We start from the raw sequence: 72,089 nt of genomic DNA, 5'->3' as shown, positions 1-72,089 counted from the left end.
AGTAAACAAACATGTTCATTATGGAGAAGCAACAGCCTGTCGGTCTTATGAGATACAGAAACATGAAGGTTTTTTTCAAGGCAGGAGGTTGTTGCCTGCAGTATGGATGTGAATCCTAATTCATCAAATTTGTTTTAACTGTGTCTGCAGGCACTTGCAGTCTAACTTTTACAATTTGGGTCAATATTTGACCACAAACCTTTATTAATAATAACCAATGTGAGGGTCTGAGCAAAACGAGAGAGGTATGCTCATGAGTCATGTCTTGAAGAAAAACACGAGTGAGCATAGCTTGTATAAGTGGTTGCAGTCTGTGGGACCACAGAGAAAAACACCACCTACATTTTCTCTGCTTTATTACTAATCTGATTCAGAAGGAAGCTTTATTTTTGAAAACTACTGGATTCTCTCCACCACATCCGACTCATCCAGCCATGTGTCCAAAATGTGTCCGCTAATGTCTGAAAGTGGCTGCAGCGGTCGCTAATTTGAAACCCCCAAGCAAGCAAACCTAACAAAAACGAACGTATTTGGAAAGTATCATTTGGCAGAAAAGATCCAGTAAGTAAACAGAAGAAGAGACTTTGACTTCAGAATAAAAGAAAGCTGCATTTTAAGGCCATGTCACACAGCCACTATGAAATTTCAATTTTTGTGTTTATGCCTCATCTAATTCACAAGTGTAGTTTGCGTTCGTCATTCGTCGATTTTGACAGATGTCCGTCGAGGGTTTCGGCTAAAGGGTCTTTACTCGCATTTGGTTTTGAGCTGTTTACAATTTTTGGTCGGTTGAGAATTATGCAGTTTAGGTATATTTTTTTTGTTTTGTTCATAGACAAACTTTTTTATCTCTTTGTATATGAACATTATTGGAGCCTAAAAGTATATTTGTAACATTTAAGTGTGTGTGTGGACAGGCCCCTCCCCTTTTGGATTTGTATCACATCTGTTACAAGCAGGGGTTTTTCATTGTCTTTCTTTTGTTTCCTTCCTCTGCATGTGCTTCAAGTGCTGAGTGAAGACACCTGGTGGAGACCTGACGAGCTGTGCAATCAGGCCCCAGAGCCAGCCACCAGGTCTGCATATAAGCTCCTGTTGGGTCGCTTGAAAGTAGAGCTCATTCTGGATCACAAACAGATGAATGTGAATAGCTCTTTGTGTTGGAGGTCGTTGGAGGTCGTTGGAGGTCGTTGGAGGTCGTGGGAGGTCGTTGGAGGTCGTTGGAGGTCGTGGGAGGTCGTGGGAGGTTGTGGGAGGTTTGTGGACAGGTAAGACAGGGATCCCGGTACACCTCATGTAGCTAGCTTTCTGTTAGACACACTAGGTAAGTTGGTTGGTGCCACCCCTTGTATAAGTCATTAAGACTTTTGTTTTCTTGTTTTAGTTTTAGAGCTTTGATAGCCAGGCTGGGTTTTGTTATATTTATTTCATTCATTTGGCCCAACCTTAGTCCCTACCTCACTTCCTCCTCGTTCAGTAAAACCCCTAAAATTCTAACATTGTGTGTGTTTATGTTACGTACAGTCCTGCACTAGACCTGTACGTTTGTGGACGTAACACATCCAAATCTGACCGTAATGATTTTAAACATCTAGCAATTTGTTGCTTCATGATTTAACACCCCCCCCCCCTCTTCTATAATCACCCTCTCCCTTCCCCTCTCTAACATCCCTCAGTTTACGCGTATTTAATGTAGTTCACATGCAATTACTACATAAATCTTACACAACAGTGCATTATTTTTGCAAGATGCATACAAAAATTCTGGTTTTCCACGACTGTTCCACGCATGTCAAGCAGACATGTCACCCATGTACCACCGATGCATAGCTTTTATATCACATATACGGCGCACACATCACGTTCAAATGACGTAATTGACGCATGTATATAAACAGGACAATAATCACGCAAAGTTTATGTTCTTCATTGATTTACGTGCTCTTTACTCGGTTTATTCATACTTCTTCCGTGGGTTTAAAGTGGTTCATCCGTTATACATATGTGAAAGTTTCACGTAAAGACCACAACTTTTCTCCCTTTTTCCACGTGTATTCACGCATGATCAATTTTCATCTGTGCAATGTGCGCAAAATGTACGTAGCGGCTGTGTGACACGGCCTTAACAGACAAAAACCAGGAGTCTTTCCTCCAAATATGGATTTTTTGTGACAGTTTTCCAACACACCATAATAATAAAAAATAATGCCTCATTTTCAGCTGTCCAATGCTACAAGGATGCTGCTAATAAAGTTACTCAAACAATAGATTCGACTTTATTATTATATTTCGAAATTTATATTTATTTGTCGCACCTTTAAAGTCAGTTTAAGCTGAAGTTTGTGCCAATTCTTTAGATTCCACTTTGACAGTTATGGATTAAGGGAAAATCTACCGGTATGTTGCATTTTAATGGTTCCTACATAAAATCTAGTGTACAAAATAAGTTTAAAGCAGCTGCAGACATTTAATCTTGAATGAAGAAATCTCTAACCTCAAAAGTGAAGGGAAACTGGACCAAAAAAAATAACTAAATAAAAAAAATGTAGAAAGTAATGATGAGAGAGCAGAAGAAAGCTTAATAAAGATGAAGCAGACTGGGACATGCGTGTTTTGGAAAATATGTGAGCATGGGTGCAGATGTCAGAAACTTAGAGGCAAAAGTGGTATTAGAATGAATGAACCTCATCTCATTTTCAAAGAGTAGACTATGTAGTCACTTCCCATCATTCCTTAGGTTCAACACTCCTACAGTACAATGACAAAAATTAAGATTTCCCAATGATGGGAGATCCAACCTCAAAGGACATGACAGTTAATTAATGACACGGATGTTGCTGCCGATGTGCAAAATAAAGTCAAACAGTGTGTAAAAGCATCCATGACTGACTGTAATGAATGTCTAAAAATCTCCACGAAGGGCTGACATTTCAGCCGCTGGAGCTTTCAGGCGTGTTTATAAAATGTCAAGATCGAAAGAAAACATTAGTGATCCTAGAGAAGTGTATTTAACTGCTCATTAATTTGGCAAAATGACGACTAGAATCGTGTGGTCAGTAGCACACACACACACACACACACACACACACACACACACACACACACACACACACACACACACACACACACACACACACACACACACACACACACACACACACACACACACACACACACACACACACACACACAAGTGTTGGAGTTAAAGGTTAGATTTGACTCAGTAGTGCTCAGAGAAACTATCTATACTAAAGTTCACACCCTAAAAATGATATTGCAAAGATTGGAGACGACTGTCCAGAGTGTACTGCGCCTTCGCCCACAAGTACCAGGTTAGGCTCTGGCAGCCCCGTGACCCAAAAAGGGATAAAATGGGTTTAGGAAATTGATGGATGGGAGAGTGGAGACTTTATTTAATAAACAAAAAAGGGGCGGCTGTGGAGCAGAGGTACAGTTGATCGGTTGGTTGCTGTGTCATGAATGGGACTTGTGACTGTGAAACACTTTGGGCTTTAATTAAGGTAGAAGAGAAGTATTTCAGTAAATGACATTTACCATTTCCAAGTTCATGTTTAGATCGGGGTTTTTTTTAAAGAAAGAGAATTTAAGGAAGTATCTTTCATCCAGAAACAGCATTGTGAATGTAAAATGATCAGGCATTAAAGCACAGGGGTCAGATGTGATCAACTAAGTTCCAGAGCACAAAAGTGGTTCCTGATGGTCAGTTCATGCTCTATGTCGTATCTGACATTGGAAGACACACAATAAGACGTTTTGGTAACGCTTTCTTTTACAGTACTGTACTTACAGTGTACTTAAGTGGTATTTACATGGTACGTATTGTTTAACTACTGGATACTTTCAGGGTATTTACATGGTGATTTTTATGGAATTTACTGGGTACTGACATGGTACTTTTTTGTGTCTACTCTGTAATTACATGGTACTTACTGTGTATTTATGTGGTACTATTTGGTCCGTACCTATGTGATATGGACCAATGTGGTATTTAGAATATACGTACTTGGTATTTACATGTTGTGCAAAGGCGTCCTTTGTGGTACTTACCACATGTAAGAACAAGGTAAGCACAAATAAAGTACCTTGACCTTTAGGTCTGCACTTGTGTGTTTCATGGAATTTACCTTGAATTTACCACAGAAAGCACCCCTTAAGTACAATGAAACTGGACTGTAAAAGAAAGTCGGCCCCATTTCCACTCAACTACATGGTACTTTCAGTAGTAAATGCCGGGTATGTTCACTTGAATATTACTTGGTACTTACCCCTTACAAACGATGAAACTGGACTGTAAAAGAAAGTTGTAACGCTTTCAGATGAAAGACGTTAAACAAAAAATATATCAAAAAAGTTTTACTGACTTCAAAAGGAGCAGTAAAGTGGACAAGTGAATTAGCCTTCCATCTGTTGATATGAGAGTCAGTGCTGGTCTGCAGTCAGAAATGGTTGTCTTCTCTAGGAGTAAAATCCTGCTGATATTCTCCAAAAATGTCCCACATGGATGTTTGATTGATAGTTTTATTAGCAATTAAAACAGAGGAAAATGACCATAAAACTACCAAAATATATCGATTTAAGATTTTAATGTATAATTTCAATGAATAGGCAACAGGTGTTTAAACTTCACTCCATAAGGTACAAAACACCGAGGATATTTTGCTAAAAGGTCAACGTTATGTGAACTCTAATAATCATTATAATGTGATTAAAGAAAACATTTTTAGCTCTTGCTACTTTATGATTTTAGTTTTAGTCAAAATGGATCCCATGCAACTGTAGTCATGTTTATACTTGGGTTAACTGCAGTAAAAAAAGGAGAGAAAATGATGATGGAACACCAAACTGACCTAAGACATGAAAGATAATGCTTTGTTTAACTGTTTAGCTGCAATGTTTCTAGTCTTCAGCACTCACATAGGAAACACCACATTCTTTTTCGTTCTCATTGTAGGTTGAGAGGAAATGCAGGGCTTTGGTAAGGTTTATTGTTTTCCTTTTACAAAGCACAATTCAAGGTCGCTGAAGTAACACAGGACCATGGAAGGTAAAGTATCAAAGAAGCTATTGGTCCATTGGTTTTATGAACACTAAAACTGCAAAGAATTTATTGACTTTTGCTGGGTGGGCCGAGCATCGTTCCCTTAGCTGTGAGTGGTGTCAGTAGTGTTCAATGTCAGCCTATCCGGATGAAAAATTGCCGTCTTCTTGTGCGTTTTTTCAGCTTTTAGATTTAATATTCTAATTAGTATGACACACGGTCTTATTGAAAGACTGGCAATTAATTTTTCAGAGGGACAAAAAAAACAGAGTCTGCCGTCAGATTTGATGTACAAATCTTGGCCCAACTGTCTTGTCCCGACTTTGTAAATGAGGAAATGTGTGATGGAAATAAAACAAAAGAAAACAGCACAGTTGTGTGTGTCTTTAGATTTATGCATAAAAGACGACAGTGTAAAACCACCAAGCGACTCTCAGAATTGCATCTTGTGTGATGGATTAGGTTGTCAGTCCTTAAAATTTATGGTTGAAAGTGTAAGTGCCTGGGAAGTGGGTGTATGGCGTGGGAGTGGCCGTTTATCTGCTGTAGTTCATCTCTGACAGACTCTGTTTTCCTGCTTTGTTTCCATTTTTACCAACATTTAAAAGACAATTGCATAAATCTGACGCTGAGATTACAACACAGAGTCCGAAGAACAAGAAGAAATGTGGGGCTAATTAGCCCTGATGACAATTGCCTGACCTCACAGTTCAAGTTATTCTCTCCCTTCAGTGCACACTTCTAATGGCCTCACAGGGGCTGAGGGGGCAAAGAGTTCAGCATTGAGAAAGAGAAAATGCTGCTTTTGAGATGACCTAGGGGGAGAAAAGGAAGATTGGGGCTCTGCTGATGAGCGATGTAAGTAAAGAATTACAATACTACGTAATTGCTTTAGTCTGGACGCAGGAATAAATGCAGAAAAAAAAGGATTGAGATTTGTAACAAGAGCTTTAGGCAGAGTACACAGTGTGTTTCCTATTTTACAAACATAAGCGTTTACTTTGTGCTGATATTTAGAAAGACTGTGTTCACCTTTGTGTGCAGCTGTGGTGGAAATGAGCCTCATTTCTCTCAGTTCCGCTTGACATATTGCAAGCATGAACCAATAAAGTGAAAGTGTGGTTGAGGTTCGGAGATCACAGGAACAATCCGAAAGTTAAAGGAAGGTGAATGTTTTAATCAAAATAGTAAATATGCTGCCGTGCATCAGGCACAAGAATGTCATTTATAACACAAGTCCTTTGTCAAAATAAATGATGCAAAAATATTTTAATACAATTTTTATTTAACCCTTGTGCTATACTAAGACCCCACCCTTACATTGACATGTTCTCCCTACCATGACAAAGGTGGATAAAGGTGGAAAGATTTCATGTAATCCATGGACACCAGTGAAGATCACAAATCATTGAAGAATAAAGGTTCAGAGCACTGACTAGTGGGTCTAGATGACCCAACTCCCAATGGTAAAGTGCCTAGGATAGCACAAGGGTTACACCCAAAATCTTTCAACCAGCTGATACTGAAGTATTATACCCAAGGGTATTTGTAATGTCAGTCCAGAGTGTATCTTGTGTATTTTCAGTCGTGCTAACCATTTTGGTTTCATTTAGTGTATCCTTTTTGGCAAATAAATGACCCATTCATCGCTTTGTATGTAGTTAGATTTTTTGCCAACGTGTTGTTCGTGTGTCAAAAGGTTTCATACTTGTCACCCTTGTGCTATCCTAGGCACTTTAACATAGGGAGTTGGGTCATCTAGACCCACTAGACAGTGCTCTGAACCTCTTTTCTTCAAGGATTTGTGATCTCCTCCACATCGAAAGGAGCCAGTTGAGGTGGCTCGGGCATTTAGTCCGGATGCCTCCTGGACACCTCCCTGGAGAGGTGTTCTGGGCATGTCCCACTGGGCGGAGGCCCCGGGGAAGACCCAGGACACGCTGGAGAGATTATGTCTGTCGGCTGGCCTGGGAACGCCTCAGGGTCCCCCCAGAGGAGCTGGAGGAAGTGGCTGGGGCGAGGGAAGTCTGGGTATCCCTGCTTAGACTGCTGCCCCCCGTGACCCGGTCCCGGATAAGCGGAGGAAGATGGATGGATGGATTTGTGATCTTCACTGGTGTCCAGGGATTACATGAAATCCTCTCTACCTTTATCCACCTTTGTCATGGTAGAGATGACACGTCAATGTAAGGGTGGGGTCATCTAGACCCCATAGGATAGCACAAGGGTTAAGAGATTTGTGCATCTGTAAAAATGCTTTTTATCTGTTGAAAATAAATAAATAATCATTAAAAATAAGTGGTAATTGACAAAAAAAAATGTCTATCCATAAAAAGGTTTTGTACCTGTAATAAGAAATGTGTGCACCTGTAAAACTGTTTTGTAACTGGAGAAAAAAACTGCCTGTCTGGACAAATGCTTTGTCCGTGTGTAAAACACATATGTCCATGTGCATTAATCTACAATCATAATACCCAAGTTACATGTAGAATTCTTTTGCTGCTCAATAAATCAGCCAATTTTTGCCGTCACCCAATCGGTGCGCTGCTTGGACCAGCAGCCAATCACCAGCCGGTGACAGTATAAGGCTGCTGTTTGCTTGATTTATTGAGAAAGACACACACATCTCTTAATACAAGTATAACCTTTTTGCAATACTTTTTCAAAAAATTGATCTCCATATATTTTAATCTGAGTAAAAAATACTGTTTAGGTTTCATTACTAAATACTGAGTCTTTTAGAAGGTCTTTAGCTCTGTTCTGTGGCCAAAATGCACAAAGATTCAAGTGCAAAAGGATATGAATTAATTCCTTTTTGTTTGTTTTTAGTAACTCTGCTGGCGAGAACTCCGTCTGTTGGTCATACCAAAGTTTACCTGCAATATAAACAAAGATCTAAAGAGAGAAAAAAAATCTGTGGGCCACACCACGTTCTCCCCCACTGCTTCTCCAGCAGGATGACGTGCAGATAAACCAGAAACTGATCATTGTTTTGGGCCTCGAGTAAATAATTTGAGCAGTTTTTTTATACTAAAGTTTGCAAAAAACCCGTTTAGAAAGGTCAAACACAAATTTTTCGAAGTATGAAGTTGTAGCTGAGCTTGTTTCAGAGTTTTTCCTTCAAACTGAGCACCGCAGCTCCTGTTAAAAACCATACATTGAGTGTTAAATAGGTGGCATGCATATGGATTCTGTGCACGTAAATTAAAGTCTCAATAGCTGTCATCTGACCCAACCCCAGAGGGAGCAGTGAGGGCAGTAACAGCAATGCAGGAGAACCATTTAGTGGTTTAGGCCCCCCCTTCCATTTCAACCCACACTGCTGAGTGGTGAGCAGGTAATGACACGCATGTGTGTCATTACCTGCTCACCACTCTTAGGTGCACCAAAAGGAAAAAGCATGTCAAATTCATGTACTTCTGGGGCAGGCGGGGTTAAGATATGAGTTTTTTTTTTTTCATATTGACATTTCTCCGGTACAAGTAAAAGGAAATACAAGTCAGTCAGTAAAAGTAAGGCAAATAAAAATCAGAATAGTGACATTTAAAGCATAAGAATCCAATGACATGTTGCATTTTTCTCATGAGGAACATGAGAGAAAGCTGCAGCATTGGTCTATAAAGACTAAGTTCTGACAAGACCAGATGTGTAGATCAGATGGTTCAGAAAGTCAGGTCAATCGAACCACAATAACTAAATAAACAGGAGAATTGTTGTTTAGCCTGGAGACCTTTTGTAGTATAAACAGGTCTGAGATGGTACCACACAGGGGTATCGAGAGTGAAGGACTGCAATGAGAGTGGAGCATAAATACGGTTTCACAGAATAAAATGTAGAGCAGTCAGCTTTCGCTGTACATCAAAAAGTCACAAAACTCTCATACTATTAGTTATGATTTTTTGGCGGAGAGTATTACAGATAAAAGCCATTATCTGATTGGTAAAGTAAAAGTCTAAAACTGCATTCACTCCACCTTCGGCAAGTGACCACGTTCAATGAAAAGTCTATGTAAATCCACATAAACACATGTTACAGGCTTCCGCGTTAAAAACTCTTGCGTTCACGGGTGGCTACGCAACTTTTGAAAGGTAAAGTTGAACTTTGTCCAATAAGGGAGAAGGATTTCAATCAGAGAGTTGCCAACCTTATTATTAGATCATGGAGGAAGATTTAATAATTGCAGTTTTTGCCCGGCCGTAATAACAGAATATAACATCATGTGTTTCATATATTGGAATAGAGCTGTAGAACGATTTACTAGATTTGCACCACTTCAACATTTCGCACCAAGCCTCTTCCAACTGTAGGTGGTGTGCATGTGCCAGTAAACAGTAGAGTGAACACCGTGGGCTATACTCGCGTGTCGTCACATGTCTGGTGTGTCCGTATAGCTGCACATTACATTCGTTTTCTTCTCATTTGGAGGTTTTCACTGAAAAGATGTACACCTTCTGGATTTATTTCAAAGAACAAAAAGTCATCTAGGATTTGATACATGCATGGGTTTCTGTTAGAAATCTATTTAGCGGGACAAAAAGTCAGCGATCAGTTTAAGTCATCCCACTTAAATATATTAGATAGACCTGAAAATGTTACCATAAGTACACTGTGGAGAGTTTTGGAAAATGTAAAAAAAAGAAAGAAAGAGTGAGTGTTTTAAAAATGTGAATTTATACTTTTTTAAAATGATAATTATTGGAGCATATTTCTTTAAAAAGGGGAGAAAAATGTAGAGTTTGCTAGATATTATGAACAATCTTAATTCAAATTGGCTGAAAACTGTGATAGCGCTGCATTCTAGCAGCACTTAAACGCATCATCTTTTGCACAAATCTGAAAGCATGAAAGGAATCTCTCAACCTCTACTGCACTTGTATCTGATCTTTGTGTAAATGGGGTTTTGTTTGTGTGCATCAGCTAATTGGTTCGTACTGTTTAAAGATTTGTATGCGTATAGGAGCCATTTTGAATGCGTTTAAGCTGCTGTAATTTCAAGTTTTGCGTTTGTAAATTGTAATTTGTATTAGTAAGATTTTGATATTAGAGTGTAAATGTGAACACACAATTGCAAGTACACAGAGTCACGCACAAAGTGCTTTGTATGAGTTAATTTTGCACTGTTTTGCATTATTAAACACACACACAACTCCAAAATAGCACACAAATAGGTTAACACAAGCTAGTGAGTCTCCGGCAACAGGGAACAGCTCTTTTTGTTGACCACTTTCTCAGCTTCAAATCTGTTGGAATTCTGTAAACAGTCAAAGTGTTACAATTATTCAAAGAGCCCTGAAACTGGAACTATAGCTCTGCCGTTAAAGGGTTAATGGGCAGCAACAGGTTGGACCAATTAAGAGACCCAGAGTGGATTCACCCAGACTATTTACAACGCAGCACCATATGCTACAGCTGATCAATCGGCTAAAGCTCAGAAATGAAAGCGGTCTGCAGCGGTTAGTGACAGCGGTGAATATTAAGAGAATCAGAAAGTCTGGAGAGGCAGCCTTAAGACGCTGGTTTTTCATGGTGGCAGCTGGTGCTGCCTTGGGGGGTTTTCAAAATAAAACTGCATTTCACATGGTTATGTTAGTGAATTTGATGTTTGTTACTTGCTGGGGCTTGAATCCACTAATTTATAAGGTGGTATAGATTTTGCTTGTAAACACGTCTTGTATGGTCTAGTGTTTTGTGTTTGTTTACATGATTGATTTAATGTTTGTGGCCGTGTGGAGGATTGCAGCATGTAAAGCTCATGGACTACAAATATGGTGGTCCTGTCACCTAGGTGACGGTTGATTGGGCTATCACAAAAGGTGTGGAATGATGGGAAAACGTGACTCGGCAAAAAACACCAGACCGTGAAGGAGCGGCAAGGAGAGCATGCCCAGAGCGAGTCAGCAACAGCCGCAAGACAAGGATTTCTAGCCACATTTCTAGCCCACGGAGCCGGTAAGGCGTATGATTTCTTTTCTAACTTGCGGACGGAGCATTCAAAAACCCTGCGCTATTTGAAACTGCTTCCGCAGTTACGGGTGGAAGACGCCAACAGGAGCGGAGGGAAATAAGGAACATTCAGACTGGGGTGTATGTGTGTAGGGTGGTGAAGGGTTGTTGATCTCTGGGGTATGATGTATATATATCTATATATTTGTGAATAAGGCAAATTGAATCCCATTCGGTCTGCCTGGTTTTGGTTCTTTCATATACACTTAAATAATCCACTATAAACAGTATTTAAGAAGGAACTAATGGACCTGTGGCTTTGTAAGGCTTTCAAATTTTGTTTGTAGAGTGTTACATATGGCACTTGAACAGGGACACTCTTTGTAAAATAGTGGATTTGTTGTTGTTTTTATTTTCTTGGAACATTTAAGTTTATTTATTTAAAATGGCAACTCAGGGTGACAGGGGTAGTAATGAAGCGTCACCAACCCGGTTTTCACCAAATGCCCCGTCTGATTTAGAGCCAGATTTCACTGCTGGACCTTTTGTTACTCGTCGGTCAGATTCAGCTGGAGAAATATATTCTTTATTAAGTTCTTTGTACCTACAGATTGTTGATGAGTTGTCTATACATGATGACGACGAGTATGATGATGAGGTAAATGATGATGGGGAAAGAGTTGTTAATGAGGATGCTAATATGACATTGACTAACCAAGTGGGGCAGCAGGAACAAACTGATGTAGATTTACAGCAGGAGTTGTTATCTTTAAAACAGAATGTGGGGAAATTTGAAGAAAGACTTGAGGACTCTTTGGCTAGCTTTCTTAATAGAGAGAGTAACTTTCGAGCCTATTTGGATGCTAGTTTTATTAAACTAGAAAAAGCTGTTATGACCAGCATAGAACGGCTAGAAAAGGATGTGGTAAATTGTATGCAGAGATGAGCTTCAGTACACAGCCCCGGGGAGATGCTGGGGATTGACATCATGGGTCCGTTTCCTAGAAGCAAGAAATCCAACACGGTGTTGGTAGTCGTAGTGGACTATTATACTAAATGGGTGTAAATGTTCCCCTTGAAAGATGCTAAAACACCTCGTCTGATCAGAAACCTGAGGGAGGAGATTTTTACTCGCTGGGGGGTCCCGAAATATCTAGTCTCCGACAGGGGTCCCCAGTTCACAAGTCATCTTATTAAAGAGCTTTGACGGCTGGGGAGTCATTCCCAAGTTGACCACAAGTTATCATCCACAAACTAATCTCACTGAACGTTTTAATAGAACTATAAAGACCATGATTGCCTCATTTGTCGGACAGGATCACAACACGTGGGACCAGCGGAGTTGGCCTTAGGAAGGACAATCCATGGACCACTGGAGAGACTCATCCAAAGCCGCCATCCCCGGACCAGAGATCGGCATACACTCTGGTGGAACGACAACAGAGCATGGCGGAAGAGGTTAAAAGGAGAATGGGGTTGCACCAGGCAAGACAAGCTAAGTATTACAATAACCGTAGGAGAGATGCGCACTTCCTGTCGGGTGACTTAGTCTGGCTCCGGTCACATCCCTTATCCAAAGCAACAGACAACTTCACAGCAAAGCTAGCGCCTAGGTGGGAAGGGCCAGCAAAGGTCATAAGAAAACCGGGACCTGTTAATTATAAAGTAGGAATGGGCAACCCACGAAGGGAAGATGTGGTACATGTAGTGCACTTGAAGAAGTACCATGGGCCAAATCCGACTAGCCGTCAGCTGGGGTGGGGGTCTATGTAGCATTGCCACATATTTATTAGGATGGTTATTCTACTGTTGGGAAAACAGGAAATAAGGTATACCTTCCGTATGATAGCCCTTATGTTTAATGGTCCAGTGTTTTGTGTTTGTTTACATGATTGATTTAATGTTTGTGGCCGTGTGGAGGATTGCAGCATGTAAAGCTCATGGACTACAAATATGGTGGTCCTGTCACCTAGGTGACGGTTGATTGGGCTATCACAAAAGGTGTGGAATGATGGGAAAACGTGACTCGGCAAAAAACACCAGACCGTGAAGGAGCGGCAAGGAGAGCATGCCCAGAGCGAGTCAGCAACAGCCGCAAGACAAGGATTTCTAGCCACATATCCACGACTTCAGCCCAGCACGTCAACTTTGCATATCGGATTGTGTATTCTTTTTGTGGGAGTATTCCCGCCTTGGGGGTGAGGCCCCAGACATTCCGCTTTTCGGGGGACGATCGTGGGTCAACGGAGCCGGTAAGGCGTATGATTTCTAACTTGCGGACGGAGCATTCAAAAACCCTGCGCTACACCTGGGGTGTATGTGTGTAGGGTGGTGAAGGGTTGTTGATCTCTGGGGTATGCTGTATATATATCTATATATTTGTGAATAAGGCGAATTGAATCCCATTCGGTCTGCCTGGTTTTGTTTCTTTCATATACACTTAAATAATCCACTATAATCAGCATTTAAGAAGGAACTAACAGACCTGTGGGTTTGTAAGGCTTTCAAATCTTTTTGTAGAGTGTTACAGTCTGTTAAACACTAATAATCTGGTTTTGCATAAATATATGATCCTGTAGATGTCACTGCTATAAGATTTAAGGTTTGTGAAATAAAAATAGTATGTGTAAACCAAATGTAACAATATGCTGGTGTATTATATAAAAACAAATTCAGATATTTAAAGGCTGTATGTGATTTAAGAATATCTTTATTCAATAAAATGTTTTTAATGCTATTATTTAAAAACACGTATTGTTGGAGCCATTTGGCTGAATTTAAGTTATTTATTAGATTTAATGCATGCATGTGCCTGTCAGTCTTTGGCCATGCAGCTGTTCCGGCTTCCTATTGGTTAGGTGCATTTTGGGATCCGCTGTGTCTTTTATTGGCATTGGCTTTTGGATTTGAATTTGGGAAGCACGGCAGCACATTCATCTTAGGCCGTGCTTAGACTGTGTTTAGAACATGTTATTTTTATAGTAAAGACGTATTCATGCCTTTAAAGAGTATTTTTGTGGTTTGTACTTTATATTTTTACTGTTCAAAAAAGTGCAAAAAAATAAATGACATAAAAGGAAGAACAACCACCCTTTTTTTTCTGAAGCACGCGTAAAGACGGTTCCTGCTCCCCAAGATATCCGAATGTAACAATTGCAATGGCATTTACACGTATGTTTGTCTTTTAGTTTACACAATATGGATTCTTCTGGTCTATGCACTCTAACTATGGAATAAAAAAAATGAAATAAACAAAGTGTAGGTGTGCAGTTTTGAGTGGGGATCCAATTGTTACCTTCATTAAGATGTTTTTCCCTTTGGGGAAACTGCACACTAGAGCAACTTGAAGCTGCACACCAGAGCAACTTAACAATACGACTCAGGGATTTTGTCCTGCTTGATTATCAACTAACCCTTGCTGGCTTTTTTTATTGACAAAAACGCACCTGATCCAGGTAATCAGCAGCAGGTAGGATTCCTAAAAAAGTAACAAAAAAAAAAAGTTCAGTTCAACACCTCTGATAGGAGCCTGATTTTACGCAATAGAATCCCTGGAGAATTTCTTTTGCGCTTCATTTTCCCTGAGGGATAACAATTGGAGTTTTTGTTTTACTTAAAGCTTATCTTGTGTCTCTTTGTCAGATTACATTGATAAATGGCTGAATTTGTGGGAAAATGATGCTGTTACTATAAATCGCTGTTCATTTTTACATTGTAGGTAATGTTCCTCCTCATTTGTCAATGTCACAACTTTTTAAAGGTTTAATCAACAAATTCTGCTAATAGCAGCCTTTACTAGATCTTTTGTAGGCATCCAAAGGAGGTTTCATACTTCAGCAACAGAAACCCACAGTAGAGTCCAGGAAATAATTGGGCTATCCAGTAACAGCGCATGAAACTTGTGAGAGAAAGATTCAGTGAGATGAGGAAAAGGGGGATGCCAAGTTAGGGAAATAAATAGCAAGAGGCAAGAGAGACAGAAATAATGGTGGATTCTTGTTTATTTACTGGATTTGAGGGTAACGTTATTTTGATCATAAAAGGAAAATAGAGATATTACTTAGTGAAAATAAATACAAGTACAATGTGACAGAAAGCAAAATGACTGCTGGAATCAAAGATCCACATCAGAGACAACAAAAGCCAGACAAAGGCCAGCGAATCAGCGAGGAAAGCCAGGCTGGAACAAATGGACAGTAATTGAATACAATCTGTCTTCAGAGCTCAATCACTTTGCCCTACAGGGACCATTGGTGAAACACCTTTCTCACACTGATCTAATAAACCTCCACATCACCTTCCTCCTTGAGGACCCATAACTTTCACCTTCAGCATCATCCTGAAGGAGAAGGAAATTGTAACGTGAATGCTAGTCTGTCTTACTCAATGAATTCAGCAACAGAGAGATTGAGCTAAAATGCATCACTGGGCTGTATGCAGACATCAGTACTTGTAAAAACTGTAGGACTAACATTTTAGGCCAACAAAGATAAAATCTAAAAGAACCAACTTTGTAGAAACTTTTAAGACAAAGCAAAACATTAGTTATATGAAACTGTTTGTGGAATCCCTCTGGTCTTAAGGAAAAGTGAAACAATAGATTGGCTGGTGTTGTGTGGTTTAACCAGTCAGCAAACTCTTGTTATTTCTTGGCTTGATTATCCAACACTCTTTTAACCCTTGTGCTATCCTATGGGGTCCAGATGACCCCACCCTTACAATGAGTGTTGTCCCTACCATGACAAAGGTGGATAAACGTGGAAAGATTTCATGTAATCCATGGACACCAGTGAAGATCACAAATCATTGAAGAAAAAAGGTTCAGAGCACTGTCTAGTGGGTCTGGATGACCCAACTCCCAATGTTAAAGTGCCTAGGACAGCACAAGGGTTACCATGGCCACCAGCCTTCAACAAAGCACCCAAAGTGCAAGAGAACAAATCTAGAACACCGGACATATTCAACACATATTCAAGCATTCATAATCTCAAAAATGACTTCAGTTGCTTTCAATCTATAGTAACCCTATGTTGGGTTAAAACAACCCAGCAACATCAAAATAACAACATAAGGAAAGAAAGACAACAGACCAAAGGTACCTTTTACGAGGAGAACAGACAGAGATAATACCCAGCAACAATCTCTCTCCGCTCTGGCGCAAACTCTTATATTAAGTTTGTTGGGTTTCCCTAATTTACATATACGCTGAGCTCTAAGGAGGGGAAATAGATAAAACACAGCTGCAGCGCTATCAGAAAACATCAATTGCAACATGTCCGTCTTTTCACAATCTTCCAACATCATCTCTGGAACTGTAAAGTCTTTTCTCACGGATGACTGACACAAAGCGGCCTTCGATTCCGGTCTTGACACAGATAACACATAGTTCTCTCGCAGATGCTGGGAAGACTCTAAAAAAGGCGGTCGCCTCCCAAGAGTTTCACCTTCACCTTCCTGTGAAACAAACTTAGACACTTCTGCATGCATCATTATATTACCTATATAGCTAGGTAATGCATAAAAGCAAATATGAGATAGCTTCTATACATTACTCCAACACCCCACAAACTTTCTTTGATTAAACTGGGAATCCGAATAAATGATATACCCAAATTTGTTTTGGTAGCTTCATCTGCCACATCTACTATCAACGACAAACCCACATATATAAAATAATTCTGTTCCAGAGGCTAATTATTTGGGGGCTGAAAACTGCGGATTGTAGAAAAAAACTAGAAAACTGGTTGGTACTGATTAAGTTCACGTTTCCTTTTCATGCTGTCTCTTTTGGTGGAGCCACAAAGGAATTGCAAGACACACCTTCCCTCCCTGTAACCCTTGTGCTATCCTAGGCACTTTACCATTGGGAGTTGGGTCATCTAGACCCACTAGACAGTGCTCTGAACCAATGTTAAAGTGCCTAGGATATCACAAGGGTGACAAGTATGAAACCTTTTGACACACAAACAATACGTTGGCAAAAAATATAACTACATACAAAGCGATGAATGGGTCATTTATTTGCCAAAAAGGATACACTAAATGAAACCAAAATGGTTAGCACGACTGAAAATACACAAGATACACTCTGAACTGACATTACAAATACCCTTGGGTATAATACTTCAGTATCAGCTGGTTGAAAGATTTTGGGTGTAACCCTTGTGCTATCCTAGGCACTTTACCATTGGGAGTTGGGTCATCTAGACCCACTAGTCAGTGCTCTGAACCTTTATTCTTCAATAATTTGTGATCTTCACTGGTGTCCATGGATTACATGAAATCTTTCCACTTTTATCCACCTTTGTCATGACAGGGAGAACATGTCAATGTAAGGGTGGGGTCATCTAAGATAGTACAAGGGTTAAGATGCTCCTGTCTCTGATCCTCCACGGACCTGGAGAACCCAAAGTTTCACACGTCCATCAGTCACGGACAACGTGACTAAGGCTTTAGCAAAAAGACAGATGCTGCATGGATGTGGGAGTCCTCTTCTCCATTCCTCTCAACGTGTGAACAACTTAAGTAAAGGTTTCTAATACTCACTAAGTCATTTTAATGGTGTTGATTGAACCATTGTGTTTCACAGGAACTACATGTTCTGGAAGTAAGAGATCCTGGACACATTATAAACTGTCATTATGGTGGCAATTTGCAAAAAAATCACTCTATTTAGAAGGTTTAAATTGTGATTTATTTTTTTGGCAATATTATCAGAAACAGCAGAATTAACTAAAACAGTAATGCAGTTAAATAACAAATACATTAAACCCAAATCAGAACAGTATATTTTCAAACTGGTAGCCTGGTAGCCGTTTGTAGAAATGCTGGCAGAACGTTTAGCTTTAAACCTCTGACCCAAATAAATGCTTTAATTAAAACTGTGTTTTTATGATTGAGAGTGAGTGTAAATGAGAATCGTGTGTTATTGTTGTGCTGCTGCCTCTTGGCCAGGAAGCTCTTGCAAAAGAGATTTTTAATCTCAATGAGTTTTTTTTTTTAATCCCGGTTAAATAAAGGTGAATGAGCAAAAGAAAAAAAAATGAGACCCCACCTTCTACCCCTACGATGCAACAGATTGCCTTTGTAAACAATTCCAGTTCCTTCTGTACTTTTAATCCCATCCTAAAGCCTCTCTATTTGAAACTACTGTGATTGTATGATTGTCATGTAAGAAGTATGTCTGAGTTACATGTTCTGCACAGCAGGAACCAGATGAAAAAACAGTTTAAACAAACAAAAAAAAAGAATGATGGACTACTGAACATATTTATTCAGCTGTTTATTTGTGCAAAAATACATTTTTTGACAATAAATTATTTCAGCAAATCCATCTGAATGCATTAACTGCCATGAATGCTAAATTTATTTCAACGTTTCATCAGGTTCCACTAGGATGACATCATAAAGGTGAGATTGGCACCAAAGGAAGCGGTCCATCTTCTCACAGCTGGACTCCTAGCTTATAAAGAGCAAAACCTTTGTGGGTCTCTTGAAATTTAGAAAGGCTTTTCACAGACTATGACTGCTTGAATTCTCTTTGCTAATCAAGCACTCAAGGCATATTGCAACCTGTTCAATGGAAGGAACTGAGAGAAAGCTTTAATTATCCTTCCAATAAATTTGAAGGACATAGCTCTTATGTTCCATGAAAGCAGCGTAAACTGTAAAAGTTAAAGTCTACAATTTTTTTAAATTATCTTTCTGTCGTTTTTTATTTTTATTTCGTTTTTAGATTCCACACAAGTAAATAAACTAAATGCATAATGAGCACCACCCGCTCTTAGCACTGATTCAAACACAGCTTGAAGAAGACATGTGCCCAAGCAGGTTTGGACAAGTGGAGGAAGGTTTTAGGTGTGATGTGTGTCCAAAAAGTGTCATCAAGACAGGAAGGAAAGGTGTAAGACTGTGGTGAGAGCAGTGGTTGGAGACTCTGATGCAGAGATAGGAGGCAGCAGAGATGAAGATGTTGAGCTTCTCTTTGGGGGAGACTAGGATGGATCAGGAATGAATCCATCAGAGGAACAGATCATGGTGGAAGTTTTGGAGATTGTTGAGAAAACATCAGTTCAGTCTTGAGAAGAATGGGCAGGATAATTTTCTAGACTTCAGATGTAATCAACTACAACCATCCCAAAGGCTGTCAAAACTAATGATGGTTTGATCATAGGTCATGGCTCATATGCCTCCACCTTTGCTGAATCTGGGAAGTCTGTGCACCTTTTGTATCTAAAACCAAAAAAGGCCATTTTGTGTTGTTTGGAGGTTTGACTTTTCTTACTTGAGAACATTTCAGGGAGACATGTAAGATTATATTCAACATAACAAGATGCCTCTGTTTAGTATTTGTCATTTGTTTTTCTTTTGAATAAAACATCTTTACAGCATTTAGACAACGTCAACTCTTGGAGTTCGTGTTGTTCAAATTTTGCCGAATTTTACTTTCTCTGCATACGAAAATCGTTACAGCTTTGATTATGGACAGCTTTAACTACCAATTACAGCTATCAGCCCTAAAAGGGTTCAGTGAATCACTAAAACATAACTGAAAAGAATACCATCCTCATACAAAGTGCACAGTTCAAACATTTAGTGGTCTTTAGTGGTTTTTGGACAAATAAACATTAACATCTTCAGAGATTTTCCTTTGGTGTAACAAACACTTGTTTTTGTCCGCATGATGAAGCAAAAGGTTTTGTCGAGGAAACAATGTTCCCAAGTAGTTTCCTATCGCTGTTATTGCAAGAAATGTCCATCTTTAAACCTGTTTGTTAAATGTTTCTGTTGTGATAAACTGTAGAATATCATTTGTCCACCAAGTTTCTGTCATACTGACAACCAACTGGCATGTAAGCCAGCACAAAACTATAGAACATTCAGGCTTTTTATAAACTTTCAAAAGACATCCTGCAGCCAATCAGAACTCAGTATTCATCCCGACCATGGTAAATAAAAATATACTTTGTTGCTCTTCCATCTTTGTACTTACTGGCATATGTTTTCATATTTGATATATAACTTCAAAGCAAAATTTTTACTATAAAGTAAACTAGTGATTGTGCCAAGAAATAGTCATTTGAATACAAATGACCCAGGCAGCAAGGCCAAGTGGGCCCCATATAGTTCAAAAGTGGGCAGAAAATATGGGACCCAAATGTGGGTCGCTCGCTACGCTGTCCACTGGCGGCTGGCTACCACAGCCAGTGGCCCATTGAGTGCCCACATAATCCAGTGTGGGCAAACACAGAAACTGCCTCCACGGAAACTGCAAACAAACCCATTCGGGGCCCACATTTTCTGCCCACTTTTAAACCATATGGGGCCCACTTGGCCTTGCTGGTTGGGGAATTAAAAAATGGACAACCATTTCATTAGAAGTCTAACCGACATTTTAAATAACAAGCACCTCTTTTTCCCCGCTAATATGTGCGATTTTCACCACAAACGGCCTGTTTCACAATAACATACTATTTGTCTCAATCCCTGGTCCTCCAGAGGTCATGTCAGAGGAAAATCTGAGACAAAAAGCAAACTAAGCACAAGTAAGAGGCTGTAACACCTGAGTTATGCTGGGGAGACGGATGATGCTGCGATGGTGTTCTGCTACGCAATGTTGCTTGTTTGTTTCAATTTTACTGTCAGTTATGGACCAGATTTTTTGGTTGATTTCTTTCAGTGCTGAATACATCTGAGCACAAGATACGTTTCTTCAAAGAAAAACATAGTTTAAATGCAAAAACTTCATTTATTTTTGTAACTTTATATGTATGTGAAAGTTAACACATCTAATTCTTTATTCTAAAATGTATTCCAGTATAAAAAAATATAAAAAACGTTTTTTCTTTGCCAGAACTGGGTATTTGTATTATTCAGAGTCTCAGCAAATGTCAGCATAAGTGCAGGCAGGAGTGGAACAGAGCTGCTGTTGCAGGTACAAACGACTGGTGCAACAGCCATTGTTTCTGCTGTTAAGACTTGAAATGCAGTCATTAGAATTCAGAGCATTGCTGAGTACAGATGCCTGAGCTGGCTGTGTTAGAGATTGAGAACTCCTGGCTGTCCAATTAACTCCCACTTAATACTGTTCAGGTTGTTGCTTTGCAGGCATGCAAGCATTTTCAAGCAGTTATGCATTACTGTAGCTTCTGGTTAGATACAGGCAAAGCCGACAGAATGCTTTTAGCTCCTGACTGTCACAAAAAAAGCATGTTGCTGCAGTCTTTGGTATTCATACGTCCAATAAAAGAGAACTGTTTTCATTCAAAGGTAGCAACAACATTTGATTGAGCTCATAAAAGAAAAGTAATCAGCAGAAGTCTCATGAGAAGCTCAGTAAATCTGTGCAATACCTACTTCTTGTGAAGGTGAACATTCTGCAGCACAGCAGAGGGACCACTGCCATTTCATTCATTCATGGAGAAACATTTATTTGAACGTTTTTGTTCTGTTATCAGCTTTGAAGAACTGCAAAATGATCCCTGTATTTGCATTTACAAATGTCTACATTCAATACATTACCGAGCCATAACTTGTCACTTCCATCAATGAGTCAAACACATATCATCATGACGTACTGTAGGTGAGGAAAATTTATTTGTTTAGAAGTGCATTTCATATTTGTCCTAACAAAAAAGATAAAATAGAAGTGCAAAAAATATAACTTGAAGAGCAAAATCACATATCAAATTATAAACCTAGTAAAACACTAAAAATATAAAACAAAACAAAAAATGATATGTATGAATAAAATCCCTTAAAAGGAAAGAATAAAAAGCAATGTACAGATAAAAACTTTCATTTTTCACTCTGATTGAACATTGTCTGAGAAGAAAAGTATCTAAAATCGTCTGGAAGGATTTTCAAGATTAAAGCTGCATGACACTGCAACTTTTCTATGTTTAGTCCTGACTCTTAACACTAGAGGGTCTGTCTCTGAGCTTCTCAGTCCTGGATAGTTCATATAGTATCATCATGTCAGAGATATACTGCTGCAAATGCCTCAGTCTCCTGTATGAGGGGTTGACCTGTATGGGTGCTGCAGGTTTTTGGGTTGCTTGCAAGGCCCATGGAGGGTCATAGCGGGCGCATCTTTGAAGGAACATATATATATGCAGTTCCCTTGAGGTTTGTGTAGCCACCTTAAGGGCTTCATGAAATGGAAATGTATGATAGTTGTGCGTGAGGTAAGTGTATCATGAAGTATTTGTAAGGCTAATTTAAGTTACACATACCTAAAACGTACGGGTAATGCTGTTGTACAGTGTCTTTACGTATAACTCTGGTTGTTAGTGAGGTGCACTCACTGGCCCAATACTGAATGGGCGCAAATGCTGCACGCACCGGGTGTGCAGGTGGTAACCCTTGTGCTATATTAGGCATTTTAACATTGGGAGTTGGGTCATCTAGACCCACTAGACAGTGCGCTGAACCTTTTTTCTTCAATGATTTGTGATCTTCACTTGTGTCCATGGATTACATGAAATCGTTCCACCTTTATCCACCTTTGTCATGGTAGGACTGACCCGTCAAAGTAAGGGTGGGGTCATCTAAGATAGCACAAGGGTTAAACAAGCATAAACAAGCAACCCTATGGCTGCATGCAAGGGAAGCACAAGGAGTGTGCAAGAGGTGCACATTTATCACTTGAACAGCATTAACCGGCCCACTTGTGCAAGCAGAGGGTTGGGGGGGGGGGGGGGGGGGGGGTTGGAAGAAGAAATCTCAGTAGGACACTGCCTGCATCACCCTTGCTTCCCCTTACATGTTGAATAAGTCTTTTCTATGACCTAACAACCACAGCATGCCCATGGATAAAAATGTGTATGAACATTTTCTTCTTACAGTTCACCGAGCGGTCTACGATCTAGATATTTTGCCATGGCCGCCTGCGTTGCCCGTACAGATTTGCCCATATTTTGCCTGAGGACAGCTCATATCTACATGCAAGGGTAGTTGAGCTTAAGGTGTGAGCTATGAAGAGATTTGACCACAACAGATCTGTTTTAAAGTCAAGTCTCTGAGCAAGAAGAAGCCAATACAAAGACCCAAGAAAGGGCTGATTGTCATGTCTTGTCATACTTATTATTTGTCCTGAGTTGTGCACTTTTGGTCTATGTCTGTGACCTGTGTTGTCTCGTGTTGCACTTTCTGTTTTATTTTGAAACACTAACTCTCCTCTCGTTTCAGGCCTTGTTCTTTCCTGGTCTTGTCTGTTCCCTACAGGTGTGACTCTGTGATCCTCCCTGATTGTTTCGACCTGTGTTTCCCCTTCTTCATGTCTTAAATATAATCTGAATTTCCCTTTGTCTTGTGCCAGTTTGTTTGGTTATATCAAGAGCCATAGCTAAAGCTTTTTTCAGAAATTACATCCTCTTAGAACTCTGCATCTGAGTCTAACCTTGTGTTCTGTCTTGACACTGATATGCTCATACTTAACGTTTTTAGTCAGGACTTGAGCAGCACGAATCTGAATGGGTGCAGGGGTGCTCATTACATCGATTGCGATCGACCGGTCGATCTTCAGGTACATGAAGGTAGATCGCAGGCCAGCAAAGACAAATAACCAAAAAAATTAAAATATAGTTCTAAAAATTCCGCCAGCAAATCAAAATCCTCACAGAGAAGTACATGACTTGATTGACATGCAGAACGGCCAATCGAACATCCTCACCACACATGCGTGTTTAAATACACTAAGCGCAAACTCTGTCTGTCATCAGAAAGTCCCCACCTGCGCTGCAGCACAAGTCCCCGGCAGGAGACCACTGTGTTTATTGAGGCCCGGATCGGCCCAGGTGCCGCCGCAGTCCCCCCGATGGATCCGAGCTTACTAAGGCAGCAGTGTTTTCCGTAGCCACGCTTCTCAAGCGCACTCCGTGGGCGACAGGCACTGCTGGCAACTACAGAGCCAGCAGTTCCTTAGAAATGCCATGCTGCCTCCATTGCACGGATTACAGCAGAGCATGAAATATGATAGTCACTGCTTTCTGTTTATGTAATAAACGCCTCATCTGTTATCGGTACATGAACAATATTATGTATTAAGAGTTCATAATATTACGTTTATTATACAAAGTATTTTGAGCCTAAAATATTGTTTATTTATATACATATCTTTAAGAAATTGTCGTCTCAAAAGTAATTCACAAAAAATTGTGGGCACCCCTGCCCTACGGCATCTATACTGAGTGCAGCCTGCAGATCACATTACCCCCATTTGACGCCAAAGCAATAATCATTACATAACTTTGTGTATTAATCTTTCATTTTTTTTCTTTCATGTGGTCATCAAGGACATTGACAGCACAAACTTAAATCAGTTTCCTAAGACACTATGTATGAATAATGTGTCTTTAGGTAAAGGTAATTAAATGTGCACACCCGTTCTCTGCTCTTCAACCAGCCATTAAACATGTAAAATCTAATTGAATACTCTTTTTATGTGTTTAATTACAAAATTAACTCTTTACTGACCACATTACCAAGACAGAAAAAGAAACCTGAGGCGAGATGGGCTTTTTTTAGCCCCAACTTTTATATCCAAATGAAACACTTGATTTCAGTAACACATGTTAAACCATATGATTATATTTACATTAGAGAAGTCTTTTCCCAAACTATTAAATGTTGTCTGAAAGCAAGACATTTACAGACTTTGTAAAGAATTTCGCAGCTTTTTTGTCTACTCCTTAATCTTCACTGTTTTGAAATACGTTTTTGACAAAACCCTTTTTCACCGACCTGTAAATACAAGTATAATTTCCACGCAAACTTCAATAATTTAAACTAAGTTGTTTTCTTGCCCACACACACTCAAAAAAAGGTATATTCATACGATGCTAATTAATACCAGATTTACATTTATTGTCCTGTCCATAGACAGCCCTTTTAAAATATGGTAACTGTCAAAGTCTGAAGAAGGAGAAGGGGATGTTGAAGTGTGGTAGGAAAACAAACAGTAATCTATTTACAGTTTTTCTCAGTCGCTTTAGTACAATTCTCAGATCAGAATGAAATTCCCAAAACTTTTTGTTCAATCTTCACATCACGATGTCACTTGTGCACATCATATAAGCAGTTTCACACTACCTTGAACAAGTTGTAATTGCTTTGGTACATCCATGCAAATGATTATGTACAATTTTCTGCTCTTTGCTACATTATCAATTGTTTATGTCATGTTGATCAAAATGTGTTATATAGTTCACTGTGCAATAGTCTTACTCCTCAAAACACCTAGTCATTGGTTAGTCGTATACGTCATTAACTACAAAATGGTTGACCAAGTTGTCATAATGTGGCAAACATATTTCACTGCATTGCAAGAGAGGATATTCGCTGTGATGTAGATGAAAAGTTGTGGCCTAACATACAGGAAGGACAAGAGGTGTAGGAAGACCACACCAATTCCTACTGCACTGCCTGTACTGTTGTACAGAATATTGTCCTATCTTTTTTTTCGCTTTGTGTTACTGTTTAAAGTGGGTTTTTTCTATGTTGGTATGACATGGTCTGTCAACAAATTACAATATGAACAATAAAACTGTAAATGTGAATCTTTTCCAGTCTCTTGCAATCAAACAAAAAAGGTGTAACTAACATTTGAACTAAAGATTTTGAGCAAGTTACAGGCTTTTGCAAGAAATCCATAGTGTTTTGCTGTTTGTACAACTTGTTTTGAGAAATGCACACACGTATTTGCAAACTTCAATTCTGATCTGAGAATTGTACTAAAGCGACTGAAAAAAACTGCAAGAGGAGCTGTTGGGAGTCTATTTTGCTTGCCTTAGATCGACGCCTGTCCAAAAATGTGTTCATAGGTTTGATGCCCCAGCCACGTGGGAGGGGCTACCACCAAATGTTTCCAGCCTGATCGGTGTCTGTGGGTCTCATTCCAATGCATGGAAAACACGGAGGATGTTTAGAGCGGGGAAGGTTGTGGCTGGTAGGCAGATTTAAAAACAAATGAGAGGCCTATACAGGTCATTTTAGAACTGGAGAACATTTGATTTTTTACATTTTTACTCTCTAGCGTTTAACACCGCATGAGTTGTGTGGTCCTCTGTGTTTTTACATTATTTTTATCTGTATTTATCTGTGTTTTTATATTGTTTTTACCTTGTTTTTTATTTATTTTTTTAATCTATATTTATCTGTGTTTTTATCTTGTTTTTACCTTGTTTTTATTTTAATTTTATTTGTTATCCATTTTACTGGTGTACTTTGTTTTTATTTTGTTTGGCAATCTTTTGTCTGGTGTTTGGTCACGGTACAGCACTTTGGAAACTACCAGTTTGAGAAATGTGCTATAGAAATAAAGTGGATTGGATTGATCATATTTCCATCATATTTCAAATTATCCACAAACAAAATAGTAAATCGTAGAAGAAAAGAAGTAAGAGAAAGGAAAAAAATATTGAAGTCCATTAGTCTCTCCTTCTGGAAAAAATCTCAGTGGCTTTAACCTAAAAAGTCCTCCTTATTTTCTTGTAGTTATACAATTCTCAGTAAAAATCTGTTCAGCATTGGTTATCCATTAATTATGTCTTCATGTTTTTAATAAAAGTCCATCTTTGAATAATCTTTTACTGATATTACATCCACCATTTTTGTAGTCAATCAAAGCAAATCATAAAATACTGGCTCATATTAAATAAAGTTTATTAGTAACAAATGAGGAACAAATGTGAGCTCACGAGCGCCCTCTCTGTTAGGACAGTGCTACTGCATACCTCACCGACTGTCTTTTCATTGCGGTGTTACGTCATATTTCAACACAAATAAACGAGACAAGTCTGAAATAAATGAAATGTTGACTGGAAAGGGATGGCATGCAATAACATTTTTTGCAAAATGATATGTTTTCTTTTAAATAAACCATTAGATATAGGTGTTCGTATATTTGTGGTTGCTAAGGGGTTTCTTTGCCAAATCTTAAAGCCCCCCCCCCCCCCCCCACACTGCACCAGGTTGTTCCTTCATTCACACCTTACCTTTCAATCAGTTCTGTAAAATAAAGAGGGTGCTCACATTTGTCGCCCTAGATTCTGGTTTTAGTCTTTCCAGAAGCATTAAATGAAGAGGTGTTTCAACTACAACTAAGTCTAACAGACATTGCCAGTTTTTTTTTTCTTTCTTTTTTGGTTCTTCAGATTCCACCATCTAATTTGTGCTTTTCTGGGTGGTTTAGATAGATAGATGACTTTATTAATCCCACAATGGGGAAATTTCATTTCTGTGGCAGCAACACGACATTCAGAAATAATCTATATAATATAACATCAATAAAGGACATCACAAATGACATTTATATTAAATAATTAAAAATATTACTAAAATTATTATGAAAAATTATGTGATTTGATGGACATTTTGTACAATTTCTGCATAAAACAAATAAAGTTGGGAAAAAAAATGAGATTCTTATTAAATAAAGAAATAAATATTAAATAAATACAGCTGCAAAAGTGTAAAAAACATGTTTTTTTTGTTTGTTTGCACAAACCAAGCATCCCCAGCTTTGCTACAACTTAGCAGCGTTCATTTCCCGAGGGTCCTTAATTGCTTGTAGGGACTTGTCCTGCAGGTCAATTAAAACTGTAGATGTTATATTTAGAGTCAATTCTGTTTCAAAGAAGCAAACAAGTTTCTGGCAGAGCTTCATGAGTTGTTACCTAAATTTAGTCATTCATCCAACTATTTTATTCTTCTCAGTTGGAGCCATGCACCAGTCACTCCCTTCCCTCCAGCGCCTCCACTTCCTGTGGGGGGATTTTGAAGCGTTCCCATGCCAGTCGAGAGACAAAGTCTCTCCAGTGTGTTCAGGGGTTCCTTGGGGTTCCTTCCTTCTTGTTTAACCCATACTGACTTCCATTTTTCAGCTCCCCCATAATTCTCCAAACCATTTAGCACGGCAACACTCATGCTGACGCACAGTACAAGTGGAGGTGTTCAACTGGTATGTCGTGTCTCTTGGGGATTTCACAAAGTAATGGAAAACAATCAAAACACCTTGGTATTCCATCATTTCCCCGCTACAGAAGAAATTCTTTGCTCAAGGGAAAAAAGTTTCTGCTAACAAGCTGCCGCAGCCTCTGGAGCTCCTTCAGTCTTCATGTGTGTCTGAATCCTGGAGGCATTCCAAAGTGTTTGTGGAGCACATCATCAGAACTCATTAGTGGAGTGAATTCTGCAGGTAAGTGTGGATTTACACCTCCATGTAAGAAAAGCAAAGGATACAAACAGAAAAAAAAATTATTGTTGTACATATTGATCTTTTTGAGTCAACCACCAACAAAAAACCCTTTGTGTGACAGAACTGGCAACAACAACAACAACCAATTTGGTTTGTTTTAAATATGTTTTATATTTTCTGACACAGAAGTGAATCATTTCTTCTTTACAGAAAAATTCTGAGTTTCTGAAGGTTTGCGTCTTTATAGCTTTGGGGTTTTTTCTCTTAATTTTTAGGTCTACATGCTCTTTTTTTGTGATAAGATCTTCTGTTTCCAACAGTCACACCAGATTTTTGTTTTAATTTTCCACTAAGAATCTGTTTCAGTAAAAGTAGATTTTGTATAGCGCATTGGTTTGCTGTTCCTTCTTTAACGTTTTTCTTGCGTTTACATTTAGGTTCTGCTTTCTGTCATGGGTTAATGCTTTTGTTTAATCAGGTTAACAGTCTCCTGGTTTTGGGACTTAGTGACCCCCAACCCAGGTTCTACTGCCCAGCCTGTTTTCCAGCCAGCTCAAATTACCTGAAGCAGGTGTGTCTATTCAATCAGAATCAGGATTTATCAGATCCGGCTCAAGACCAATGTTGGAGACCTCTGCTCTTGTCGTATCCTACCCCTGCTGCTTACATCACACGCTGTCTGTGTTTTGACCGAACACACAAATCTTGGCTAACAACACCAGAATCCAACTTTGATGATGGAAAGTTGTGAAAACTTTATATCTAGAGGAAAGAGACAATTGGTGTCAGCTGCTGTCTACTTCAAGTGTGATAGGACACTAGACACTTAAGTATAAAATGGCCTTAAATTGCTGCCATTCTAGTCTGAGTGGCCCCACTGTTCCGCAGCCTGTCCCCAAAACCACCCAGAAGTGACCGTTCACTCAGCTTATCTGAATGCTCGTTTTGGGATTCAGTCGAGGCTAAAACAAGTCAAATTACACAATCTGGCAGAAATTCAGGCAGTAGAGTTTGCAACTGTTTTTAAATGAAGCAGCTGACTATACTTAGTACTCTGCTGACATTGGTGTTTGCTTGATCTTTATCTGGATCAAAAGAGTGTTTTTGGCAACTTTTATTACCAATGTTAAACAACATGTCACACTTATTTATGTGGAATCTCGGTGTAGTTCCCACTCTATGTGAGAACTGATCGTAGAGACATAAGGTTAGAAAAATGTCCATTTTGATGTTCAGAAACATTTTGCAATTTGTTAAAACACATCTGACATGGATCAACCAAAACAACAAGAGCTTTATCTTATTTTTTTAATTTTGAAAGCTAAGGTTTATGTAGTTTTTATGCAACAGGGGTATTTAAAAACTGACTGTTTAATCACCAAAACTCACTAAACAACAAGCAATCATCTGAACAAATTATGAAATGTTACAATTTATTTAAAAATGAATATTTTTTTGTCAATTCTCAGAACAAATTCTAATTAGTAAAACATTCAAGAAATAAATTAGAATTCTCATTTTGATGTGCTTGCTGAGTCGTGCTGTGCTCCATATATCAACAAACTTTGATTAATGATCAGAGTAATATTTGTGGTTATTTTACATGTTTGCAAAAACCATCAATGTGTTCATATTCACGCACACAAACTCACAAATTCAAAAATAATTTCACTTCAGCAAAGATTGCTGGACTTTCTTCATACCCCCCCCCCCCCCCCCCCAAACAAAAGTGTCTGTTATCCACTTTGTAAACTTCATGTGAGACAGCCCAAAAATAACGCTGTGATCGTTTCCCACACCAAGATCCCCGCCGAAGCAGCATTGGTAGCCAGGACCCCCAACACCCACATGTTGTAGCAGCTGAAAATCTGACCGCTGAAAAAAATCAAGTCTGCCACCCTTGCCAGGGTCAGCAGGACCGCCACAGGGTTCCCCAATGCCAGAGAGCAGGGAGACATGGGGGGACAGAGAGTGCAAACTCCAGCCCAACCAGAAGAATAGCCCCCTGCCGCGCCGGGGACCGAGCGCAGGGCTCCACCCTGGAGGCAGAGGTGGGACTGCACTTCTGACAGATATTCTTCCACATTCAATCGGGAAATACTGCAGTTTCATTTTTACTTGGAAAATTATGTTGAGCCCTACTTAAGTCATGCATAGAAACAACTATGACACATAATTTGACAGATACTGATATTTATCATGGCCCTGCGACAGACTGGCGACCTTACCAGGGTGTTCCCAGCCTTTGCCCTCAAGTGGTGGGATAGGCTCCGGCAGCCCCGTGACTCTGAAAGAGAACAAATGGTTTAAAAGATGAGTGAATGTTATTTATCATTTCATAATACCCTTGTTAAATATTCCAGCAGGATCCCTCCCTGAGCCCACCTCCCATCTCAGTCTTTTCCGTCTTCTTAAAGATGGCACCTTTTGATTTTCCAACAAAAATCTGTCCTGCCTCCTTTATTCTGGTATCCCCATGCTTACTGGTTTGGTAGACTAAACTTCTCAGGGTTCGGAGGTTAGGGCATGTTTGAATCATTAATAACCTTCTTTTCATTGATCTAGTTGGCAATGTTAAAGGTTAAAGAAAGACGGAAAAATCTGTGAAGACTTCTGAGAAGACGATGGGGCTGTGATGACATTCTAACCACACTTACTGCTTCAGGGACCTGAGGTCATCTTCATTCAAGCTCTGAAGCTCATTTAAGTTCCTTTCCTCAGTATTACAGACAATCTTACTGATCCTTTTCATGGCCTTTATTTCTAGATTGTATCACTCAGTAAATGGGACTGAGCCCCCAAGTCCTGCAGTAAAGCTCTAAGATCTAACTAAACTGTGTCTGAAGAAATATTCTTTACAAGACTTGCTACACGTAAGGACTAATTCTAAGAGTAACAAGTTTAAATTCTGCATAAATTAAAGACGCAGAGGAGACAAACACTTCCTAATCAAACTGCTTGAGGTTCTAATTTACTTATGCATACAGGACATGATTTTTTACTTTTGCTTCATTAGGTTGGTAGAGTAGTGTATGCATCTTTAAGTACTTTTTTTTGCATAAGACATTCAACATTAAAATGACTGCCACAATAAAATGCAGTCATCAAATTAAAAAAAACTGTAAAATCATGATTTAAATCCAAAACAGGCTTTAATTCAGTGACATTGTCCTCAAGTTTTCTCATTACTTTGATGTTTAGCTAATTGCACGTTTGACATGTCTTTACGTTAAAAGTTGGGGTGAGACTGTTAGGATCCAAAATGTATTATTATTAATGAGATCTCTGCAAAGAAGAACAGAAAGATGATGAAGATGAGCAGAAAAAAGTGTGCCATGTGACAAAGGTCCTGTCTGAAAATGGAAAAAAAAAAAAGAGAAAGAAACCCCGGAAACAAGAATCAGCCACAGGGAAGCTTCACTGCATCCCTTTGTGTCACAACCAGGACTTGAGGACCACAAAAGATGACAGACCCAAGGAGTACGAGATCTTTAGTTTATTTAAAGGGGGCCAGAGCAGGCAGGATGTTATGCAGAATCTTGACACCAGGGGGCGTGGAGACAGACTGGTGGGAGGCCAGGAGTGAGGGGAGAGAAACAGACAGAGCAGAGTCCAGTGTTCATGGAAGGGGGCGGGACGCCAATTCCTGAATGAGGAAGTCCGTGACAGAGAGGAGCAGAGGAAATGTCTTACGGCTGAGTTTTGAGGCAGAGCTCGGCGATGACGAACAGGTGGTCCCAGCAACAGGTGAGTCAGTAACAGCAACTCAGGAGAAAGCTTGGTTCAGCACGAGCGGCAGGAGTAACGATAGGAAAACCCAGCAACTCAGACTTGAGAGCGAGGAGCGGAGATCCAGATTTGCAGACGAGCGGCAGACTGGAATACAGAGTGTGAGAGCAGGCTGGTGGTCTAGTAATACACTTAGACGTTCCGGCAAGGGACGGAGCGGTGCGACCGCAATATATACTGACGTGGGCAGGTGAGGAGAGTTAGCCCTGATGAGCAGCCGCTGCGGGGCGTGGCGGCGGTTGCCATGACAGTACCCCCTCTTTAACGACCGGCTCCCGACGGTCGTGCGGGCTGGTCCGGATGGTCCACATGAAACCGGGAAATTAAAGCAGGATCAAGAACAAAACGAGCAGGAACCCATGAACGTTCTTCAGGGCCATAGCCCTCCCAATCCACCAGGTACTGTAACCCTCGTCCACGGCGGCGTGAACGGAGCAGACGCCTGACCGTGTAGACGGGACCCCCGTCGATGAACCGGGCCGGAGGTGGGGCAGTGGTAGGAGGAACAAGAGGACTGGTCTTAACCGGCTTCAACTTGGAGACGTGGAAGGTAGGATGAATGCGGAGCGTTCTGGGCAGCCGCAGACGAACAGCCACTGGGTTGATCACCTTAGAGATGGGAAATGGTCCAACAAACCGTGGTGCCAACTTCTTGTTCTCCACACGGAGAGGTAGATTAGCGGTAGACAGCCAAACCCTTTGGCCCACCTGGTAGGAAGGAGCAGCAACCCTTCGTCTGTTAGCACTGGTGCGATAAGCCTCTACAGTTCGTAGGAGAGCCTGCCGGGCCCTGCGCCAGGCCTGCTGACATCTCCTGACAGAAGCGTGGGCAGAAGGGACAGAGACCTCCCCTTCCTGGGAGGCGAACAGGGGAGGCTGGAAACCATACACCACTTGGAAGGGGGATAAACCTGTGGCAGACGAAGGCAGCGTATTATGAGCGTATTCTGCCCAGACCAGGTTACCAAGTTTATTTAAAGGGGGCCAGAGCAGGCAGGATGTTATGCAGAATCTTGACACCAGGGGGCGTGGAGACAGACTGGTGGGAGGCCAGGAGTGAGGGGAGAGAAACAGACAGAGCAGAGTCCAGTGTTCATGGAAGGGGGCGGGACGCCAATTCCTGAATGAGGAAGTCCGTGACAGAGAGGAGCAGAGGAAATGTCTTACGGCTGAGTTTTGAGGCAGAGCTCGGCGATGACGAACAGGTGGTCCCAGCAACAGGTGAGTCAGTAACAGCAACTCAGGAGAAAGCTTGGTTCAGCACGAGCGGCAGGAGTAACGATAGGAAAACCCAGCAACTCAGACTTGAGAGCGAGGAGCGGAGATCCAGATTTGCAGACGAGCGGCAGACTGGAATACAGAGTGTGAGAGCAGGCTGGTGGTCTAGTAATACACTTAGACGTTCCGGCAAGGGACGGAGCGGTGCGACCGCAATATATACTGACGTGGGCAGGTGAGGAGAGTTAGCCCTGATGAGCAGCCGCTGCGGGGCGTGGCGGCGGTTGCCATGACACTTTGAAGATTACATTTGACTTGGAGAACACTTCTACAGGGCGAGAATGTTTATCAGGGAGATAAAAGCGGTGCAATGTTAGAGACTTACTTTGATAAATGAAATATCTATGTTGGAGTGTTACCAGGATTAGGTATGTCCAGAGATGCTTCTGTTCACTTGATGTCAGAGAAAACCCAAGCAGTTTGTTATGACTCCTGCTTGGATACAGTTGCATTAACTTTTCTCTTATCTTTCTTGTGGAGTTTTCTTCCGAGCGTATGTTTGAAAAAAAAAGTATGATTTTTATGCCTTAGCAGTCAACATAAACTACGCACATTTTCTAACATGATTGACGACTTTTCGTCAAAATACCATTTTATAAAACACTAAAAGTTTGATAGTAATTATTAGTGATAAGGCTATCATTGTCCATCCATCCATTTTCAAAACTACCTTTTGAAATTTCAAAAGGTGTTGCTGGAGCCTATCCCAACCACTCTTGGGCAGAGGCGGGGTTCACCATGGACGGGTGCATGCATCATTGATCTATATCTTCAACATATGCATTTGAGCTCCAAAAGCATATCCTTATATCCTTATATTTATAAGTGACCAACAAAGTACATCAAAGGCTCTTTGTGCAAAACCAATATGGAGCAAACAATGGGCAACAGTGGGAAGAAAAAGTCCCTTTCAATAAAAGAAATGGAAAAAAAACCTCCTACAGAACCACATTCAGTGAGTAAAACTCTGGAACTTTTGATGTAAGAAGAACAATGTATGTTAGAAATTGCATGTGACAAAATAGGAAGCTTTGGAACAAAGACAAAACCCCTGGATTGTCTGTTGACCCTGTAACACACCAGAGCTTTAGCTCCAGAGTTAACAGTCTTTGAACAACCGTAACTCATCTACCAGGTTTTTTCTACGCTCAGCCTTTTGCCCAATGCTTGCCTAGATTGGTTAAATGGGTGGGAGGGGGGGGTTGATGGTTGTGTGCGTGGGGTGGGGGTCGTGAAGTGGCTTTATCAATAAATTAATCCGCTTGCTTTATTTTTTCAATTTGGTGTACAGCACTTTGTGTTACCAAGTATGAAAAATGATGAAATAAATATAGTTTGATTAATTAAAATCTTCCACCGTTGACAGAATTAACATCATTTCAATGGATTGTGAAGTGGAGAAAAGCACCCTCGCGCTGATAAAGTGTACATCCGAGCAAAGCTGATATGCAAAGCCACTTTTCTCCACATCAGAATCCATTGGAATTACGCTAATTGTGTGAACGGTTGAAGGGTTAAAAAAAAGAAACGTTGTCATCACAACAGTGAAAGACCAGAATGGAAAAGAGACGCCTGAAAGCTAAAGTTTCTGTCCCCCATTCTAGTCAGGAAGTTCATGAAACAACTAATAATTGCAGGCTGGATCAGGCGGTCTCTTTCTGTACTGGTCTGCGTCCCGATTGGCTGTTGATCTTGTCAATCAATTTTCTGGTTCCGGGTTACAGCACGGACGCGTGTGGCTCACTGATTCATGATTTTTCCTAATGTCACATAATTTTGCACATATTTTTTACCTTTCATATGTGATCGAATTTTGCTAAGAAAATTTCTGAAACAGTGTTATGTCTATTTTACTGATATAGTATTATTTTTTAATCATATAAATGACTTTTATAAGTAACATAATCTGCATATATTTTGAAAAACTGATCTGCATTTGCCATGTTGATTTCTAAAAGTTATTTTTTTACATATGTAGTAGAGTGGTAATTGGCCAGCCAATTCCCTCTGTTTGTTCTTATAGACTTTAAGGTTACAAGTCTATTTGTTATAGTTCTAATATATTTTAATGTTGTTGTTTTTTTTGTGACCATTGACTGTTTTTGCAATGTAACTGTTTATGTGCCGTAACTTTAAGTGTTGTGTGTTTAGCCAGTAGAGGGCAGTGTCGCAGAAGTCACCGTTGAACATTTATTTTGAAGAAACAAGACTTCCTGTCTTCCTGTTTAGCGTTCTGACTCCATTGGTAATCCGCATGAAAGAAAAGCTCTTCAAGAAAGAAAGTTATCTGTGATGTAAGGTAATTTGCACAAAACATGTAAAACCTTTCTTTATTACTTTTTTTGGCTTTTCAGCAGGATGTATTGTTACGTGAATTGCATAGAGGACGAGAGTCATGGAATTGAGGACACCATTACACGTGTGTACCGTGTGGGAGGGCAGCGCCATTTTCAGTGTTCCTGAATGTGAAGTAGAGCTGAGAACTGTGAATTTTTCTCTGATTTGTTTATTTGTGATTTTTTTTCCAGTGGTTACTTGATGACTTGTGGGTGATTTTGATTTTTTTATGTTCATTTCTCTGTGGTCAGAGTCCACTGCCGTATTTTATTTCTTGCCATTTAAAAGCTTTGTATAAATCTTTTGCCAAAACCAGTTGCCACAGATCCACCTGTTTTTGTGTTGTCTAAAGAGCAAGTCTGACATTTTTGTTTTATTTTACAAGAATAAATTGCTGTATAAAACCCCAGTCATTGTGTCCTGTGAGGCAACATCATTTCTCCAGGCTACACAATTTTGGTACCAGGAGTGGGGTTTCATAAAACAGCAAGTTGTTTTTCATTTGATTTATATTTTTGGCAACAGTGTGGCTACTTTCCTCGTTTTAGTTTAAAAATACGGCAGTGGTGAAGATTGCAGGAAATATCTGCAGGACTTGTTCAAAGACTGTGGTGGAGGCGATCACGAGTGCGAGACGTGCTGAGGAGCTCCAGAGTAACTGCAATCTGTCTGCCTGCAATCAAGACTGCCAGATCTGCAAGAAGTCAACTTTAGCTGTGGTTTGAGTCAAAGACTGTATCCTGAGCACAAGTGTGGGACTAACTTTATATATTATACCCAATCAAGACTGTTAATTTCATTATGTCGTCTGGGTCGGGAGATGAAGGTTCTTCAAGTAATGGTACTGACATGCCAGCTCAGGGTGAAAGTGCGCCAGTACGGTTCGGTAGGGAGCCCAATAATGAGTTACAATATCAGCTAGAAGAGCTAGCCAGGTTGAGGGATGATCTCATCAGGTTAAATGATGAGACCAGGGCCCAGAGAGAAAAAAGCAACCACACTCTTGCTCGTTCCAACATCTATGTTCCCAGAGAATGGCAAATTCAGGTTTTTACTGGAGATCCTGTTAAAGATGGAAGGTTCTTAGAGAAGTTCATTGAAGAGACTGAGAGAGCTCTAAGATCAAGAGAGCAGACACCTGAAGAGCAGTGTGACTCTATACTCTCCCTTTTACGTGGCCCAGCACTAGATGAAGTACGATTATGTATGCAGGGTCACTCGGTTAGGCCCAGGGATGTGTTTGGCTACTTAAGAAATGCTTTCGGGGAAAAACGTAGCACCACTCAGCTTTTGCAGACGTTTTACAATCGTAAACAAGTAGAAGGAGAGGATCTGCGTAATTATTCCCATGCACTTTCACAGATTCTGAACTCTGTAACGAAGCAGTCACCAAATGTCATACCAGATGAAAAGACCATCCTGAGAGATCAGTTTATTGAAGGTTTGAGGGAAGCACCTCTCAGACGTGAACTTAGAAAGCTAGTCAGAGAGAAGCCACAATCCAGTTTGTTAGATGTGAGAAATGAAGCTCTTCTCTGGGAGATGGAAGATAACAGATCACATCGCTCAAAAGTTGTATAAAGCTACCAAGTACAGTCCGAGAGTTCAGACGTCCAGTGTTCTGAAATTAAGACAGCTAACCAAGATAACCATAATGCAGTGTTAGATGAGGTTCAACGAGTTATTGCCTATCAAGGAGAACAGTTGACTGAGTTAAGCAAAAGCCTGACTGCTCTGGCTACTACTGTGAGTTAGATGTGGAGACCCACACTGTCAGCGGGACCCAGAGCACGGCCACAGCCTAGGTTCACGCCAGATGGTCAACAAATTTGCTTTAAGTGCAGAGGTGCAGGACACATTGCCAGGAAGTGTCCCCAAAGCAACATTGTGTCAGTTGAAACTCCATTGACCCCTCCAACAGCACAGGAAAACTTTCACCCTCGGATGTTATGAGCCAGACAATTCGAGGGCAAGCAGTTGGCTCTTCAGAAGAAGTCTTTGACAGACAAGCAGTCTTGGAGCGGGCAGTAGGAAAATGCAAGACAGTGGAGATAAAACTGCAAGGTGTTGAAGCCACTTGTCTTCTTGACACTGGTAGTCAAGTTCATACAATTTCTGAAATTTTTTTCAACAAACACTGGTCCGGGAAAGATTCAAAGGTGCACCCCGCTTTTGAGTGGCTAAAAATCACAGCCGCTAATGGACTGAACATACGCTACATAGGCTATGTGGAACTGGAAGTTGAGACCATGGGGATCACTATCCCAGAAAGGGGTTTCCTCATTGTAAGAGATTTAGAAAATTCTCCTTCTGTTCCTTGTCTCCTGGGCATGAATGTTATCAGCAAGTGCAGAGAACTTGTTCACAGTCAGTTTGATACCACTCTGGAGAAGGGGTTAGAGTCAAGTTGGAGGGAGAGTCCAGACTGCTAGTGTAGTGACTCGACCCACATTTGCTAGAGTTGGTAGTAAATCTCCATTTCACATTCCAGCGTTGGCTGCTGCTACTGTCATGTGTAAAGGGCTTAGAACTGTTTGTGAAAATGGGCCCAAAATGTTGTTAGAGCCAACCACTGTGCCTTTACTTGGAGGTTTGGTTGTTGTACCAACTCTGGTAGGATCTGAGAAGCACCTTTTTCCCGTTCAAGTCATGAATTTGTCAGATGAGGATGTTTGGTTAAATTCCAAGACAAGGCTAGGAGTTTTGATGCCAGTTGACAGCGTCAAAAGTGATGAAATCTGTGAGGTCCAGTTTAAGCGGATTGCCACAGATGTGGATGAAGTAAGCATTAGCAAACCTACCGATTCACCTGCAGATGTCCAGTCTGTGTTAGATGAGCTTAATGTTGACTGTAAATCTGAACAGAAAGCTAAACTTGATTTTCTGTTAAACAAATTCTCTTTTGTGTTTGCAACAGAAGATGAGGATCTAGGTTATGCAGACAAAGTGCAACATGAAATCCACTTAACTGATGACATGTCTGTGACACAGCCATACAGACGGATCCCTCCCACTCAGTACAGGGAAGTAAGGGATCACATTGGTAAACTTTTAAAGAAAGGGGTAATACAAGAAAGTTCCAGCTAATTCCACATAATAGTTAAGTAATTCATCTTTGTCATGTGCTTTATTGACACTTAATGATTCTTAATTCTGTCCGATAAAAGCTAGGAACCAGATAATGATAAATCATGTAATAAAATGGTTACAATAGAACAGGGGTGGAATTATATAAGTTCGCTTCCTTCCACTCCCTTTCAAGCAATATTTATTAATGTCTTATTATCCTAAGTTTGATTCGTCGTTGTATGAATGTATAACTGATGATTGTATTGTCTTTGTGTATTCTTATTTGATTGCTTAAAATAAACCATTTCAAATCAAATCAAATAAAAAATCGCTGCGTCTCCAGTACAGAGATGCTACACGTGCAGGACCAGCTTTACGCAAGAGTTACAAAATCATTGACTGTGAGCAAACCTTTTGTCTTTTCTACAAAGGTTTGAAGTATGAGAGTTTAAGCAAGACAGTTAGCTGTGAAAATATTCATGTCTGTCTGATAAATGTTTTAATAGTATGTGGTGTGAAGTTTACAGTCTAAAACATCTTTAACCCTTGTGCTATCCTAGGCACCCTAGACTCCCTTCAACATTGGGAGTTGGGTCATCTAGACCCAGTAGACAGTGCACTGAACCTTTTTTCTTCAATGATTTGTGAACATCACTGGTGTCCATGGATTACATGAAATCTTTCCGTCTTTATCCACCCTTTTCATGGTAGGAAGAACACGTCAATGTAAGGGTGGGGTCATCTAAGATAGCACAAGGGTTACACCATCACTTCGTTGCTTTTTAAAGCCAATTATTTGCAAAAAGGACTCAAATCTCTTCAAGGGAGAAAGGGACACGCCTGGATACATGAGGACTGATAAAGCATACTCTCTATGACGGCAAGGATAGGACTTGGGATTCGACGTGGGTGAATCTGCATCACCTGTAACGCTTGTACTATCCTAGGCACTTTAACATTGGGAGTTGGGTCATCTAGACCCACTAGATCAGGGGTCTCAAACCCGCAGCCAGCGGGCTATTTGCGGATGATATTTTTCGGCCCCCGCCTTAATATGAAAGTTTAATGTTAATGCGGCCCGCCTGTCTGTATGAATGACACCTTTTCATTGTTGTGCGCAGAGCTGACAAACCAACCAATCACAGTCGGATATATGATTCTTTGTTATGGTAGGGAGAACACGTCAATGCAAGGGTGGGGTCATCTAAGATAGCACAAGGGTTAAGCCTCCAGTACTATCACTGCACATTTATGGATCCTTGGCAATAAATGAAGGAATGTTGTACCCCTGAAAGCGGGCGTCAATCAGACGCCGCTCCTGCAGTAGATGGTGAACTGGACTGGAAGAGTCTCTGAATGATCTCGTGAACCAATGGAGCTATGAAGGAGCACAGGATCAATCCCTAAGTTCTTAAAGCACGCTTTATTAAATCCTGTTCTGAAAAAACCTAAGCCTAGTCTTCACAATGACTACGGTCTCTCTGGGTCAGTTTTAAATTGGTTTATATCATATCTTAGTAGAAGAACATTTAATGTGGCTGTCGGTTCTTCAAGCAGGGTTCTGTACTTGGCCCTATTTTATTTATTTTATATATGATTCTTCTTGGGAAACTTATTAATAAATTTAGCCACATCTCATATAATTTCTATGCAGACGACATCCAGCTCTACTGTTTCTTTTACGGAAAATGATTACTTCAAACTACAAAATTTGCTGAATTGCTTAACGAGCATTAAAACATGGGTGAACAGTAATCATTTAGTCCTAAATATCCAGAAAATCGAGACACTTATTTTTGCCCCTGAACAGAAAATCCCTTCCATCAGACAACCCCTTGGGTCTCTGAGCTCCTCTGTCCAGTCAAGTCTCAGAAATCTTGGGGTGTTGTTTGACAGGTCTATGTCCCTGGTAGTTCACTCAAAACAGATAGTAAAAAACTGTTTTTATCATCTGAGGAACATGGCAAAATTAAGAAGTATCTTGTCTCGATCAGACTTGGAAACAATTATCCATGCTTTTATTTCCTCTCGTTTAGATTACTGCAACTCTCTTTTTACCTGTTTTAACAAACGTTCCCTAAACCGTCTTCAGCTTGTCCAAAACTCTGCAGCGAGGCTTTTAACAGGAACCAGTAAACGGACACACATCACTATGTTGTCTGCTTTACATTGGTTACCTGTCAGATTTCAAATTGATTTTAAAATTCTACTTTTAGTTTTTAGAGCCTTGCATGGTCAAGCTCCAACGTACTTATCTGACCTTTTAACCCCATACTCTTCAGGCCGATCATTGAGGTCTTCCAACCAGAATCTTTTAAGCACTCCAAAAACCTGCTTCAAGACCAGAGGAGATCTGTCATTTCAAGCTGTTGCTCCTCATCTTTGGAACTCCCTCCCATTGTCGTTGCGTCAGATTGACTCCGTTGAGTGTTTTAAATCTCAGGTCAAGTTTATTTAATGATCATAATGTTTAGCACTGCAAGTTTATCTCATTTATAAGTTGTGTTTACCAAAGCTAATTCATAGTGCTTTTATTTTGGTAACTTAAAATACAGAAAGGGAACAGTCAACATTGTCTGATTTCCACAACAAAATATTTTTCAGTACAAGAAAAAACAAAGAATGAATGTGTCTTAGCCGATAAGTTTCTATTGTGGAAATAAAATGCTGTTTATTTTCAACTTGCTCAATGTAGCTTCTCCAGTGCTTTTAAATGGTTCAGGAGCCTGAAGGGTGCTTCAAAAATAAAGGGTGGGGTGGGGGTGGGGGTGGGGGGGGGGGCACTGATTGTCTCCAGAAAAAATTAAGTGTGGTGATGAGGCAGCATGACAGAATGAAGGAAAGTTGCTTTAATGTGACAAAGAAGGTACTTTTTTTAAACATAATATCAGTCTGCTCTGCTGCACCTTTGCAGCCACGCTTCTCACACACGGAAGTAAATGGTAACGCTCCTCGCCACGATGTCTGCCTTTTTTTCAGAGCGTTGTACACATCCCTCTGATCTATCAGGTCCCTAAAGTAGAATCTGTTGCTGGGAGGTTCTGCAGAACTTTGGCCCGCTTTGCTGATAGCATTTTAGCCGATGCTAAGCACATTAGCCTATAAGCCGCTGCACTGCTTCACTCGATTTTATCTGAGCCGCTAAAAAGCACAGCAATCCACGTTTTGTGGGAGCAACATGGCTCAGAATTTCTGTTTGGTATCCATCCCTATTAAAAAGGAAGTAGTTCATGTCTCGTAACAAGGAAACAAGCTGCCTCTGGCTGCAGTCTTTTTTTTTTTTGTTTGTTTTGTAATTTATTTATTTGGTTTTTTGCCTCTGGCTGCAGTCTTCCTGTTGTCTTGTGTGGTGTGGTGCTGCTCAAAGAGGCTCTGTGTGCTCTGCTGACAACTAGTGGTCGGAGGGTGAAGTGGACAGCAAGAGTCAGATACTGAGGGACGCTCAGAAAAAATAAAAAAAAAATGGTCCTGGCAGCATTTTGAATCGATACAAGTATCGCCAAATGAACTATCGCGATATTTTTCTGAATCGAGTTTTTCTTACACCCCTAGTCAAAAGAGACACAGCGAACACGGATTCAACATGTAAATCCTGTTTAGTGTGAATGTTAAGCTGTTAAGTCAAAATGTAATATAAGGTTTCCTTAAACCATTCAAGCTATGTTAATGCATAATTTGCTACAAAAAGTAATACTTACCAACTGTTTTTATATCTGCTGAAAGCAGGTTTCAACATTAAGGTTAGCAGAGAAAGTCAGAGTATTTTTTTATTCCGCTGAATTTAATTCAAAGCTAAGTTTAGCAGTTGGTCAGTGATGCAAAGGGTTTGTTTTCAAGTACACTAGATGTAAGATTATTTTCTGATATCTTCATTTATCAGACTTTTCTTGTGACTCGTACACAGGACAATCTGGAGGCCTTTATCTGTTAGCTTAGGTTTCCAATCATAAGAAATAGAATTAACACACAAGTAGTTTTCTTGCCATAAACGTCATTGGTTCACTACTGGTGCCATCCAGCTCAACTGCTGCAGTTCGGGTAAAAAAACAAAAAAAAAACATGTCAGCAATGCATGTGGGCTCCGGTGATAATTATGCTTCCATAAGCTTTTAGTTTCACCCAGTGACTCCTTCAAAATATTAGGACACCCGGAGTTGCAGAGGCTGGCTGTAAAAGCAGGTCAGTGCACAATGATGCTAATCATCTCTCTCAGCAAAATTTGAGACAAAGACAAACACACACTGGAGTCATGGGTGCCTGGTTGGAATGCTCTCACACACATACACACGTGTGCCTGCGCCTACACACAAACCCATTTAAACACAATGATTATAAGCTTTTTTCATCATCACTTGTCACTTCCAAATTTGTCCTATGTTTGTGAAAATGTTGCTTCTCGGTTTTAACAAGGAAGAAGTCGAGTCAAGGAGATACAGTTTTACAGTTGAGAATGTTCCTACTTTAAAATTCAGAGTGAAGAACACTCTGAGAATGACTAACTTTTCTAGGAATAGTCTTTTGACCTCCACATCCACAGTCTAGACTGAAGTAATTCATGGCCTGATTTAAGGCACTCCAGCAGTGTCTGCATGGCAAGTCTCCACTAATGGGACATTTGAACAACACGGGCTTCAAATGTTTATCTGAACTTTTCACAAATGGGGAAAGTCCAAATGAAAGGAACCAGACATTTAGTTTGGAACTGCTGTAACTGAACCATCCTGACATTGTCTTGTCGAAGGGAACTTTTCTAGATTAAAAGTGTTATTACTCCCCTGAGCTGCAGCTCAGAGGGCATGTGGTCTGTGATATGGAAAAGAGACACAGCAGGTAGCGCAACAACAAGATAATTTATTTTCCTCTCTATATTCACAATATCTACATCTCCAATATCCACATTACCATGACTTGATTGCAAGTATTCAGTAAGTCATTGGATATTTTCTAAATGATAATCAGTCTTTCTAGCCTTCTCTCCGACTCTGTTTGGGAATAATTAGCTCAAATGAGCTGGAACGGAACCAAATAGATGACAACAAAAGTATAAAAATAAAAAAGGTTGTTGGGTTGCCATCACAAGAACAGGCAGATGGCTGGATCCAAATGCAGTTGGTCTATTAGCTCAGCTTAAAGTCCACAAAGCTAAATCAGGGTCAGGCAGGCAGCGGTCAGGAACAGGCATGAGATCATCTGAGGAGAGACGGGGTCAGGATCCAGTTGAGAGTCAGGGCAGGCAGCAGGCAAACAGAGTCAGATACAGGGTTTAGGAGACAGAATATCAAGTCTAAATATAACGCTTGGTAAGGAAGGCAGAGTGGCACAAACAATCCTTCGCACTGAGCTTCACTCAGTGCAGAGCTCAAGCATGCCTTGGTTGATGAATGAATGTTAGTCAAGTGTGTAGCATCCAGGAAGTGTGCGCTGGGGTTGCTGGGACATGAATTGTGGCTAGAACACTGAGGACAGTTCCTGCCGGTGACCGGAGGGGGAAACAGAGGTCCTACTTCTGACAGGTGCCAATTTTTTACTTAAAACAGTTTTTTTAACTAATGCCTTACTTTATGATTTTCAGACTTGTTTCCAAGTGTCATGTTAATTTGGAAGTTTAAAACTATTATCAAATTGTTTTTTGTCTGGCTTTCTGTCTACTCTGCATGCTGCCATGCTGTCACGGTGATTGAAGTTCTCTCTTCTGCCTGTCTTTATCAGCTTCTGTCACACAGCAGTGTTTCCAGACCGTCTCACGCTTCGCTGCTACAACCTTCCAGCCTTTGATCATGCCAGTCTTTTTGATGTAATGGGTAAATGTCAACCTTGCCGTGTCCAAACATGTATTCTTCCTTTCAATTCATAAAGCTTTTTTATCAAAATTAAGTCTCACGTTGGTGTTTTTTTTTTCCTGGTAGTTTTGCAAAAAATCAAAGACATTAGCTTGACAAAGAACAACTGAGCACAGACTTGTTCTGTATTCATATATTTGTGCACTTTTCATTTCACCAGGTGACTCCAGCAAAATATTAATTTTGGACGGTGCAGAAGCCAGGTGGAAGGCCAGGTCCATCAATGGTAATTTCCTCTCACCAAAAATCCCCTATAGAGACACGTCTGTAAGTAAACACAAAACAGAGACCGTGTTGCAGAGAACAGAGGAAGTCTGCACGCAAAAGATTTACAGTACAATGTATGCATGTTCACGCACAGTGCTGATTACTTTTTCTTATGCTTGACCACCCAATTTTAGTGTTTGGACATAATTGTGTGGAAGCAGTAATGAGTTTTAATGATCTCATCTAAAGCTTCTCCAGATGATCCACCCTAAGAATTTCAGAGAGTTATGGATCCTAATCAGGGTGAATGCTTTACACATTTCTCCTCCTGTGGAGGCATCCAAACCAGATGCCTGAGCCACTTCAGCTTTCCTTTGGGAGATTAATACAGTCTCTATCTATCCATCTATCCATTTATCCATCCATCCATCCATCCATCCATCCATCCATCCATCCATCCATCCATCCATCCATCCACTCTTGATGTGGAGCAGTGACTCATACTCCAAGCCCCGTCAGGGTGACAGACCTCCTCACCTGATCTGTAAGAGGGCACCACGGCACCCTGTGGAGGAAACAGATTTCAGCCACTTGTATCAAGGAACCTGGTTCTTTCAGTCATGACCCGGAGCTGGTGACCACAGGTGAGTGTTGGAAAATAGATTAACCAGTAAATTGAGTTTTTTATCATTTCTGATGCCCTTTCGTCAATATGGACCAGTGCAACCATCACATGACACCAGACACTTGATAAATCCGCCTGCTGATCTCACACGGTGTCCTCCCTCACTTGCAAATAAGACCCCAAGATACCTAAACTCCTCCCCCTGGGGCAGGAGCTCTCCACCCAACCACAGAGTATTGCCTTAAACTGGAATTACAGGGACTACAGTAACGTTATTTCATCAATACAGGTGCTTTTGTGTTGTCTTTAGCTCAGATAAATAACAAACCGATGTTTGGGAAGATTGGCGAGTCCCATGGTACAGCAGTGTAAGCGTGGCACCTTTGATGGGCATCAGCCACACTAGTGTTTTCCAATTTAACATTTAGATTTAACACTTTGAAAAAAAAAGAAATTATTTCAAGACGTACTTTTAACATTTATTTTATTAATTATTTAGATTTAATATTAGGACTAACATTTATGTTTACGTTTAATTTTAAACAGATACAAATAAAGTTAAAATATTTTTAAATTGGATTTTTGGCATTAAAGTGAACAATTACAAAATTCCGTGCCCTATAATAAGATTCTTATCACCATCAATAATAAGATTTTAAGACAAACAAATGTCCACATACTGTAAGCAAAAAGCAAATCGGCCAGCATGCTAAAAAAATATGGTATATACTTTTTCTTAAGTTAGTAGTATCAAAGAAACTGTAAAATACACAAAAGGTAGACCACTCCAACACTGATAGCACAGCATTTTAACTTTATTAACTTTTCATAATACCTACCCTAATGAGGCCACCTTTTCAGCTGCTAATGAAAAAAAGGAGTGCTCAGGTTCCAAAGTTTTCTACATTGGAGAGATAGGCTTTGGGTCAAATCGAAGTCCAAATAACTACAATCAATATCAACACCAGGAAAGATCCTGCTCTAATTAAAACTGACTGTCGGCGCTGATAAAGTGGGACTTAAGTGGTTAATGATTGAGCGATACAGGAAAAGTTTGCAGACAGAAGGCGGAACCGTCGGTCTTTATGAGAAAACAGCTGTGATCAACAAATAAATGAGTTTTGGAGTTGTGTGGATGAAAACAAAGGGTGCAATCACAAACTGAGTGCATCAGCCAGTAATGATGCATTGCAGCGAGCAGAGCTGCACCCTTTCTCTCTGTGAGGTTGCCATGGAGATGATAACAAACCCAAAGACCGAGGCTGTATTGAAATGTGGCCTTTGTGACTTAATTCATTTGCTCCTGAGGTCTGTCAGGATGAGTGCGTGGACTCAAACGCAGGACAGCAGCAGGTTATAATCGAATGACAGATTTAATCGTGGGAGAACTGGAACTCGTAATAGTCGTAAGCAAAGCATACAGAACGATCCAGTGACAAAGACAGGAGAGACACTGGTTATATACAAGACATGGTGTGATTAACAACAGGTGGCATTAGGGAGGGCAGCTGAAAACAATGAGGAAGATGGGAGAACGTAAAGACAGCGGAAGGGTAAAACGGCACGAAAACAGGAAACAACAAAAGAAAAGCATAGAAAACCCGGAGAAGGAAATCAAAAGCCCAACCAAAAAACCGCTCTGACCCCAGTACCTGACAAGGTCAAAATTTATTACAGCCAATCCTTCAAGCTGTTCTGTTTGACAGTAGAATATTGTTTTACTGCTCATAATTCAGCAAAACTTCTGGAATTTAAAGTTCTGTTGGATTTTTTTAAGCAAAAAAAGAAGAAAGAAAAAGCATATATTTTGATACAAAAGAAAGAATCAAAAGGTTATAAAGTAACTGAAGAAGAGATAAAAACACATAATTAAAACATCTCTTTTCATTCCTGTAACAGAACAGAAATTCTGTTCCACTTCCTTTACAGGCTCATACAAATGTGTGGAATTGGACCAAATTGTGTGTTAACGCATACCTCAAAAGCATGCACCAATAACCCAAATAATGCCTAAAACATAAACCATAAAACAAGATTAAAGTACCAAATAACATTTATGTACGTAACTTTAACTTTTTTGTTTTTTTTTAATCTTGGCATAATGTTAGGACAAAGAAGTATGCAACAGTCTGACCAACACATGAGGGTATGCATGAAGGGACAAAAGTTGGTAGGTTTTGTTGGATTTATTTGCAGTTTCTTAATAAAAGCCAAATTTTTTTTCACTTTTGCCAAGTTTTGATTCCCAGATTTGACCCATCCCCTGGGAAAGCGGTGAGCTGCAGTCAAACCTGCACTTGACCATTTGGTGGTTCAATCTAACAACATGACACTGAGTGGTAGGCATTGCATCAAATATATATAGAGCTACAGAAGACAGTGGAAATGTTGTTTTTCATATTTGAGCATATTTTGAAGGAAATCTAGACTTTTTTTTTTTTTTTGGTCAATAATTTTATTCAATATATTTTCCATCAGAACTTCAGCAAAGGTTCCCCAGTGCATTTTACAAGACGGTTGATGGGAATGTGAAGAATAATTGATTAAATTAAGGTGTCTGTATCCCAGTAGGATGGCAAACCAGAGAGTGGAAGAAAGATGAACATTTCTAACAAAACACCACCACTACTGTGAAATTAGAAGAGAAACCAATCAAATGTATCCTGAAATTAAATTAAGAACAGCCTCACAGAAATGTGGAGCGTGTTTTATTTTCTACTTATAACAGGTAACGCTGAGCAACATTCCTACAGAGCCTGTCTCCTTTTCTGTGCCAAACTCCAACGTTTCTGTTTTAACAGAAGGAAGCAGGGCAGGTGCATAAAGAGCTGCATCATCTCCACACGCTGGTGGGTGTTCACCTGCAAATGAATTTTACTGTGAATACTTCATAGAGTATTAAGATAACTATAGATTATAAGTGAACGAATGACAAGTGAAAAAACAACCCAAAGACATCACTAAAAAAAAAAAGAATCACTAAAATTAAACTAAACATTTGAGTAAAAATAGACCCAACCGCAACAGCTAATGACTGTTCTCAGAGAGTTTTGTTGTTTGTAATAAAACATATATAGAATCCCCAAAAATTCCATTCCATCTAAAGCTGCTTAATCCCTGTGAAGAATAGTTAGAAACTGCCTTTAACTTTTATTACACTAATGGTTTAAACTTAATTCACTAAGCATGTATTGTCATCTCAAAATTGTATTACATTTGAAGAAAGCACAGCCAAGCTATTGTTTTCACAGTTTATTCTCATCCTCCCTTTTTTCTGTGCATGTGTGTTCTGCTGAGCAGGCCTCAGAGTTATCTTCACTTTAGCCTGGAGATTCTCTCCAGCAGCGACCCGGGGGCGTGATTTTCACACGAGGTCCATCGGACGATCTTCTGAATATGCAAATGCAGGGTTTATATACCAAGCCCATCTCTGAGCTCGTTGGTTCGGACTTTGAACGCACCATGTTCATCTGTCTGTCCCCTTCGTGTTTGTCCGAAGTAAAACCTCCACAAAAGATAAGTTTTGTCTCTGAGTCATTATTCATTCATTCATTTCTGTGTGCAGGAAACTGAAGGGAACGAACCAGCCTAATTTCATTATCTTACAGTCCTGTTTAGAATCTCCAGTTTCCTCACAATCCCCTTTAGACACTCTCCTTCTATATTTAGGGCTGTAATTTCCATGTCAGCAGACAGCCTTTTTAAATGGCCTTCAGGTTACAGATTTGAAGGCACATTACCTTGGCTTCACATTACAGCATACTCACATTACTTTCACATTTAAACCTGTTTCACTACTTTGATTTTTTATTGACTCTGTGGAACATCAATGCGAAATCCCTGTCTGATTTTCATACTCATGTTATTTTTAAAGCTAAACTAAACTGCAGGAGACATGGTGTGTACCAGTCATTTTTGAGCATAAATGTCTCCACCAGATTGTGATCCCATGAAATTCTTCTTTGATCTATTAAATCCAATGAAAATCAAGAGAAACTTCTAACAAAGTCATTTATAAGAGCAGGTCAGTGGTTTTCAACCCTCAAAACCTGTCAGGGTCGGGTGGTGGACACAAACGCAGGACGCCAGCGGATACGTATAACTCGAATTTAATCGACTATTCTCGTGAGAGTACAAACAAACGAAACGATCCTGTGACCATGACTGGGTTGACAAAGAATATATACAGTGACTAAAGTGGAAACAGGTGAAAACAATCAATGAGGTAAAGACAACGAGTGTAACTAGTGACCAGAACCGGAAGTGTCAAACTAAAACAGGAAGTGAATCAAAAACAATATCGGCCGCCCTGGCCCCTCCTGGTACCTAACAGTACCTCCTCCTCAAGGGGGCGCCCCTGGGCGCACCACCAGGTTTGTGAGGGTGCCGCCGGTGGAACTCCCGGAGCATGTCCTTGTCCAGAATACGGGACGACGGTTCCCAGGACCGTTCTTCAGGCCCACACCCCTTCCAGTCCACCAAGTATTGGAAGCCCCGTCCTTTCCGTCTGACGTCCATTATGCGCCGGAAGGTCCAAGCGGGCTGACCATCGATGATGCGAGGCGGCGGTGGTGGTGTGGGGGACGGATGCAGGGGACTCGTGATGTGTGGCTTAAGCTCAGACACGTGAAAAACTGGATGGATCCGCATGGTTTGTGGTAGGCGTAACTGGACCGCCACGGGGTTAATCACCCTCACCACCTGGAAAGGTCCGATGTACCTGGGGGAGAGCTTCCTCGACTCTGTCCGCAACTTGATATTAGCAGTGGAGAGGAGGACTGACTGACCTGGCGCGTAGGCGGGGGCTGGGCGGCGGTGCCGGTCAGCCAGCCTCTTGTTGGTTGCGGAAGAGCGAAGCAGTGCGGCACGCGCCTCCCTCCAGTCTCTTCTGCAGCGGCGGTAAAGGTGTTGGATGGATGGTACCGCCACCTCTGTCTCCTGCTCCGGGAACAAAGGAGGTTGATAACCCAGGGAGCACTCAAAAGGAGACATACCAGTAGCAGACGAGGTCATGGAGTTGTGGGCATACTCCACCCAGGGAAGCATGGAGCTCCAGGAGGTCTGGTGACGAGAGCAGATGCATCGGAGGGCCACCTCGAGGTCCTGATTGGTCCTCTCAGCCTGCCCGTTAGACTGAGGATGGAACCCTGAGGAGAGACTGGCAGTGGCACCGAAAGCTGCACAGAAGGACCTCCACACCTGGGAAATGAACTGTGGACCCCGGTCCGAGACCAGGTCCACCGGAATACCATGCAGCCGGAAAACATGATCAGTGATGAGTTTGGCAGTCTCCGCGGCCGAAGGCAGCTTATGCAAGGCCACAAAGTGGGCTGCCTTCGAAAACCGGTCCACCACTGTCATGACCGTCCTGCCAGCTGAGGACGGCAGACTGGTGACGAAGTCCAGGGCAATGTGGGACCAAGGACGGCTCGGGACTGGTAAAGGGTGTAGGAGCCCAGCAGGAGGTTGGTTGGTGGTCTTATTCTGGGCACAGACTGTGCAGGCAGAAACAAACTCCCGGGTGTCCCTTGCTAGACTGGGCCACCAGAACCGTCGGCGTAGGAATGAGATGGTCCTGCGGATGCCGGGGTGGCAGGTCAGGCGCGTAGCATGAGCCCACTGGAGAACCTGGCTGCGACAGGTCCTGGGAACAAAAAGTCTATTAGGCGGCCCCCCACCTGGGTCTGGGTCCTGCGCCTGAGCAACCTTGATGTCCCTCTCCAACCGCCAAGTGAGGGCACCTAGAACGCAGGATGCCGGTATGACTGTTCTTGGATGTTGATCCTTCACTATAAGTTCCTGCTGCCGAGAGAGGGCGTCAGGTTTTACATTCTTGGAGCCAGGACGGTAAGAAACAACAAAATCAAAACGGGTGAAAAATAACGACCACCTCGCCTGCCTGGGACTCAACCGTTTAGCGGTCCGGATGTACGAGAGGTTCTTATGGTCGGTCCAGACCACAAACGGCTGAGTCGCCCCCTCCAACCAGTGTCTCCACTCCTCAAGAGCCAACTTAATCGCTAGAAGCTCCTTGTCCCCCACATCATAGTTCACCTCGGCCGGGTTAAGCCGGCGGGAGAAAAAGGCGCACGGATGGAGCTTGTCATCCGTGCTCGACCGCTGTGATAACACAGCCCCTACCCCAATATCAGAAGCGTCAACCTCCACGATGAACTGGTTGGAGGGATCTGGTTGGATCAGGACAGGCGCGGTGGTGAACAGAAGCTTCAGCTTGACAAAAGCAGCCTCAGCGGCCTCCGTCCACTGAAAAGCAGAGGAGGTGGATGTCAGGCTCGTGAGGGGTGCTGCGACATAGCTAAAATTACGGATAAAGCGGCGTAAGAAGTTGGCAAACCCCAAAAACCGTTGTTACTGTTTACGGTTAACAGGGGTGGGCCATTCCACAACCGCCTTAACCTTGGCAGGATCGGTTCGTACCTCCCCACCCGCGATGACAAACCCCAAAAACGAAACACAAGGGGAGTGAAACTCACACTTCTCAGCCTTTACATACAGTTTGTTCTCGAAAAGCCGCTGGAGAACCAGACGAACATGCCGCCTATGCTCGCTGGAATAATCTGGTCTAATACGACCAGTACAACTCAAAATGATAAAATTGAATCTACACATTTTTTAGAAATACAGTACTACATACAGAATCAACATCCTACATCAAAAATGTACACAAATGAAACATACTTGGATACTCTCCCTCAGTTTTTGTCTGGAGCTGCTGATGTCATTTCTTTTTGCTCCTGTACCTCTGGCTTGAACATTGATATTAGAACAGTCAGTGGTCTTCATGCAAAAATTTGACAGATTCAAGGCAGCCAGCCGGCTTTAGCCATACCGTTATGTGGGGAGATCCTTGTAAATTCTACAAATCACGTGAGCACAACCGTGTTCTAGAACCGGTAATAGAAACAAATATTTCTCATCCTGTGTCAATCAAATATCCATGATTTTTTATTATTAAGCTTTTTTTTTTATCAAGAACTAAATAGTTATTCTTTAAAACACATAATAGGGTTTGTTTTGCAGCATGTTTGTCTTTTTTGAGTTGGGAATACTCACGATGTGACAGTGTGAAAACAGTGTCTGATTGGTAAGATTTCAGAAACAAAACCTTTCCAGGCATAAAAATAGTACAGTTGCAACAATGATATTTTCCACTTTATAGGGTGCCCCGGATTGTGAGGCGCACCTTTAACAAATAGTCTATTTCCCAATTTACGTTGAATATAAGGCGCACTGTGTCATGACTTGCTAGGCTAGACAGACCCAGACGCTGGAACCCGGAAGGAAGACAACAGGTGAGTAGTGGTAAGTAAGGAGTTTTTATTTTCTCCGATGTGGTTAGAGTTGAGGTGTAGCAGGAAGGCGGCGAAGTCGGAGATTCGGCGTTGGCTCGTGACGTGGCTGAAGGCTCGGCAAAGCTTCGTGGCAAGGTAGGTAGCTTCTGTGATGATGTACTGCTTGGAGGTTCGGAGATTCAGGCGTCCACTTGTGGGTTTGGGTGATCCTGAAGACAAGGCAAAGGTTTGTGAGGCGAGAGCAAATAGCATAGAACAAGAAACTATGTAGACCAGACTAAGCACCATCAGGGGTAACGAACTGGCGATGAATACTAGTCCTGGAGCTCCTTAAAAAGGTCTGGCGGCAAGATGAGATGAGTGGACACAGCTGGGATGAATCAGTGGCCAAGCAGAGACGGGAGGGGGAGGAGAACTGACAGAGGCACCATGACACACTGATCTAAAAGGCGCATAGAGCGAAGCAAGAGTCAGAGACAAATCCATCACTCAGACTAGCTTAACTGCTTAACTTTCTTTGAAACACAGGTTAGCCTTGTAGAACGTGTTAGACGTGTTGGTTGCGTTAGCGTATTTTTACAATGGCTGTAACTCTCAACCATGTTTTCAACACACAAAAGAAAAAGATTGATACAGCTAAAAACAAGGTTACTGTGACTACGCTAACTTTCACCCTTGTTAGTGACGCGTTAAAAAAACAGTCCGCCACAAGTTAGCTGTGGTAGTGTATTCACAATAAGACCCAGCATAATGAATCCATATATAAAACGCTTTAGATTATAAGGCACAATGTTGATTTTTGGTACCAAAAAAAAGGCTTTTAGGTGTGCCTTTTAGTGCAGAAATTGCAATAAATAAATACAATAATTAAATAACAAAATTTTGATGTACATAATCCATCCATCCATCCATCTCTCTTCCTCCGCTTATCCAGGACCAGGTCGCAGGGGCAGCAATTTAAGCAGAGATGCCCAGGTTTCCCTCGCCCCGGCCACTTCCTCCAGCTCATCTGGGGGGATATGTACATAACGTTATTTAAATTCTATACAATCCAGTTTGGTCTTTATTTACTTCCAAGAAAGTTTAAAAAAAATGGAAGACTAAGAAGATGTAATCAGTTATTGGTTATTAATTACAATGGCGGCCCCTAAATGCACGTCCTCATGCTTTTCCAGTCTGTTTGTTCCTCTGCACACTCGAGTGCCGGCTCACAAATGTATTTTCTCTGGGTTTCTCCTCCACTGTCTCAGTCCTCACATCACCCGGGGCGCCCAGCGTTCACCACTCTGCATGGACACCTCAGCAGTCATATGCCATTAGGAGAGAGCCCACAGCAGCAATACTCATAAATATTGACTTAGTTTCAACACATCCCTCAGGAAGTGTTGAAAACAGCAGGTACTGCATTAGCACATTCACTGCAAACACAAACGCTGGTCAATACTGAGGAGCTGCTGTGGCTCTTTCACTCTTGCAGAAAGAACACATGGCTCTGCAGCAGGCCTGCGGGAAGAAGAATGTTGTCATGGAAAATATTTAATTAGCGGTTGTGTGAAATGTCTCTTCGGTGACTGATCGCAGTCCACAGTTAAGCATCTTGCAGGGCTCCTGGTTTTCTTCGAAGGAGCAGCCACTTTTGTCTCTACTTCAGAGCAGGAAATGAGTTGCTGAGACATCTGGAGAAAGTGGGCTTGCAGGATCAACTGTGGCTTCCCCTGAGCTGTGGAGGTAATGCTATCAAAGAAACCACAACTGTTCATCACACACGCACCTGAACGCATCCACTTCAATGGATTGTATTCTCCTCTCACACTATAGGTGTAGTTAATTAAAGAGGGAATCTGCTCACTGTGTGCAAGTAGAGATTATATGTGGCTCTCCTTTAATCTGTCAGAGAAGTCTCTTTGCCGCGACTTGTTAATCAATCTTATTTCGGTGTTAACTAATTACATTCTCCCATTTCACGAGATCAGTAACAGTGATTTATTTGAGGCAAAGCTCATTTTGTAAAGGTTGGGAGAGCAGCGCGCTGAAAGAAGTCAGTCATTCTCTAATGAGAAAAAATGAGATTTGAAACATTTACCGCTGGGATTCCCAGAAATCGGGGCTCGTAGAAATTCCATTGGTCTAATCATTGTGTAATGTTAATGATGCCCTGCCAGCCAATAGGATCTATAATGCATATGGAATTAGTGTGGGGTGCACTCAAAATGGAGCTGATTGTCCTTCATCAAGAGAAAGAAGTGCACCTGTTAAAAGACTTCACTGAGGTACAAGTGTATTGTTTTGAAGTTGCAGACGCTGCCCACAGCAAATAGCTGATTCAGAAAGGTGTCTCTCCCTCACCGTTTCAGTTGAGGCTTTGAACTTTTCATGGCTTCTTTGATGGCATTACCTGAGAGTGAATGACAAGACATGAAATAAGAGAATCTTTACCACTTTATTAAAGTTGTTTCTATCAATCCTGTGCTGCAGATTAAATAGTCTTTTTACTGCAACAATTCACTTTCCTCAAGATTTGGTTCAAACCTAGACTTTTATCGAGTTAATTTGGTCTCAAAAAATCAGAAATGCACACAAACTGTTTCACAAATACACTCGCTCTGATTTACAAATATACATTTATGCAAAAATGTAATATAAATTCACAAATCCATATGAAATGTTTCACAAATACACACAAACTGTTTCACGAACATAATCTTGATATACACTTTTAATGTAAACTCATAGATCATACGAATGACAGAATGAGCATTTATGAATCGTCTCTGATTGGGGAATCTCTCTGTATTTGTGAGAGAAATGCATGTGGTGAACATTGAGACTCTTCTAGCGTACCAGGTCAACAAATGCCATTTTTGCTAAAGAATCTGCCAATCAAATTCACCAGCTAACCACACTCAAAAAACTGAATTATCACTGCTGTTGGATATAAATAATATTATTACGTTTGAATTACTTAAAATTGTGAGTTTCTCATATCAACTTGAATCAGTTGTGTTGTTTCAACGTAAAAATGTACGAAGCCAAGTTTACTTGACTCTTTTAGTTTCCCCAACTTAACTCTGTTATGTTAGCCTAACATCCCATGAATGTTGCGTCATCAAATTCAAAGTCAAAGTCACGCGAGACTTTGTGACTCCCGCCACACGTCTTCTCGTTCTAACGGAAGCAGCAGACACTGTGCCATCTTTCAAAACTATTTTCCTGAAAGCCACATAAAAGCGGTAAGTGACATATTTAATGCCATTAACTTTGATAAAACAAAGTTGTTATACTGTTTTTTATGTCATGTTGAGGTGGAGACTGAAGTGTAATTTAATTTTAAGCTGCTAATTATGCACCGGCTTGGACTGACGTTTTTGTATGAAATATATGATACTGTAAGAGAAAGAAGTTGTTTTGTAAGTGTGCTGAAATGAGTATCAGGTTAAGATTAGGGAGGACAGCTTATACAACAAAAAAAATACCTTGCAGTCGAGTTCTATGAACGCAAATGTGAGTGCTAGCTAGCTTAAACGCAAGTTCTTTGAAGTTGCTAACAATGATTGACAGGAGTGGGGGGAGGGCAAGTTGAGCACCGACTTGTCTCTCCACCATTTTTTTTTTGACTACACATGCAGCTACATGCTCCTTTTTAAAAGTATTTAAACGTAAGTACGGATTTCTGATTAATTGTGAAGGAATATAGATAAGTATTTCAGAAAATTGGGAACATCAAAGCCAAAAGGCCGTCCAGCAAAAACTGTGACTTTTGTAATTTTGTTTTGAGGTAACCATTTAAGCTGTCATATTTGTCTTGTGTTGTTATTTTTTTCCTAGGTAACTGTGCAGTCTTCACACGCATTACAACAATCCCACTTCATGTCTCATCTGGACCGCTATTCTGAAAAGATGCAGTTTTCCACAAGAAAGGAGGCGCAGCTGGATCCAAAATAGCCGAAATTGTATCTGTGGCTGACCAGGTGTGTATATAGTTATTAGCAAATATTAAGTACAGTATATTGATATCTCCGCATCATCCTTGTAGTAACACAAATAATGTAACACTGGAGTACTCAGCTTGGTGTCTCTCATACTTCCCTACACAGTTATCTTGTTTCCATAATCTTGTAATAATGTATTCAGTTTTATGTGTATTTTGTCAATTTTTATAGAATATTTATGTTTTTTAAATATAAAACATCCTGTTTTATCCTGCATATTTTAATTGAAAATATTTGGGAACCCCAAAACATGATAATTTCCTCATTATGGGACTGCTTTTAAATGTCTTTGGGAGGGGGGGTGATAGGTAGAAAAATTATGGGGGCCTTCTTGAATTCTTTTGTCTTGTAAAAACCAGCAATATGTTTATAAAGCCTGTTTCTCATTGTACTTTGCAGAATAATTCGATTGCAAAAAGAAGTGGCATCCCCCAAGCCCTTGAAGCATATCTTAATGAGCACCCTGCCAAGCTAGTTTATGAGTATAAAGTAAGTTATTTTATGCCCTTTTTTGTACATGAACAGCACTTTTATACTAGTACACTTCCTGTAGAGATGGTATTATGGTAACCTGAGATCTGAAACAAGGTCAAAGCTTTCTTGACTTTTCAGTGCATGTACAAGGATTCATTTGGTAGTTGAATCAATTATGGTGAGTTGTATCCAGCTCAGCCTTGTGGTAGAGTGTCCGCTCTGTAACTGTAAAGTTGTAAGTTCAAATCCAGGCTGAGTCAACACCCAAGACTAAAAATGGGACCCAATGCCTCCCTGCTAGACTAAGCCCAGAGCGCGGCTGTGTCTGCAGCTCACCGCTCCCCCAGGGGAGGGGTCAAATGTGGAGAACAGACGCATAACGTTACAGCTAATTTGACTTTAACTTTGAAATGATTTATGGTTTGTGAGCTGTGTGATTTAGTTGATACTGTACGATTATGGAAGTTTTTTTATTTTCAATCTTTTAATATTCATTCTGAAATTTCAAAGCTTTGACTTTTCTGATTTTTTTTTTTTTTTTTTTAACCATTGAATTTAAAAACGGCAAAATGTTACGCTCAGAAATATTAGCTTTTATCTTTAATATATCAGTGTTTTTAATTTCGAGACTCAAAATTTCGATGGTCCACAAATTCGATGGAAAAAAATTTGGAGGTTAAACATGCGTGTTTGTCCCAGTGGCACGGCTGTCTCACCAGAACAACTAATCAATCTGAGAATACCTTGATATTCAGCCAATCACATCATGACACCAACGTAACGTCAGCGTTTGCTATGTTCTATTGGAGCCCAATATGGCAGCAGAAATTGCTTTATATCTCCTGATTCTCTCCTCATTTACATAGTTTTATTGGTCACAAAACGTGTCACCTTTCTTGTAATTTTTTTTAAAATATTTTTTTCTGAGGCATTCAGCCGTTAAAACTTTTAACTACCATATTTTCACTGGGTTATTGGGCGCAGTCTCAGTTATGGCAGATTTTTCAGTATTTGACGCATACAAAAGTCGCACCAGGTGTTAGGGCATGTTACACCTGTAAAACATGAATGCTATTGTTGTTGAACTTTCTGACTGTGGTCGGAAAATGCAGGAAGGATCCTCTCCAGGGCCTACGGTGGATTTTTTAGAAGGAGCAACCACGAATTACCAGATAGCAACTATCTGATGGGTTTACAAAAGAAATCACCACACTTACATTTTCATCATCCAATCACAAACACACAGAGACATGATATGATAGTTAGCTTTAAGATGAAAACGTAAGTGTGGTGATTTCTTTTGTACACTCGTCAACACATAATATAAGGCGACAGTTACTATCTGGTTAAAGATGAACTAGTTAAACTTTTAATGGCTGAATGCCACTGAAAGAAATATTTAAAAATTTACAGGAAAGGTGACACGTTTTTAAGACCAATAAAACTATGTAAAAAAGAAGAGTCATGATGCGTCATGATATGATTGGCTGGTTATCAATGTGTTCTCAGATTGATAAGTTGTTCTGGTGAGACAGCCGTGCCACTGTGACAAACACGCATGTTTAACCTCCAAATTTTTTTCCATCGAATTTGTGGACCATCGAAATTTTGAGTCTCGAAATTAAGAACACTGAAATATTAAAGATAGAAAATAAAATTTCAGGGCGTTTCTGTTTTTAAATTCAAAGGTTTAAAAAAATCAGAAAGAAAATTCAAAGCTTTAAAAATGCAGAAAGACTGGCGACCTTTCCAGGTTGTCCCCCTGCCTTCGCCCACAAGTGGCCGGGATAGGCTCCGGCAGCCCCGTGACCCCGAAAGGGAAAAACGGTTAAGAAAATGAATGAAATAGGATGAATATTAAAAGATTGAAATATTTCAGAATCTGATTGAATTAAAAACTTCCTTATACGGTATTAGAAACATTTAATTGAAGCACCCTTTTCTCTGGATGTTTTTTAGAGCGAGAACCCTGACGAAACAAGTGCGAAACTGGAACAGATCATGATGGGAATCTATGTGATCAAACATCCAGGTGAAGATGCTGCTCAGTAACCAGAGGACTTTGGGATCAACGTTGAAGGTGTTAAAGTTCTTCATGAACTCAAAGATTGCCAGTGCTCATGCACTACCGTTTGGCCTCGTGCATGACCTTAACCTGAGCTACCCTCCTGACCTCAAGTACACTTTTGAAAATATTCAAAAGGTCCTTATGGAGCTGGAGTCACATCAGCTTTTTCATCTAAAGTCCAGATGTTGAAGAATAAGCTGCTGAACTAATGTCCTACACACACAGTTTTTGTTACCCGGGACATTGTTCATTGTGGTTGGAGATTTTGGCATTTTCCTAAAACCTTTTATGTTGCTTTCTGCTGATTGGCTATACCTGTTAACTTTTTTATAAATAGTTTTTTTATGGAAAAGCCTGTTTTGATGATGTTGTGGTCAAACTCTAGAAGGTGCTGTTAAGACTAATTTCATTGCTGTTACACCCATTGTTCATTGTGCATGAACATTTGGGCATTTTCTCGCTGGACCAGTTGACTGTTTTGCAAACTGTTTTTTAAGGAAAAGACTATTTTGCTTGTTGGCTGTCTAAATAAAAGGGATATTATGACTAATTTTGTCTATTTTCATTTCTCCCTTCCATCTTACAAGCTTTATAAATATACTGGTAGGTATTTTGTAGGAAAAAGTAAAGTCAATTAAGTTCAACTTGACTGCACTAAGTCATTCTTACACAATAACATTGTATAGCTTTAATGTATATTAATTATATTGGCTTGACTTAACCCTTTTACATAAGTTCAATGTGAATGTTGAACATAAAAACAATGCAATCCATCTAAGTAGCACAAACTTAAGAAAGCCTTGTACAACGAACTTAACTGAGATGAGTAAATCGGAAGTAAACGATTGCAGTAATACCTACTTGACAGACTTATGTGGAACCACTTGACATAACATTGTTAAGTAAAGCCAACAGCTTTTTTTTTGAGTGCAGGCGTGTTCGCTCCCTTTTTACGCTTTCCGACACAAACCAGTGTTGTTGGAACATTTGCACGCTTCTGCGACAGGGATACAAATTCTGGTCTTTTGTTGCCTGCGCCTTTTTGGGAGAACAGCAGTTAGCGTAGCATCTAACATTGTCAAAGGCATGTGACTGAAAAATGATTCGAATTGATTCACACCTGAAAAATGATGGGAGTATTTTCAGTTGTTATGTCTACATTGTCTTTGCTTGTGTATTTGTGAAACAGTGTTTCACAAAGAGATGTGTGCATCTCTGATTTTTGAGACTAAATGAATTCCATAGACTTTTGGGTCACTGTTTTGGTTTGATGTATGATTTGTATATTACCAAAACAACAAAGTATTCAGAAAGATATATATTTTTAAATTGTTAAAAAGCAAGTAGCAAACAAAGAAAACCCTTTCACTTGGCCTAAAGCAGGGGTCGGGAACCTATGGCTCGCGAGCCATATACGGCTCTTTTGATGGTCACATGTGGCTCGCAGACAAATCTTTAATTATAGTTTTTTTTTTCATTAGACCAGTCCTTCTCGGGCGCGATGCGATGCCAGAGGCGCGCAGTAGTAGCAGTGCTTAGAGAGAGAAATCTGCGCCAGCGCTATCAGTTACTATTATCTATTATTTCACAGAGTTTGTACCAGCTGGAAACCTGTGAATTGCCGTGCCTAAAAATACGCGCTCCCGTCTCTGAGAAAGAGCGCGCAGATGCGGGGACGGGATGTGTGAGGGAGAAAGCAGAGGGTGGGGGTGAGGTGTTGTGGGGACAGGCAGCAGGTGAATCGCGCAGGGATTGTAAATACCTAAAATCCGCTGCCCGTCACTCACTGCAGCGTGTGAGTGTGTGTTTGGCTCCCCGTCTGCATGTGAGCAGTCTTTGTCACATCTACAGAACATTCAGACCTACGATCACGTTTAAAGTCTCAACGTCTGCATGAAGCAGAAACTCACCACGTATCAACCAGACTAGACCATCAGCAAAACTACCACGAGAAATACTCATCATTTATTAGCAACAGAATAACAATGTTATTAAAAAAGAATCCACAGACTTATTGTACTTTAAAAATGTTGAAATTAAATCAAATGCACACATTCATTTGTATATTTAGTTTTAAACAAATTGTCGCGGACTGAGTTGGATGGCTGTTGGGCCGCGTTAAAAGTTCTGGAGTTCAATGAACGCGTCAAGCAGAGATCTGATTGGCCCTCAGTTCTGTCGCTCAGGCTGTTGTTAGGTAGTTTGGACCAATGGGGTTCAGCTATGGGCCGAATAAGGGAAATGGGAGGGCTGCAGCGGGAGCAGGGGAATATAAAGTTGGGAGAAGCGCTCTCGTGTCGGCGGGAGAGATTCAGGAGTTGCTGAATTAATTGAACGGCGTTTGTTGCGGTCTGCAGTAATCGGAATAAAGAACTTTAAAAGAGGTTAAGTCTCCGTGCCTCAGTGTGGGGAAGGGACACTACATTATTGTATGGCTCTTTGGAAATTACATTTCAAAATATGTGGCATTTATGGCTCTCTTGGCCAAAAAGGTTCCCGACCCCTGGCCTAAACCAAGCATGTGATGTAATCTAATAACAATACAAAATACATCTTATAGACAGACGTGTTTCACAATTTCAACGTAAGCATACTGACATCCAGTAGGCATGCAACGATCCACTTTCCCCACGATTTGACTCAATGGTGTTACATGCAGTTGGCATTTAAACCAAGAATTGTGGCATCCCTATCACTTACAAAACTGGGTTTCTGGCCTGAAGTTTTAGGTCTCAGACCCCCCCAATGCAGTAGGCCACAGCTTGGTGGTTGGCTCTTGGCCTGTGACAAGTTTACAAGACTGTTGATTTTAAATAAACTGTCGCTGTTGACGTTTTTGTTGTTCTTAAGTGTCCCTCACCTCCATCAGCAGGGTTAGTTCTGCCGTTCATGACCCTAAACACTGTACTGCAGGGGGGCAGAGATGAATTATTAATCAGCCTATCTTGCATTTTTGATGAAGTCAAATGACATACGTTTTTGCAGCACGAATGCATGTGTCAGCGCTGCAGCAGTGTGTGTTTGTGAGCTCTAATTTGAAGCTCTGCAGACTCCCAGTCCTGTCTCCTCGAGTGCAGTGGCGCACCACCACTGCTCGTCTGAGCACCTGTCTCTTTGTCTCATTACTTAATGGCAAAGATCAACTCACACAGAGATTCAGCCCTTAAATGTCACTGAATTTGCACTGAGCGGTAACAGATAGTATCATTGATATGTTAATATGAAATACATAAATCCATGTCTGACCTGGCTGCATCATGATGGCGTAACAGTTTTTTCCTGTTTAATAAAGTGCTCATTAGAGTAACATCCCACCGTCCTCCGACAGCTTGTGATGAATACCAAACAGCATTCGAGAGGGAGTCTCAACAATTACTCTGGAAGTTGGCAGAGGTTCTCAAAATTCTCCTCATTAGCAGCTGCGCCTCTCACTCGCCCCGCTGGAATTTCCAGCATCTTCAAAAAATTAGCAAAATAAATGTTGTCTTAAAATAGTCACACTCGTTTTCCAACCACTTTAAAGTGCTTCCATTTGTGCGTGAGTTATAAACTGTAAAATATCAGACACAAATTTGTGTGTCACAAAACAGGCAGATGGCTGGTTCCAATTGCAGCAGGTTTTATTAGCACAGCTAGAAGTCCACAAAGCTGAATCAGGGTCAGGCATGCAGGAGTCAATAACAAGCATGGGAGCATCAGAGAAGAAACAGGAGTAGTATGAGTTAGGAAATGGATGCAAACTGTCTACCTGTGTAGAGTTGTTGGTCACGTGACTCATTTAATTTGAATTTGCGCATTTTCAGAGTCCATGGAAACGCAGCACTCAAGAGTTAGAGGTGGGGACTCAAAAAAAGCTCACTCGTGTTTAGCCACAGTAGTTGCCATAGATACGATGACTCAGAGCGACTCAGACTAATCACTGGCGACTGGTTTTAACATGGTGGTGCCGGTCTCTGGAAGAAATGGAGAGGGATTTGGCCGGGGGTGGTATATGTGTGACATCACACCTCGATTGGTCCACTGTCTTTACAGTGCTTGGGACTCGGGGTCTTCAGTGGAGTCTTGCTGGAGCACCAGACAGCTGAATGGTCATGAAGTTTGGGGAAAAAAAAGTTTGATATAGTGGCAGTAAATTATTTCTATCTCACACATGCAGCCAGGATTATGATGGAGTATTGGGCCACCCAAAAAAATAAAAAATAAAAATAAAACGGTTAAGATAAAAAAGTTAATTTGCAGCTTTAAATGTCACAAATTCACCAAATTAGGACCACAAACAAAAGTAACATTACAAAATTAAAGTTGAAGTGAACCTATAGTCCAACAAGTGAACGCCATGTGCTTGTCTATGGAAGCTATTCTGTAGCATAATTAAAAATAAAAGTCAATACCAGAAATGCTTTTTCATTTTCAAAATGTAACTGAATTTTTTGACTCAAAATTAAAATGAAAAAGCAATCCGCCAAAATGCTTTTTCATTTCCTTCCTCAACACAGCTTATTCTGTCACTTAATTAAAATGATAATGAAAATGGTTTTTGACATTTCATTTTTAAAAGGTTCTCTGGTAAATGTGTAGCAAAATTCATTTAGAAATGTTACATGTGCTAATTTGACAATTAAAATGGATTAACAGAAATGCTTTTTCCTTTTCAAAATGTAACTGCATCAAATGACTCAAAATTCAAATGAAAACTAAAAATTTCCAAATGCTTTTTCATTTTATACTTAAAAAACGCTTATTCTGTGTCATAATTAAAACAAAAATGCAAAGAGGGGATTGCATTTTCATTTTCACATCCACCCTGGGAAAAGTGTCGCATATTTCAATTTGACTTAGCATTTCCAGAGGGGAGGCGGGGCGATGACGTCAGTGCTATCTCCGTGTGTCCAGCTGCTAAGAGACGCAGACATGCAAAGCAGTGTAGCTTTGTGTGTGCGGCAGAGAAGAGGGCTTTGTGACGGTTGTGCATTCCTGATGATTGTACACAGTTTTTCAGGACTACGTAGCAGCATTTCCGCGGTCCTCCTTCGGACGCACCGTTCGTCGAAACTTTCCACGGGACTAGCTTTGTCTTCGGGCCGGCAGCCACCTTTGCATAGCGGAGCGCGAAGCCCCGGGATCTGAGGCTCCATATTGCCGAAGACGAAAGTGCTGTTACGCAGATCTGAGAAAGTCTAAACCACCATCATATGAATTTGTGTTTCCAGTTGTGTCCAGACAAAATAAAGGCTGATGTAATTCCCACATATTTACATCCAAGATGCCCATTGCCCGCACAGAGTTTTAAAGTACCTCCATGGCTGATGTTTTTAGCACATATTAACCTAATTCTAACGCTTCTTTCAGGTCTTTGCAGCGAAGAAAATAGCACTGACCTCACGGATTTAAAAACATATGAGCGAGCAGGCCCTTAATAATAATCAAGACAGTAATAAAATTGCATTTAGAAGATAGTCTCCTGCAGCTTCACTCTGAGTGCGTGTTGGTCCAACCAGCGAAATCTGCTATAGCTGTTGATGGGGCTTCAGCTCTCATCGAACAGCAAAATCAGAGCAAGGCTGCAGGAGACTATCTTCTAAATGTCCTTTTATTACTGTTATGATTATTATTAAGGGCTTGCTCACTCATATTTTTTCAATCTGTGCGGTCAATGCTTTTTTCTTCGCTGCAAGGAAGGAGCCGAAAGACTGGTTAGCATTAGGCTAATGTGTGCTAAAAATATTAGCCATGGAGGTACTTAAAACTCCGTGCGGGCAATGAGCATCTTTACGACAGAGTTATAGGGCCACCAAAAAAAAAAAAGTAAATTTACTAGTTTTCATCTCCTAAATTTACGACTTAAAATCTCATAGATTAATAAGGAGAAAACACCGAAGTTGTCTGTTTATCGGAGCCTAGCTTGAAGATGAAATACGTGGAGCCTTTTGTGAAGCTTTATTTCCGGATTATTATAGGTTTAAAACAAAGACATTCTGAACCTTTTAAATACGGAGTACATTTGCGACCACTTTTTTCCCCCAGTACCAGCGTTCATACACGCTGGATTTTTCAATCACAGAGGAACTTTGGATCAAAACCTTCATAGAGCGTTCCGTTGACTGGTGTTTATAACAATTAGTTCATGAGTTTCCTTATGACTTTTACACGGACTGACTGACTGACCACTGTGACACTGAGCCCCCTCTATAAGGGGACTAATTGGCATTTGAACATGACATCTGCAAACTGCAGACCTCAAGTGGTTGCAACAGTTAGTATGTTAAACCTGAGTTCAGTATGAGTCCAAGTGAATACTGCCACCATTTAGATTGAAGTTTCTCATAAAAGTTTACAGCAATTTAACAAAGTTTTATTGCTAAAAAACAGCAAACTTCAGCTGTTTGTTCCTCCATAAGATGACTTCTGTGCTGATCATTCTTCTCACTGAGAATGAGCCTCTAATGATGCATGTACAGATGAAGAACACAGACTGCATGTAAAAACCTCCCGTGTGTGGAGCAGGAACAACTGACTGGAAAAGCGCATTACAGGGCCTGGATGAGTCTCCGTCTCCGAGTTATCCAAAGTGAATATTTAATGGTATTTCTAATTGTGTTGGAGCACAGCGAGTGTTGCTTGGAATGGCAGAGAGAGGGACAGCTGGGATTTAGCATGGCAGACATGGGGCTCCACGCCACTGTGGAAATGAACTGGGGTAACAAGTATGATGATTTATTGACAACTTTTCTTTTCATCTGTTATATTATTCAAGAATGATCTTTTTTCTGGTTCTTGTGAGATCAGCTTTTTCATTCCTTCATTAATAAGATATCAGTTTGTGTTTAAGTACAGTTTACAGTCCGAACACATACACACTCCTGAGAGAAGCTTATGGCCTTCAGTGATCCCCTCCTCTTCAGAAATAATGCATATTTTGGATTTCAGGGATAAACATCACAGAAGCCGGGGGAAAGTTGATGACTTCTATTTATTGTAACAGACTGACTTAAATCTGGGTATGGCTGGTATCGCTGCTGTTACAAACTCATGGTTGAGAGTTTCAAGAGCTTATTTTTGCCTTGATGTGAGTGAGCTCTTCAGGCAGTGCTGCTGCTGGGACGGTGGCCTTTGTTAATCTGGGATTGGCACAACGTTTCAGGGGAATCAGACGCTGGTGTCGATCTGAATAAAGAGAAGCCCCAGATTTTGGGCAAACCTTGGACAACAAGAACCACTAATTTAAACAAACTCAAACTAGATCAGGTTCCACTATATTCAGACGCGTGACAGGTGGGCAAAAAAGGATCCCATCAGTCTTAACAAAACACTTCTGTGTTATCTGTTATCTGTGGTGATTCTTCTTCTTCTAAGTTGTTTCAGCTATCAAATGTGAAAAATGTATTTTCCTGTCTTCGGGGAAAAACATCACAGACTCTGCTGATGAAAAAATATTTTGGCCCAAGCAATGTTCTTTCATTTATTAATTTGAGTCTGACCACATCATCGAGCAAATGTAAGCCAGAAATGTGGAGGGCTGGCTGCTGAAGCATGACTACACCCTCTGCTGTGTCCTTTCCACTGAAGTGTCCTGATTATCAGCATTCCACGGGTTTAGGCATTCACAAAAAAAGTGCACTTTTCACCCTGGGGAAGAATGGAGGGGTAACAGGATCGATTTTGTCTGTGGATTTGTGGTTGAAAATGCCACAATTTATTACGGACTGGTTTTGATTGGTAAAAAAACGCAGAATAAAAGAGGTCTGAACAATAAAAGATGCCTTCATCTGGTTTAAATTCTTGTTTCTGATCTGTTTCCTTAAAAAAACATTGGAAAAAAAAATCAATATTTAAACCTCAGGTTTCTCATTTGAAGATGATCAAATCTGTATAACAAGTCAAATCTCAACAAAACAGAAGCTTTGTATAACTGACATTCTTTGTATTTATCGGGAATTAAAATCTTTGAAGACCCCAAATGCAGAATAGTGGTGCAAAATGTATTTTATAATAAAAAGAACACTAGACTAAAGACAAAACATGACAGACAGACAGACAGACAGACAGACAGACAGACAGACACTTTACTTTCGTTAGTCCAGTCCTTCTCGGGCGCGATGCCAGTTTGTAACGTATGGTGTCAGTTCAGCGCCTAATGTATTGCGCATCAAAACCGTAAAACTGCGCATCAAAACCCCAAATCTGTAACGGCCTGAAACTTGTGAATTGCAGTCCCGGCAGATGCATGCTCCCGTCTTTGAAAAGGGGAGGGGTAGTGGGCAAAGGCAGCAAGGTGAAAGGCGCACTGATTAGAACATGCTGCCCCTCACATACCACACTGCAGTGTGTGAGTATTGCTGTACTGACAATGTTTGTCTCCACGTCTGCATGTGAGCAGTGTGTCTCACGTCTAAAGAACATTAAGACCAACCTACGATCACGTGTAACGGATGGAAGACTTAACACCTGCATGAAGCTCAAACTCACCACGTATCAACCAGACTAGACCATCAGTAAAACCACCATGCAGCACCAGAAGTCACATTAATGCTGAGAAATAGTCATCATTTATTAGCAATAGCATAATGTAGTGTCCCTTTCCCACACTGAGGCACAGAGACTTAACCTCTTTTAGGGTTTTTTATTCTGGTTAATGCAGGCCGTAACCAACGCCGTACAACTAATTCAGCAACTCCTGAATCTCTCCCACCGAGAGTGCTCCCCCCCCTACTTTATATTCCCCCACTGCTGCACCAACCCTCCTATTCCCTTATTAGGCTCATATCTGAACCCTATTGGTCCAAACTCCCAAACGACAGGCTGAGCGACAGAAGTGAGGGCCAATCAGCATCTCTGCTTGATGCATTCAATGAACTCCGGAACTTAGAACGCGACCCAACAGCCGCCCAATTCAATTCAGTCCGCTACAATCACAATGTTATTAAAAAAGAATCCACAGACTTATTGTACTTTAAAAGTGATAAGATTATATAAAATGCACACATTCACTTGTATGTTTAGTTTTAAACATATTGTATGGCTCTCACAAAATTACATTTAAAAATATGTGGCATTTATGGCTCTCTCTGCCAAAAAGGTTCCCGACATAAAATCACTGGAAGATCTGTTATAAGAGCTCTGATAGCAAATGTAACAACAAGAAAAGTACAGGACAAACTCAGAATCACTATAACATCTGGTGTGTTAACATACTGCATGGCAGTTTTAATGGAGAAGCACTATTTACTGATGAATGCATGTCTTTACAGAGATGTAGAAACTTTACAGAATATTTAACTGAATATAAAACAATAAAATGTCACGATTGGGCTTAAATACAGAGCCAGTTGGTGAATGTCTGAGTTAATCAGAAAGCTGCTTCAATCTGTGAGCAGCATTGTAGCTAAAAGCAGCATCACACTCTGGGTATAAATCAAGTGTTACCCGCTCTGAGAAAAGAAGACATCAGTAACCATAACAATGAGAGCAGGACGGAAAAGGAGCATCTATGAGACATAACACACAGCATGATGACTGTGGCACAGACGTGTACATTCATAGGTAAGATAGAGGATAGAAGAAAGGTTTACAGAGAGGAAGAAAGTCATTGCTCATGTTTCTGTAGATGTTTTTGGTGTCACTACTTTACTTCGACAGCACAACATGCATGTGAGATCCAGGAGAATTTTAGTGAGAAAAGAAAAAAAAAAACATCAATAAGAGGATTCGGAAAACTGATCAATTCAGATGGATTCAATGTGAAAACTGTTGACAGTTAACATTTTTACCAGCACTTACACGTCTTGTTACTGCCTAGTAAGAAACCAACCTAATGCTTTCAGATGGAACTCATAATTAATCTATCTGATGATACAGATACCATCTGTTCCTTTTTGTTTTACTTTACTTTTTGACAACTTCATCACATTATGTTGACATTTTCGTAGAATCTAACACTCCTGATAGTTGTGCCAAGAAAAACAGCTTTTAAAAGTCCAAATTCTGAAACAGTTTTTGTTTATTTGTTGTATTTTTGTTTGACCCAAAGTTAAGCTTCGGAATATCATTAGAAATCTGCTGAACTTGGAAAGAGCTAAAAGAAGATATTTAAATGCTGTGGCAGGTGATGAATAGAAAAACCATCCACCTGCCTTGGGGAATGGGTCTGAATATGTATAAAGCTGTGAGAAATCTAATTATCAGCCTCGCGTAATGTTTCTTGGGTCAGAAAATAAACTATTCCAGATTAATCTTGTTGCCACTAAATTCCAAAAAAATTGGTTAATGTTGCAATTACTTCAGTCAAAAAAAGCATCTGCAGCAGATTTAATGCATACGTAGTTTTTTGTCTCGGTTAAATTAAAGTAAATAAAAAGCTGCCGCTCAGTATTCATAATTCAAGTCATTGTGTTTTATCTTTTTTTAAAACATTATTAATTATGACTACAATTTGAAAGCAATCATTAGCTTCACACATTTTAGTAATGCTTTGCTTAATGGAAATTGATTATGTGCTTTAAAACTTTTAACATGAAAGGGCTCTGGGTTTTTTTTAAATGTATTTTGCTAATGATTGACAGATCAAACCAAATGTTCTTCGGTGTGACCTTTTTTTGGCTCCATCACTTCCAAACCGTCTACAAGAAAACTCTTTAACGACATTCCACACCCTCAGTGGAGCCATTTGTTTTTAGAAGAGACAACCACACTGCTAACAAGCCTTAAAAGGAACATTATGAATTATTATTCAGGACCATTATGAGATAATTTCTCCAGGGGTAACGCTACGATTCGGCTTTGTGTGAGGTCTTTCATTATTTCCACTTTTCAAACGCACAGTCCCAACTGAGAGAGATTTCTTGCTGTGTTGCTGCAGCATATATTGTCACGCTGTGGTGAGTGGGTGCCCAGCGGGCCATTTGCCTTTAAAGGCTCAAACACACATGGGCACATATGCATACATTATAACCACCCACGTCTATGCAAACACTCACAGAAAGACATCTGCTGGAAGATACACACATGTGCAGAATGATTGCCACCACTACAAAGCATTCTCCACTGCAGCCAGTGTGCCACGGTTCTCCACAGAGAGCGTGATGTGTGCACTTTGTGCCTTTGTAGAGAATCACTCGTGGGCAGGCGGTGCACCCAGGGATAATGCTTATGAGACTTAGTTCCATTTACAGTTCTGCTTGCCAGAGATCCCACCACATTGTTGACCATAAACAATTCACTTTTGACACGTTTCTAACAAACAAGTTGAATTAAAATCTTATGAGTTTGTCAAATGCCTTATAAAATGAAAATATTGCTTGTAAAAAGGTCAATATAGTTAAATTGGTGCCTCAGTTTCCCCCTTTTGAAAAAGAGAGAAAAAAATGTTTTAAGTTTAAATTCTAAATAGAGTCTTTAAAGTCATTGTTTGGAGTTCTATGCAGCCCATGAGCCTTTGGGCTCACATGCAGCAGCTAATGACAGCGTTTGATGCTACAAGTGAGATGATGGACATGTCGTGTCTGTGCTAGAAGGGGTGCACAGTGTGTGGGGAGCATACACCGTTCACACAAATGAAAGCACAGTGGATGTACAGAGCAGGTGTGCAGCTATGAACCTGATCCTATGGTCCTGTTTACACTAAAGGAAAACTGATAAAGTCAAAGACTTTGGTATAATCACAACAAAAACGTGCAGTTGAAAAGATGAATGAAATGTTGGTTTGTGTGGGATTATTTCCAGTGACAGGCAGGTTAATTAACCCTCCTATTATCCTTGGGGTCAATTTGACCCCAAGTCAATGTTTGTCATCAAAAAAATAATAGTTAACCTTTTACTTTTTACTTAATATTTCATTACTTTCCATAAGTTGATGGGGACAACTGATTAAGAACGAAATGATCATGATGATCTTCTTTTCAATGTGCTAAACACATATTGCAGACATTGGTGTTCCTCGGGGGTCAATTTGACCCCAGGCTGTTTTAGCTGTGTAAAACTTGTCTGTCTGTGTGTGACCTAACATTCCCACACCTGCAGGTGCAGAATTTATACTTTTGAGTTGATACATAACAGGGGGGTGGGGAAAACAAAGATTCCAGCGAGAACTTCGATACTTCTTGTGGTGTGGTGTGAGATCCTTTCAAAATGAGGAAGCAAATGTAGGCTTGTGAGTTGATTACATCCAAGTCTTTCAAACTACACATGCCTCCCCTCTAAAACTATCATCTCAGGTAAAATATTTTCCATTGATGGTTATATATTTTATGTTATATGTATATATTATAATGTAACACTTGAAGGTCACTTTACTTTGCTGAACGTCACTTTGCTGCTGCTGCAGAAAACAGAATTTCCCCGTCGTGGGATAAAGGTTTATCTCATCTCATCTCCCAAATGAAGAGCTCAAATAATGACTTTGTCTTCAACATGGCTAACTGTGTGTCTGGTGGGACACACTCTTAGCAAGAAATATGTCTGCAAGGCGCATGCACAAACTCTCTGCACATCCTGTGTACAATAGTGCAGACTAAAAGCTCAACTCCGGGCTTAAAGAACTGTTCCATGTTCTGACTATCTGACTTATGTTCTCATTATGATTTTCTGTTTCACACAAAAACATAAAAAAAGGGGGGAAAAACTCCAACTATGCCCCTGCCCCAAGCCTGGATAAAAAAAGAAGAAGGGTAAGTCAGACTTTATAGTTATTAACCATAACTATGTCACAAAAAAGGAGATAAAAATAAGTAAATAAATATGTTCATATAAGGAAAGGGGGTCACTAACATCTGCCAATATGCTTCTTTCTGTGAGAGTCATGAATGTGCACTCCAAATTAGAAAAGATTTGGATGAAAATTTTTCAAGATCCACCAACTCTAAAACTGAAAGTTTAACCTGATGGTGGCGCTACAGCAAAGGTCATA

General features: G+C 40.5%; 3 long non-coding RNA genes across 4 annotated transcripts; 2 read left to right on the top strand and 1 right to left on the bottom strand.

Annotated features, from left to right (window-relative positions):
- Nucleotides 1–41,464: 41,464 nt before the first annotated feature.
- On the top strand, nucleotides 41,465–48,862 carry LOC144988922 (uncharacterized). Of its 2 annotated transcripts, XR_013653013.1 has the most exons (3): nucleotides 41,465–44,473; nucleotides 44,673–45,022; nucleotides 45,214–48,862. It is a non-coding gene; the product is annotated as an uncharacterized LOC144988922 (long non-coding RNA). The 2 variants fall into 2 exon arrangements; XR_013653012.1 differs by having other exon boundaries at nucleotides 44,673–48,862.
- A 3,815-nt stretch (nucleotides 48,863–52,677) lies between these two features.
- On the bottom strand, nucleotides 52,678–54,097 carry LOC144988923 (uncharacterized). Its single transcript, XR_013653014.1, has 4 exons — nucleotides 53,794–54,097; nucleotides 53,549–53,666; nucleotides 52,943–53,099; nucleotides 52,678–52,866 (listed from the first exon to the last, which is right to left on the bottom strand). It is a non-coding gene; the product is annotated as an uncharacterized LOC144988923 (long non-coding RNA).
- A 12-nt stretch (nucleotides 54,098–54,109) lies between these two features.
- LOC110017534 (uncharacterized) lies at nucleotides 54,110–59,738 on the top strand. Its single transcript, XR_002292961.3, has 4 exons — nucleotides 54,110–55,887; nucleotides 56,483–56,625; nucleotides 57,046–57,135; nucleotides 59,080–59,738. It is a non-coding gene; the product is annotated as an uncharacterized LOC110017534 (long non-coding RNA).
- The last annotated feature ends 12,351 nt before the right edge of the window (nucleotides 59,739–72,089 follow it).

Source organism: Oryzias latipes, chromosome 22 (genome assembly GCF_053564925.1).
Source record: "Oryzias latipes strain Hd-rR chromosome 22, Olatipes_Hd-rR_3.1".
Taxonomy (NCBI): domain Eukaryota; kingdom Metazoa; phylum Chordata; class Actinopteri; order Beloniformes; family Adrianichthyidae; genus Oryzias; species Oryzias latipes.
This window is presented reverse-complemented; position numbering and strand designations above follow the sequence as displayed.